General features: G+C 43.2%; 1 protein-coding gene and 1 pseudogene across 1 annotated transcript; one reads left to right on the top strand and one right to left on the bottom strand.

The window, feature by feature from the left end:
- The first annotated feature begins 34,739 nt into the window (after positions 1–34,739).
- On the top strand, positions 34,740–46,204 carry Znf330 (zinc finger protein 330). Its single transcript, XM_038313225.1, has 10 exons — positions 34,740–34,871; positions 35,929–36,056; positions 37,908–37,927; positions 38,405–38,475; positions 39,840–39,919; positions 41,430–41,556; positions 41,945–42,049; positions 43,301–43,347; positions 44,469–44,586; positions 45,609–46,204. The coding sequence occupies exons 2-10, from the start codon at positions 35,937–35,939 to the stop codon at positions 45,875–45,877; spliced, it is 957 nt and encodes a 318-aa protein (XP_038169153.1). The 5' UTR covers positions 34,740–34,871; positions 35,929–35,936; the 3' UTR covers positions 45,878–46,204.
- A 10,352-nt stretch (positions 46,205–56,556) lies between these two features.
- Positions 56,557–57,885, bottom strand: LOC119801705 (annotated as a pseudogene).
- Positions 57,886–72,089: the final 14,204 nt, after the last annotated feature.

The following is a 72,089-nucleotide window of genomic DNA, read 5'->3' as shown; positions in this document are numbered from 1 at the left end:
TCCTGACTGCCAGGAGGTGAGCAGTTTTTTTTTCACCGTGCTCCCACACCATGTTGTCACATGCCACCAGGTCCCTGAAAACATGAACCCGGCTCAACTTTCCTTCCTTACAAATTCACTTATCCCAAGTATATTGTCACAGTGATGGGAGACTGAGCAGGTTGGAACTGCTAGCTGTTGTCATGTTTAGTATATTTTAATGTGCAATCATGTGGTTTTGCCCCAGGAGAAAGATTCCTGCCAAGTGGAATGTGACTAGACTCTTCTAGCTTTTCAGTTGCTCGATGCATAATCATTCTTTGTGTCCAAGCTCCATGTCCAGGGAACTTTACCTGACCCCTTAATCTAAATTAGGACCCTTGAAAGTTTTCTCTGCTCCTTTCATTCATAGACTCTTCTATATTAAGTATGTTATACGGAATACAATAGCACTAGTATATTTTATGTTTTAAGATCCCTTACTTGCTAGCTTTTTGTCATTCAGCCATGCCTGTCAGGGCAAGGACCGTATTGGGATGGTGTAGCACTTGGTGCATTGATTGGTAGACAGCAGATCAATATACCTCAAGTGAACACACCTAAATATTTCCTCCCTTCTTCCTACTGGAATTTTATGAGGTTGCCCTAATATTTTATAACCAATCTTCTGTTGGCCCAATTCATTACCACTACAAGTGGTTTGTGGTTCCCTTTCATTGCCAATGGGCTTTAACATTTAAAGGGACTCAATAATTATTTGTTTTTGTAAAGAAGAGTCATTCAATTACATAAATACTTCAGATTTCTTAAAGTAAAATGTACTTGACCATAAACATTCCCTTTGCACAGGTTCCCTCACAATTGCTTAAATACATTCCAACTCCAGCAAAGAGCCTTTTTCAGCTTCCACAATCCCCATAACAGTTCCAAGGTTCTAGGGCACCTGGGGAAACTTTTTTATTCTGGATGGCCACAAGCAGTAATTCTGTCCCTTAACCCCCAGAGACACAAACGCAATCAGCCCTCGAGCTGTGCAGTCTTTATTTAATACAAAAGCTCCAAGGGAAAGAGTGGCAGCTTAATTAGTGATAATTAGCCTTGATCAGGAGACGTCCTTGTAGGGTGACACGGTACAGTAAAACTCCTTACACAGTTTGCTCAGCCGGTTAGACAGACAGGGTACCATCATCCAGACCCGCGCCTGCTGATATTTTCTTTCCCGGGAAACAAAGTGAAGCCGAGCAAACAAAGCATAGTCTACCTTGGCTCTGCTGTCACCTCAGGTTACTATCCAATTAGTCCTTTGTCCTTCGATGCCACACACCTTGGATAATTGGATATCCAGTTGGAAGATGCCTGACTATTGCTCAAAAAGTAAGCGTAAGATAGAGAGCAAAAGTCAGGAAGCTGCCCTTTGGCGGTGCGTAGCCAACAGCTCACCCAGTCAGGTACGCGTCTGTGACGTCCACGTTCCCTCCCGGCAGTCTTTGCTCACACACCGTGTTCAATGGCAGGGAGCAGGGGAAGCAAGCAGCTGTCTCTCCTTTACCCTTTTGTCTCTCAGCCAGAAATAAGAGAGCTCTCCAGGAGATTTTAGCTTCTGTTGATGTCTCTTATATTTCATTGGCCAGAAGTCGGCTCCATGGTTATCCCTTCTGAAGGGAAGAAAATCTTTCTGAGCCTCTGTAGGTGACAGATGTGGACAGAGTTTTGCAGGAGCTGACTGCTTTGCTTTGTGCTCGCAATCTCCTTATCATATAAACTGACTTCTTGGCGACGGGCTCCTCACGCTTAGGGGTTCCCGTCGTGTCTGGTGCTGTACTTGTCCATCTGACTATTTCTGGGAAAGAGCACAATGCCTGCTTTTGTCATAATTTTCCATCTTTCTTTTTATTTCAAATGCTTTTCTCTTCAACCCCAAAGCATGGTGTTTTTTCCATGGTATGAGCAGCTTCCCCATGCCAAAACAGTACTCTCTGTTGTTTGGAGACAGTCTCATTAAGTAGCTCAGACTACCATGGCTAGCTTTTAAGTTATGGCTGATGTTCGTTTATTCGTGAGTACTAAACAGTTTTTCAGGGTCTGGGCTACCTCACTCAGAACGATCTTTGCTAGTTTCATCCATTTGCCAGCGAATGTCCTATGCCATTGGTTTTTGGTGCTGAGTAGTACTCCATTGTGGAAATGTCCCACATTTTCTTTATCCATCCTTTGGTTGAGGGACATCTAGGTTGTTTCCAGTTTCTGGCTATTATGAATAATGCTGTTATGAACATAGTTGAGCAATATCCTTGTGGTATGGTAGGGGCATCCTTTAGGTATGTGCCCAGGAGTGTATAACTGGGCTTGAGGTAGAATGATTCCCGGTTTTCTGAGAAACCGCCATGTTGATTTCCAAAGTGGCCGCACAAGCTTGTCCTCTCACCAGGAGCACCCATTCCCCCTACTCCACATCCACACCAGCGTGAGCTGTCATTAATGTTTTCGATCTTAGCAATTCTTACAGGTATAAGATGGTATCTCAGGGTTGTTTTGATTTGCATTTCCCCGACAGCTAAGGATGGTGAGCATTTTAAGTGCTTCTCTGGCATTTAGGATTCCTGTTTAGAATTCTCTATTTATATGTGTACCCCATTTTGTTAAGTTGGCTTATTTGTTTTTGTTTTTTGTTTTTTGTTTTTTTTGTCTAGCTTTTTGAGTTCTTTATATATTTTGGAGATTAGTCCTCTGTCAGATCTGGGTTTGATGACAATCTTTTCCCATTCTGTAGGCTGCCGTTTTGTCTAATTGACAACATCCTTTGTCTTACAGAAGTTTTCAGTTTTAGGAGGTCCCATTTTAATTGTCAATCTCAGTATCTGTTCTACTGGTGTTCTATTCAGGAAGTTGTCTCCTGTGTCAATGCATTCAAGGCTACTTCCCACTTTTTCTTCTTACTAGGTTCAGTATAACTAGATTTATGTTGAGGCCCTTGATCCACTTGAGCTTGAATTTTATGCAGTGTGATAGATATGGATCTATCAGCATTATTCTTCTTACAAACATCCAGTTATGCCAGCACCATTTGTTGAAGATGCTGTCTTTCCCTCATAGCATGATTTTGGCTTCTTTGTAAAAAAAAAAAAAATCAAGTGTCCATAGGTGTGTGGATTTACTTTTGGGTCTTTGATGTGATTCATATAATCTGTAAATGATGATGCTTTTAACTTCTTCCTTCCAATTTGTGTCACCTTGATCTCCTTACACTGCCTTATTGCTCTAGCTAGAACTTCAAGCACTATACTGAATAAATATGTGGAAAGTAGATAGCCTTTTCTTGTCCCTGATTTTAGTGGAATTTTTGTAAGTTTTTCTACATTTAATTTGGTGTTGGCTATCAGCTTGCTATCTATTGACTTTATTTTGCTGATATGTCCCTTGTATCCCTGATATTTCTAAGACCTGTATCATGAAGTGGTGTTGGATTTTGTCAGAGGCTTTTTCAGCATCAAATGAAACGATCATGTGGTTTCTTTTCTTTCAGTTTGTTTATATGGTAAATAATATTGACATATTTCCATATGTTGACTCATCCCTGCAACTCTGGGATGAAGATTACTTGATCATGATGGATGATCTTTTTGATGTGATCATGGATTCAGTTTGGGAGTATTTTATTGAGTTGTTTTGCATCTATGTTTATGAGGGAAACTAGCCTGGAATTCTCTTGCTTTGTTGGGTCTTTTGAAGTGGGATGCCCCTCTGTATGCTGTGAATATGTTTTATTGCCATTGGTTGATAAAGAAACTGCTTTATCTTATGGCAGGGCAGAATATAGTAAGTTAGGAAATCCTAGCAGAGATACAGGAGAAAGAAGGTGGAGTCATGCAGACGCCATGTAGCTGCTGAAGGAGAAAGATGCTAGAACCTTACCAGTAAACCACGAGCCTTGTGGTAAAATATAAAATATTAGAAATGGGTTAATTTAAGATGTAAGAGTTAGTTTGGAACACACCTGAGCCGTTTGCCAGCAAGTATTGTAATTAATATAGTTTCTGTGTGATTCTTTGGAACTGAATGGCTGGGGGACCAGGCAGGACAGAAACTTCTGTTTAGAGTCTTGGTGTGGTTTGAGTGTTGGTGTGACTGTGGCCTCATAAAATGAATTTGGTAATGTTTCTTCTATTTCTGCCTTGTGGAATAAGGAGGAGTATTGTATTAACTGTCTTGAGGAATATTAGTACTAGCTCTTCTTTGAAGATTTTGTGGAATTTTGAACTTGTAGTCTTCCCGCCTCACTCTGCTCAGTTGCTGGAATTAAAAGTGTAGGGTACCAGCATCAAATTTCATTGTTAGTTCTGGTGAAAATAAGAAGAAATATAGAAACTTCTCAGCCTGTTTTCATCAAAGTCTGTGTATTCTAGAAGATAGTCTCATCTATTAGGGGTCCACAATCCACCAGAGACATTACCCTGTGTTAGGGGGCCAATAGTCCATCTAGATGCATTATCCAATATGAGGAACTCACCACTCCATCCAGAGATATCACCCTATGTTAGGTAAGTGTCCTTCCACCGAAGCTTTTCACCAACTCATAGCACATAATCTTTCCTTGCCTTCCTGCCTGTGGTACTGAAGTCACCAAGTGCCCCTGCAGAGTGACAAGATTCATATTTTACATTACCAATGAAGAGAAAATAAGTAGACAAGTGTCCTTGGTAATTGTTTGTAATTCGTTATGTAATGCTTCTAAGTTATTCAATACATTAACCTTTCATATGAAAGAAAGAAAATAGACTGTATAATTGTGATTAGGTGAAGAAATTGATTGACCTGAACAATTTCAAGATTTTTCATCTGTGCATAATTAATAATAAATGCATTCTGCAATTGGAATGTTTTTTTGAAATGCATTTATTTGCTAGTCTCCATTTGACCTCTGTGAAAATACCCTGCAGCTCTGGTTTTTATTTTGCTTCTTTGATTGGGCTTGGGCAATCACTCATGCATAGAAACTCTTACTGACTCACCCAATGACACTTTCCCTTTTGCATACAAATGCTCTCTCTAACTTATATTTTTGGCTGCTATCAAATGTCCCTGCTTCATGATCTATAAATATGAAGATGCACATCCAAAGTTCAGTGTTTAACTAAAATATATAACAAAGTTAATGTGACACACACTTAATGATGTGCATAATTGTTATTGGGCTGCATGGTAATTGAGGATAAATGGGAAACGATTCATGTGACAGTAACGGAAAATATATTGGTGGAGATGGAGCCAGGACTGTTCTACTCCGCAGTGGGATGACAGAGGAAGTGGAGGGATTGAGAATCAGGATGAACTGTCGAGACTTTTCCTCATCAAAAGAAGGACTGGTGCTTGCCTGGTTCCTTCTCACTCTTCTCAGTTCTCCCCCAAGAAGAATATCCAGTAACTCAGGATCCTTCGTCAGTTGATTTTAGATGAACTACATGCCCATATGAAGTGGAGATCTCAGACATTAAAATACAGCTAGGGTGTCAAATCGCTGCTAATAGACTAGGAAAGGTTTTACTCATGTAACTGTCTGGTCACTGGTCCACAGGATGGGGTACCCTTTTACAGTCATGTGGGGATGGAGACATTGGAAGATCTGTATCTTCACCTTCATTTTTAAGGGGATATTCATTGGCAACTGAGGGCATAGAGCATATTATAGGCCTGGGTGATCACTGTCTTGGGTCTGCTGTTTCTGATTTAGATGGTAAAGCAGGTGGAATCCAAGACTGGTTCCACATTTTCTATTCCTGTCTCCCATAGAGATTTTTTTGAGGTCTCCTTCACCCAAGTGAGGGGAGAATTTGGAATACTTTGTGATATCACACCGTTGGTTAGAATATACTGCAAAGGGCAAGAACTTCCAAAAGCAATAGTTCCCTAATCAGCTGACTTTGACCCTTTCCTGAGCACACAGCCTTTCTAGTTCTAAACCTTCTTATTGTACAAAGGTTTTCAGTCAGTGTGAAATCTAGCTCTAAAAGGAACACTTCTACATCCTTTGCTGTGCCCATCCCTCATTGCCCATTGTAGTAATGGGTTGTGGACAGGCCTGCTTTTCATCCTGCCCGGATCCCACACAGCTAGCTTTACATCCGAAATAACAACACATAAATTGTATTCATTTAAACACTGCCTGGCCCATTAGCTCTAGCCTCTTACTGGCTAACTCTCACATCTTGCTTAACCCATTTCTAATAATCTGGGTAGCACCACAAGGTGGTGGCTTATCGGGAAAGATTCAGCATGTCTGACCTGGTAGCTGGTTTCATGGCGACTGTCTCAGAGAGAAGAGGCATGGCGTCTGCCTCACTTCCCTTCTTCCCAGGATTCTGTTCTGTCTTTTCTGCCTACCTATGTTCTGACCTATCAGGCCAAGCAGTTTTCTTTATTAACTAACCAATAGATAGAAGACCCTCCCATATCAGCCCATGTTGACTAATCCCACTGAGAATGTATGCTTCTGGTGTAATCTGGCCAAGGGAGCCTTGCCCTTCAGTGGTGCCCTACCGCTGCCAGCTGTGAAGATGGTGGCCTAGGTTTCTCTCTGGGTAATGACCAGTAAGTTGCTACTGATACTCTCTGATCATGGTGCCTCTAATATGCAGATGGTGTAGATCATGGCCATTTTATCTCTTGACCTGGCTTGGGTCTCTAGTACTCCCTGTCTCACATAGCCTTGATCTGCCTGTCTTCATGATTGCATGCTCTGTCTCAATTCTTTTCCCAAGTAGTAAGTCCAGTACCAGATCATCTGGTTCTAACTCAACTTTTAGTCACATTGTCCCCTTCCCTAATCCATCTCCAAAAGGCATGTAAAGGAAGTTAGCATTTTCTAAAGTCTTTAGCAACTCAAGAGCCAAATACTTAAGAATCAGCTCTCTATTGCATCCAAGAAAGGACATCATGATATTCAGCAAATTTTGGCTAAGAAAACAAGCATCTGATTTGCCGTCCATCTGGCATAAGAAGATCTGGGGGTGGGGAACAGAGACCTGTGAGGATTGAATGATTAACGAAACCAAGAAATGTCAGGATACGAAAGAAATGTCAGGCAAAATGACTATGCCAAGTAAACCGAGAAAGAAAATGTGCTAGTGTATTAGCTTTTAGCAATGGGAACATAAGCTTATAGAATATCTGGAGGTGGGAGGGCCAGTCCTCAGTTCACAAAACCAGGCAGAATCCCCAACCAAGAAATTCCTGAACTTCTATATAAGCAAAACTTCTACATAAACTTCTATAATAAGCGTAAGTTGCTGATAGACATATAGGTAGATAGGTAGGGAGATACAGACATACATACATAGTTACATAGATTGATACATAGATAGATACATACATAGATACACATATACATAGATAAACACATATAGATAGATAGATAGATAGATAGATAGATAGAGATAGATAGATAGATAGATAGATAGATAGATAGGCAGACTGATGGATTATAGATAGTAGATACATGAATAGGTTCTTCCCCTAGGGTTTATGACTTTCCTAGCCATGAGTTTTGAGCTTAGTTACAGTATTGGGCATGAATTACTGCCTGTGGAACAGACCTCCACCCACTCAAGACAGTGGTTAGTTACCCCATAGACTATCTTGCCACTATTACATGAGTGGGTATATTTTGCCTGACAGGTCCGTGTTGTAGCACTTAGGGACCAGTGCTGGATAAGATCCTTGCTGTTTCTCTTCCCCGCTAGTCTGCGTAGCACCTTCTAGCGTTACAAAAGCTAGTTTCCTGACCTTTTTAAGACTGATTTATCTGTGTCTTTCGGCCGAAGTCTTGGGGTATCTGCAGCAATAGTTAAGATGGGCATCTAAAAGCAACTGCAATTATCTTTGTTGTTTTGGATGCCCTGATGTCTCTCTAACCAATAATTTGTAGGGAGGTAACTCATGCCTGGAACCAAAAATTTCATTTAATAACCATGTCTTCTGAGAACAACTTTGTTTATTAATATAAGTAATAAGTATTACTTATGCCCAATTTTTCTTTAAAATATTTTTAATTAACTTGCAAACTGATGAAATTTCATATGAGTTCTTCATACATCTTTAGATTTTGTTAAATCTCCCATATTTCTCTTTATCCACACTCCCTGGTCCTAGTTCCACTTAGCAAATTAGCTAGAAGGTTCTTAGCAAGTTAGAATGCCCACTGAGGAATAATGGCTACATCTATGTAACTCACAAAGAACAAAGGGTACTGGAGAAATAGCTTAGTGTTTAGGAACACTGACTGCTCTTTCATAGGATACAGGTTTGATTCCAGTACCCACAAGGTAGCTCACAACCATCTGTGTGTAACTCCAGTTCCCTCTTCCAGCTTCCTGGGGCACTAGACAACCCATGTAGTACATCAGTGTACATGAAGGCAAAAACACCCATATTCATAAAACAAACAAATAAATAAATAGTCTTTAAAAAATAAAAGAACAACAGAGCAGTGTCATTCTGATTCCCCCAAGCACATGATTTTACAAAATGTCATTACTCACATTTGAACTTGAACTTTGAAATACAAATATCACATATTTGACACTGCACATTTCCAGCATGGCAAATGCCTATAAAAAGCTAGCTGGAATCATGGATAGAGATGCCTGGCAGGTGTTCATGACTGGCCCTGGTTTCTTTCTACAGTGGGTTCTCATGCATTTCACCAAGTACTATGAACAGAATTTGAGATGTTTTATGTGCATTTGAAGTGTTAGAAGATAACTGAGAGAATGCCATGGGTGGTTTATTTTACTAGTATATTACAGATGGTTAAAAGGGGTGGGAGGGCCTGGGACAGTGGCGTGGTTAGAAAGTGCCTGCCGTACAAACATGAGGACCGAGTTAGGAACTGTGGACTATGCAGAAGCTGGGTACTCAACATAACCCCAGCACTGAGTGTGGGCAAAAAGAGAGACGGGTAGATTTCCGAAGCTCCTTATCCAGTCACCATAGCCAAATGAGTGGCTACAACGTCACCAAAAGACTCTGTCCCAAGGAATAAGGTAAGAAACAATTAAGAAATACACATGAAGGATGAAGTCTACCTTTGGCTTCCTCACTCACATAAGCATACGTGCAAGCACACCCAAAGCCTATGTGCACACACACACAAACACACACACCACACACATACACAAAAGGATTGGGAGATATATATATGATGCATTTATATGTATATATGCATTATATAAGATATTTTCCTTAGACCTTGTATTTTGAGAAAGCTACAGTAGTTTTACAGATAACTGAACATCATAAGAACAAATACCATTTTGCTATTTTATGTTGGACCACAAAGAGTCCTTTCTTATTAATCCCGGTTGTTCTTCATAAGGATGCTAAAATTCAATATAATTATATATGGAGATTCCCAGACCCTATAAAGTTCTACTTGATTAGATAAACAGCACAGAGCATTGCCACGCTCTGCACTGCAGCATTGCCGTTGCCAGCTTTTTCAGGATGGGGGGCGCTGTTGCTCTCCTGTGCTTTTCTCATACAATGACAACTCACAGGGAACAGGGGCTCCCATGCAGAGCCTTTCAGTGTGAGTAGGAGGAATCGAACAACAGGCATGAACACTGATTGGCCTAGCAAACCTGAGGCAAGAAAGTGGCATCTCCGTACTGTTCATATGGAGCATTACCTTCACATGGACTTTGGAGCCAAGCGCCTGGGTTAGAATCCCATTTGTCCTGCTTCCTTGATCCCTCGTTCTACAGTGTGAGGAGAGTAGTGGTGGCCCCTGGGTGGGAGGGAGGCTGGGTAATTAAAACACGAAAGACATTCAGAACAGGAATCTAATAGATTCTAATTCTATCAGCTACTCTTTCTGCAAAGTAAACATCGACGTTGAAAAAGAAAATAGATATGCATCTTTTCTAGCCTGTAACTAGTAGGCTTTTTAGACACAGATACACACACACACACACACACACACACAGAGGGAGTCAGTGAGAGACAGAGGCAGAGAGACATACAGAGACACATAGAGAGGGAAGGAAGAAGAAAGAGAAAGAAAGACGGGAATCTGGAGATGAGGATGTATACAAACAGAAAGCCAAAACCAGAAGCTCCTTCCCAGCTTGCCAGAAGAACACTCGGTTGTTCTCTGGGGACCTTATGAAGAATCTGCCCTGTAAATGAACCTAGAAGCGATTCTGTAAAAGGCCCGTGAAAGGCCTCCAAGCTCCATCAGGTTGTCCCAACTGCCACTAAGGCTGTTCTTGATCTTCTGGTGACTATCTCGTCTTTTCAGATATCAGTTTATATGACTTTTGCCCTGGGTCTTTTTTACTTTCCCACGTCCCTAGTCAGCTTCCTGTCCACCTTGCTCCCTCTTCTGCCGCCACTCATACTGACCCCTGACCTTAGCTGTCTGGCTCAGTGACTAGTGGAAACAGGGAAAAGTTGGGGGTGTGGTTAGTATGTGGTTAGTATGTGGTTAGTATGGCAATCATCACTGTCTGTCAAATGGACTGAGAGGTTTTTTTTGCTAATAATCTAAATTCATAAGAAAATTAGAAGGGCTATAAAGATTAAACAAGTAGAGGGATAGGAAGATTAAATGAATCTATGGGTGTGGAATATTTTATAAGAATACAAGAGACAGATTTGAGGCCTTGACAAAAAGGAGTCTACTGAATTGTGACAGGGCTCACACTGCTGTTTGCAGCTAGAGGCTCAAATGTCACACACTGATAAAATCAAGGCTGTACAGCTTCTGGGGAGCTGATGTCACAAGAACTTTACTTATGAATCCACACAAAGCTAACGTTGCATATGGTCATGAGCCAGCAGGAAGGGGACACTTGGGCAAAGAGACAGTAAGGGAGCAATGCAGTGTGGTACAGACATTCTCAAACCATCAAGATGGGTTCAGAGTAACAGGGACATCTGGAGCAGGAAACCAACCAATCACCGAGCACCCTGACTCTGAGCCCAGAGTCAGAGAAAGAAACACACCCTGTATCTGAGACCTGAGCCAGGAAAGAAACATCTTTATCCCTGAGCCCAGGAGTAAAGACATGTGCCCTGGCTCTGAAACTAGTGTCAAAGAAACACACTTTGTCCCTAGAATCAGAGCCAGTGAAAGAAATATGCCCTAATCCTAAGATTAGAGTCAAAAAGCTAAAAAGGACCAGTAAGAGACACACAGTTTGGCCATGAAGTCAGAGCCATCTCTGCCCCTGACCAGCTAAACTGACCAATCCCTGAACAGGGAAAAAAACCAATCCCCCTTCTCCCTGAGAAAACTCCGCCCCTAAGAAGCCCTATATAAGCCTCTCCACGCATTCCATTGAGCCTGTTGTTAATCCCTCCCTGGCAGAGGCGGCAGCTCTCCTGGACTTCTCCATCCCAAATGGATTTCTTCCTCAAAAGAGTCTTGGGTGTCCACCTTCATTCGCTAGCACAAAGCAGAAGAACCTGGCTGGGACCGCTCTTAGGGGACTGAGCTGAAAAACCTTGCTGAGACCTCCCTATGGGGCCTCAGCAAGGCCAAGCAGAACAGAAGAACCTTGTTAGGACTCTCCTTAAGGGGGCTGAGCAAGGCCAGCAGATTCGCAGGGGCAGGAGGAGATTGCTACATTTCTGCAGGGGGCTTCCCCTAGTAGAGAGTTAGCAGAAGAAACATCTTCAGCTGGAGAAGAAGCAGACAGCTCTGCTAGGACACTCTGTAAGGGAGCAGAGCAGAACTCAGCTGTAGCTGCTCTCCAGGAGAAGAGCAGGATCCCTATATCCTGCAGGAAGACCATCCCCCACCACACCCCAGCTTCAGGTAGCCTGGCTTCCCAATAGTCAGGACACCTTTCCTCTAGGGCTGGGCTGTCCCATTGCAGCATCAACCTCCAGAGCTGTCCTATTACGCTCTAAGTATATCCTGGCTTCCTGATAATTCAGGATATCCCTGCAACACTACTGTACCACATTCCCCTACAAGTGGGCACAGTTCAAATCCCCGGCAGACAAAACATCAATGCCCAAGGCTGTGGGACTGTAGAATGACTGTGCGAAGAAACCCCAAGAAATAAGATTTCCAACCAGCTCTGTGGGATGGGACTTAAACATTTGGTGCACACACAATATAGAAATACCATGGTGTCGACGGGTGTGCTTACCTTTCAAACTTTGGTCCTCTGTGACAAGGCCTACATCTCCTGTGGGGAGTTTACACATTTTTGAGAAGACATGGAGGAAATGTGGGTCAAATTTGTGTCTTCCTTTAGCAAAAGGGAAAGGACAAAAGATCCATACTAGGCCAGTCTCTTGGGCCTTTGGTTCTTGGACACTGTTCTTACAACCTGGGTCCTCACTGTTGCTGTGGGTTCTACCATTTGCAAGGCAGGTCTTCAGGTTTGCCTTTACTTCTACGTGCTGCTTCGTGTCTTCCCAATACGTTCCTTAGCCACAACGGAAGGCTTTCAGCAGACATATGTCATTGAAATTGTTGCAACTCCTAACCTAGTGACTGTCCTGTCGTGTCTATTGAATTAAGAAGTGCTGAGTGATGGTTATATTTAGCCTGCATTCTAAGACCTGTGTGCTGGCATTTTCTTCAGTGACCCTTCTTACTTTCTTCAGACTCACAAGCTGTGCTGATCGCCCCTGAGTCTGTTTTAAGGCTGAGTGTCAGGAACTGGTCAATACATCCACAGTATCTTGACCCACCTGTCTCAGTATGTGCTAAGATGACCTTGTTCTTCTAATACTGCCTAGCAAAATATCACTGTCATCTTGATCAGCGGCTGATGTCAAGAATTGAGTTTTGTCCCAAAGACAAAGTGGTTTTTTTTTTTTTTTTTTTTTTTTTTTTTGCAATTTTTCACCTTTTTGTAGTGATCTTTTACCTGGGCAATGTTTTTTGTTTGCCATTCCAATGATGTCTTGGGATTTTCTTTTCATTTTAGAAAGATTATTAATCTCAAAATATTAGTTTGTTCATAACTATAATACAAATTTGAACATCACAACTCTTAACAGTCTGTGGGATAATGCTCTTGTACACTGTAAAGATTTGTCATTCGTGTTAGTTTAATAAAATGCTGATTAGCCAGTAGTCAATCAGGAAGAATGGGGGGGGGGCACCAGGTTAGGAGAATTCTGAGAAGAGGAAAGGCAGAGACACACAGGCCCCATTCAGACACAGAGGAAGCAAGGTGAGAATGCCTCACTGAGAAAATGTACCAAGCCACATGGCTAAACATAGACATGGAATTACGGGTTAATTTAAGTTGTAAAAGATAGTAATAAGCCTGATCAATATTCCCAACAGTTTATAATTAATCTAAGCTTCTGTATGTTTATTTGGGACTGAATGACTGTGGGACAGGGTGGGACAGAAACTTCAACACTAAAACAAATTTGAACATCTTCATTTAGTTTGGGTAAGAAATTTAATTTGGGTATGTATCAGTATTTGAATCATGCAATAATAAGTTTGGTTTCATATTTACTCAATGCCTAGAATCTTGTGTTTGAGGGTTTCCATTGGCCTCCCCCATTTCACAACTCGTCATGTATTAACTACTTTTCTCATTGCTGTGATAAAATACCAAACCAAAGAACTTAAGGAAGGAAGGGTTTACTTTGGCTCATGATTTCTGGGAGCAACGTAACATGGGGAGGTTACAATGTAACACGGGGAGGTTACCGCTGCAGGAGCTTGAGGCAGCTGGCCATATTGCATCTACAGTCAGGAAACAGAGGGAGAATGCTAATAATCATCTCTCATTCTCCTTTGTATTTAATTTTGTGTGCAGTCCAGGATGGCAGCCTATGGACTGGTACCATTCACATTCAAGGTGGGTCTTTGTACCTCAATTTATCCAAGCTGGAAGCATCCTCACAGACTTGCCCTGAGATTCACCTCCTACATGAGTCTGAATCTTGTTGGTTTATTGACAATCAATACTAACTATCACAATCAGCTTACTATTTTAGTACATCATCAGAGACAAAGACAGAGAGAGAGAGAGAGAGATTTAATTTTTCACATTTTGTATTTATTCTTTATCATCTTGTCGTATAATCTAATTTTAAATGATGTATTCATTTATATTTTACATGCATTTGTGTTTTCTCTGCATGTAAGTATAAGGGTGTTGAATCCCTGGAGTTAGAGTTACAGACAGTTGTGAGCTGCCATGTGGGTGCTTGAACCTGGGTCCGTTGGAAGAGCAGCCAGTGCTTTTTAACCACTGAGCCACCTCTCCAGCTCCTAGTCGATTTTTTTTTTTTAGAATAAGAAAGATAATCTAAAAAGTTTCTTGTATTTGGTCTCTAAGTTTGCTTGTATTAAATTTTTTTGCATTTGCAAAGACAGTGACCAAATTTTTATAAATGATCTAAACAAGAATGGCACTCAACATATAGGAAGTAGTGAATTCAAAATTTATTGCATTAATAAGCAAGGGGATTCAATTTGTTTGCTTTTGCTCTATATTAATAATGGATAAGCAAGAGAATACACCATATACATCTTAATATTCACAATGCTAAGTCCAGAGATCTACACAGAAGTTACATTGAAGCTGGCGGCTTATACAGAGTAGGCATTCATTCACACACTTCTGGAAACTAGAGGTCAGAGGTCAGAGCCCCTGCATAGCTGCATTCTAGTGGGGACCCTTCTGTGAGCTCCACACTGACCTCTTCTCGCACACAGTGGAAAGGGCTGATAGAGAATGCTGGCACTTTCATCCAGGCACTAATCCTTTTTATGAGTGCCCCACCTTCAAGACCTATCAGCCTTCAAAACAGCCCATCCCTAAACACTGTCCCAGTGGAGTTAGATGTCAGCAGCAGATGGGGTTTTCAGAGGCCACAAACGTTTAGTTCATCAGTCTCCTTTGCTGAAACCTATGAAAAGGAAGTATAAAGACAGCACACACCGAGGTGCCAATGGTAACAACTAGAAAGTTGGTGAAGAGCAAGACAGCAATCTTTTGAAATTATTATTATTTTTTTTACTTTTTGTGTGCATGTATGAAATTATTAGTGTGTGAGGAACTGCGAATACCACAGCACAAGTGTAGAGGTCAGAAGACAGCTTTCAGGAGTCTGAGCATTCATCGCATTTTGTCGGACCCGGGGATCGAACTCTGGTCATCAGGCTTGGCATCAGGTGTTTTTCCCTCATGAGCCATCTCATCCGGCCTGAGAAAACAAATCTCAACAACTGATCCCATCCTGTAGGTCCCCTTGGTTCTTCTTTCTACTGACCAATGTCTCTGAAAGAAGTTGAGAAAAGTAGGCTTCCGAATGTTTCGGAATTCTGTGTGCTGGATTCATACCCCAGGTCCTGTCTATTGACTCCGCTCATCTGCTGCAAAAGACAGAAGCCCAACTTGTCTAGAAAGGGCTGGTCCTCTGACTCCTGCGCACGAGAACAGAAAATGATGGAAACAGACACAGAACAGATTAGCACATCTGATTTACTTGGATTAGACTCCCTACTCTGTCAAACTTTCCAAATAATTTCTAACATACAAACGATTACGAGGCCTAAGTGAAGCAAACTAAGTGTTCCGCGGGATGGCACCTTGGCATATTTCTAGGTATACCGAGACCCAGGCTGATATATGAGTTATAGAAATAATGCATAAAACTACATTATTCATAGCAAATAATGCCCCCTGTCTACAAAAAGTCTCTATTTTGTACTAACTGCAATCTAAATGCCTTGTAAATAGTCATTGTTTTGTACCGTTGAGGGGTGGTAGTGAAAAGAGGTGACGATATGTAGTATCTTAATATTTTGGTCAAAGGTTGACTGGCACCCTTGAATATGGAGGACTGAAAATAGCTGTGCCCGGAACCGTCTCAGAGGGCAGCCTTTCTGTTAAGAAGTTGGGAATAACACCTGAAATAGGTCAGGGGAGCTGATGTGCGAATGGAGAACAGCAACACTAGGTGGTAGCTAGATGGGATCTTGGCCACCCAGCTTGCCTGGTGGGATCGCAATCCCTCAGGTTGCCTGGTGGGACCGCAGCCCCTCAGGTTGCCTGGTGGGACCGCAGCCACTCAGGTTGCCTGGTGGGACCGCAGCCCCTCAGGTTGCCTGGTGGGATCTCAGCCGCTCACTCACAAGCCGGAAGCAGTGATCTGCGGTCAAGGCAGCCTGGTTTGTTAAGATACTAGGACTTCACTGTGTAAACTGTGGATCCTTTCCCAACAGACTGAGACCACAAGTGCCTGTAAACTATTGGAGGAGAGAAGGGTTCTGTGGGAAATTTATTCAACCTGTTTACAATGCCTTCATTGGCTTCTTCTGGTAGCTTTTTGATAAAAAGACAAAAGCCTGTATTTACAATTTCCTCTCTAGTGGTTAATCCCAATCACGTGCTTACACGGTATCAATCGCTCACCATCTGCACCCCTCCCTTTCTGTGTGTGCCTTTTAAATCCCATCAACTTCCTCTGTAAGGGTGAAGTGAGGTCAGCTAACAACCAACCTAATTGGTCCGGCTGGAAGCAGCTCCTGGGACTCAGGCTCCAAACCTTGACCCTTGCATTTCTTCGTGGCTTAAGTCAGAATCTCAGCAATTAGGAAAGCTCACCGCAAAGGCCGCGACTCTTTCTAAGCACTTCGGTACACGGTATGCTTGCTGAGGTGGTCCTGGAATATCAATACATGCTTTTAGGATCAGAGTCATAAAAATTCTCATCTCAGCATGACCGCAAGCTAAGACTATTCGTTATTGTAAAGAACCTTTTCCCACAAGAAAACCCACAGGTGTTTCTGAGTGTAAAATTTTGGAAAGGTCGTCAGAGACATTTCTATCAATGCATGCCTTGAGGTCTTTTTCAGAACATAGTTAACCCATTTGGGATAAACATTCTCGACATAAAATGATTTTATATCAAATAAATATCGACGCACCTTCTCCGGGTCATCTGACAAGGCTGGAGTACCAGCAGGCTGCTGACTGGAGCAGGGGTTTTCACCAGTAAGTGGAACAGAGAACCGCTGCACTTATTCACAACATACGTTTCAAGTATTAAGAAATCGTATGACTTGATTTTGAGTTTCTGTGGGTTTTCTTGTGCCCCAGGTGTCTGGCAAAAGTACACAAGCTATTCACATATGTTGCTTGTAAAATGTTTTCATACCCCACTTTTCCCCTGTGAGGGAACGGAAACCAAAGGACCTGAGGAGAGAAAACGGATTTTTTTCAAACTATTATTCATCTCTCCAAATTTCATTTTCCCTTTTCTATGTTGTGTATCACAGGCAATAAAGGCAGCATAAAGAAAGAGAACTGGGCCATGGAAGACAAAATTAGAGAGGAAAAATAGCCTGCGTTATTGAGAGAAATGATAGCTTTATAGGCATAGGACAAAAGACCCAACCGTTTTTCTAATGCATATTTATTTTTTGTTTTCCACCAAAGCACAAATATTTCTCTGGCTCTGTGTATGTTATGATCAGAAATAGTTCTTCATGTGTGACAGTCCTTGAGCAATACATCTCACTCCGCTATGGAGCTAAACAACAAAGAATTGCTCCTGTAGAGCGGTTGACTGCGTCTTCACAGCCTTCGGGGTGGACTCCCCATTTTCAGATCTAAAAGAAAAATCTCAGCTCTCTTTCCAGCTCAGAAGAGGCTTTGGACTCAAATAGGGTTTTTGAGTACTGTACATTTGCAGCTTTGCTGGTTTGGGGAGCCGCTGTGTTGGAGGGGAGACTGCAGTCGCTGAGCTAACATCCAGGACTGACCTATAGCGAGAGGACGGAGACTTAGCATCTTCCCTTGGTGGCCTTAGCAGGAGTGGCTCTCTCCACTCACCCTAGGGTTTGCTTTGCTGCTCCTTTACTTGCACTGGTAATTTCTCCCATCTTCTCCTCTCCTTTACTTAAGGAAGTGTCCCCAGGGACCAGGTAGATGTCTTAGCAGTTAAAAGTACACGCTCTTGAAGAGGACCTGAGTTCAGTTCCCTGCACCTGTGCAGGTCACTCATAACCACCTGTTGCTGCACTGGGAGATCCGGATCTCTCTGGCCTCCCTGAGAACCCTCACTCACACACGTACATAGAATTCAAAATAAAATCGCCAGGTGGTGGTGGCGCACGCCTTTAATCCCAGTACTCGGGAGGCAGAGGCAGGCGAATCTCTGTGAGTTAGAGGTCAGCCTGGTCTACAAGAGCTAGTTCCAGGACAGGCTCCAAAGCTACAGAGAAACCCTGTCTCGAAAAAAAAAAAAGAAATAAAATAAAATATAAAAATAAAATCTTGTTTTTAAAAGGTTAAAAAAAGAAGTGTCTACAAATCAATATGTTATTATACACAAGAGAAGACAATAGATTTTTAAACTAAGGGTTCCAGGTGAGAAAATGTAATCAGTAAATGAGATCTAAACAGATTCAAATCGCATAGATGATCGGCTAGGCAAACACATTTGTGTGCTGTTCTGTAATCTTCCTCATTTTGAGAATGTGTGAACATATTATATAGTAAACAGAGACTTTTTAAGGCATAACTAAAAATGATTTATAATGAGGAGATGAAGCTGGGTTATCTGGGTGGGATCAATCTGATTGCTCAGCCACTTAAATACAGAGCCCTTTCTGTGGCTCAATGAAGCAGAAGGAAACATCAGAGGTGAGAAGAAGTGGGGAAGACACTTGAGCCCGCTGGTCTGTTACAGCTACAGGGCTGAAGTGGAAGAAGGAATACGGGCGGAACTTGACAGCGAAGAAGAGGTTGAGATGACACAGGAAGAGAAGCGAGTCCTGTAGGTATGAGGAGCAGAAGCGCCCCAACGACCTGAGCGTTCTAGGAGTCTTCCTCATGGTTCCAATGAGGACTCCACTCCTGCTGACACCTTTTGTTTAATTATGGCACCCGAAACAGAAGAAGGAAGCCCACCCAGAAAGCCTACTCACAGAAACCGTTTTTGTGCATGAATCTGTTCCTGAGTGTGGATGCATACATCCATGTTCACGCCTGTACATGTGGGCGCCAGAGGTTGCATTAGGGGCCTTCTCAGTCAGTTTCTACTTTATTCTTTGAGACAGGGTTCCTCGCTGAACCTGAAGATCGTAAATTCAACTGGACTGGCTGGTCAGCAAGTTCTGCGGTTTCTTCTGTCTCTGCCTCCCCAGCAATGGGACTGTGTATGCACTGCTGTGCCTGGCCTCTCTTCCACAGGTTCTGGGGGCTTGAACTCGGGTCCTCTTACCTGCACTGCAAGCACTTTCCCACCTGAACCATCCTCAAGCCCAGGGGGTTTTAAAAGGAGCTGTTTTATGTCACTACCTTGTAGTGATTTTCATGGTAATATTAATGCAACATGGATATAAATTCTAAGAGTCAGGCATATTCTCTTTGACATGCTAAGGAGAAATTTGAACCTATTTAGAGGAGTTTTTTTTCTTTCTTTTCTTTCTGATTTTTGACCTCTCTTTTTTTAACTTTTTAAAATTGATTTTTTTGAACTATATATTTTTCTTCGTTCCCCTCCCTCCCTCTCCCATCTCCTTCAACCCTCTCCCATCGTCCCCATGCTCCCAATTTCCTCAGGAGATCTTGTCTTTTTCTACTTCCCAAGTAGATTAGATCCATGTATGCTTCTCTTAGGGTCCTCATTGTTGTCTAGGTTCTCTGGGATTGTGATTTGGTTTTCTTTGCTTTATATCTAAAAGTCACTTATGAGTGAGTACATACTATATTTGTCTTTCTGGGTCTGGGTTACCTTACTCAGTATGATGTTTTCAAGATCCATCCATTTGTCTTGGCCTCTTTTAACTGGAGAGTTCAGTTAGGTTAACAGAAACCACTGCTGCTATTTTAAGCAAAAAGATACTTGGTGCTTTAACACAGCATGTAGAACTCTAGCATTCAGGAAACAAAGATTACCAAAAAAAAAAAAAAACCATCAAATATGGAAGTTGAAGGAGTTGTGAGAATCTCTGCTGATGGTTTCTGTTGTCTGTCACATGAAAATTCATGATTCTCAGAAGTGTGTTTGAGAGACGAGTCAGACTTCATTTCTGATGTCTGTTAGATCTGTCTCCTGGCTGGAGGAGTATGAATGACTCTCCACTGTTCTGTTTTCCAGCTCACTGGTGTGCCTCTGCCTGGTGGGATCCAGAGCCCACCAATACTGAAGAGAAGCACAAAGGGCAAGAAAAGGCCCCAAGTACCTTATTTCCTTTTTTTTCATATGTATATGTCAAAAGTCGTGAAGGAATAAAAGAAAGCATAGAGAAGAAATGCCATCTTCCCCAGCACTTGGTTATTTGAGATTCATCTGTTTACAAAGTGACTTTGCACGTTTGAGATCTGTGTCTGTACTGTGTCTGTGGTACCTGGATGCACCACCCCGCGTGTGTGCTCAGCAGTTTCCTCGATCTTTAAACATTGAACAGTCAGTGAGTCTTAGAGGCTGTCTGTCCAGTTCTCTCAGAAGAAGAATGCGAAGTTCACCGAGGGCTCAGATAGTCCATGTCAACAGTGCTACTTAGCTACTGAACTAGGCCAAGGGTGTTTGAAGACTCTCTTTTCTCCTGAAGTACTGGCAAGGTCTGCAAAGAATGCAGGCTTTGATCCTATTGGCGTGATGTCAAGTTGGTCTGGGAGAAGACACAGACTTAGAGGTCAGGGACAGAGCATTTTTATGCTTGTGACACGTGGTAGCGGGATTACCCACTGGTCCTACCAGTTCCCTTGCTTCTCAAATCCCATAGAAATGGTGTTGAGGGGCCAGGCAACTGTTCTGCAGTAGTGGGAAAGAACACCGAATGTGAGAGATGATGTGGGAGAGTCTTCTGTTTGTGTTGATTTCATTCATTAATAAAGAAACTGCCTTGGCCCATTTGATGGGCCAGCCCTTAGGTGGGTAGAGTAGACAGAACAGGAAGAAGGAAGTGAGGTAGATGGCTCAGACAATTGCCCTGCCTCTCCTCTCTGAGCCAGATGCCATGAAGCTCTGACCCAAGATGGACATACGCTAGAATCTTCCTGGTAAGGCACCACTTTGTGGTGCTACACAGATTACTAGATATGGGCTAATCAAGATGTGAGTAAGAGGCTGAAACCAATGGGCCAGGCAGTGTTTAAAAGAATACAGTTTGTGTGTTGTTATTTCGGGTGTAAAACTAGCCAGCCGTGTAGGATCCGAGCGGGATGAAAAGCAGGCCTGCCTGCACCTCATCACTACATGAGAGATATTTTATTTTTTTCCAGCAAGTGAAATACAGTGAGGCATGTTACCTCAGTTTTCATAATTGTTTTGTTTTGTTTTAGGAGACAGGGTTTCTCTGCAGCTTTAGAGCCTGTCCTGGAGCTAGCTCTTGTAGACCAGGCTGGTCTCGAACTCACAGAGATCTGCCTGCCTCTGCCTCCCGAGTGCTGGGATTAAAGGTGTGCGCCACCACCGCTGGCTTCATAATTGTTTTGTCACTGATTCATAGTTAGAAATCCAGTCTCTTGGTAATAGAAAGTGACGGAGTGAAACTCTACCTGCCTCTGTTTCTTCATTTTAATAAAAAAAAAACAAAACCTTTGTCCCTGTACTGGATGTCTTGGCTATGAGAGAAATATATAAATATACTTTTTATAAAAATATAAATAGTTGAATCAACTGTTAGTTGGAATTTAATTACATCCAAGTACATTAGTTTCTAAATTATATACTTGATAACTGATTTTAATGTAATGTTTAATCATAGTCTTAACATCTTAAATAGCAAACTTTAAAAAAATTCATTCTGGCAGATCAGATCTGTTTTAAATGTTTGGTAACTTAAAATGGACTTTTACCTCACAACGATGCTTACAGGAGCATCTGGAGTTTTAATGCATCCAGGCTTCTTATTTCAAGAAATCTTTATTGATGTTACAAATTGACCCTATTCAATTAGAAAAAAGAAAGAAAAACCCATAATTTAAATCAATAGTTATTCTCTGATATTATATATTTATCCTGATCTGCAGATTTTTAAATTGTTTTTATTGTGTTATATATTTTTCTTCACATCTCTCCTCTCTTGTCTCCTCCCCTTCTACCCTCTCTTATGATCCCCATGCTCCAAATTTACTCAGGAGATCTTGTCTTTTTCTACTTCCCACGTAGATTAGATCCATGTATGCTTCTCTTAGGGTCCTCTTTGTTGTCTAGGTTTTTTTGGATTGTAAATTGTAGGCTGGTTTTTCTTTGCTTTATGTCTAAAAGTCACTTATGAGTGAGTACATATGATATTTGCCTTTCTAGGTATATGTTACCTCACTCAAAATAATGTTTTCTAGATCCATCCATTTGCCCACAAATTTCAAGATGTCATTTTTTTCTGCTGTATAATACTCCATTGTGTAAATGTATCATCTTTCCCTTATCCATTCTTTGGCCGAGGGGCATTTAGGTTGTTTCCATGTTCTGGCTATGACAAAACAAAGCTGCTATGAACATAGTTGAGCACATGTCCTTGTGGTATGATTGAGCATCCTTTGTGTATATACCCAAAAGTGGTATTGCTGGGTCTTGAGGAAGGTTGTTTCCTAATTTTCTGAGAAATCACCACACTGACATCCAAAGGGGCTGTACCAGCTTGCCTTCCCACCAGCAATGCAGGAGTGTTCCCTTTACCCACAACCTCTCCAGCATAAGTTGTCATCAGTGTTTTGATCTTGGCTATTCTTACAGGTGTAAGATGGAATCTCAGAGTTGTTTTGATTTGCATTTCTCTGATGACTAAAGATGTTGAGCATTTCCTTAAGTGTCTTTCAGCCATTTTAGATTCCTCTGTTGAGAGTTCTCTGTTTAGGTCTGTGCCCCATTTTTTAATTGGATTATTTGTTCATTTGATGACCAATTTCTTGAGTTCTTTGTATATTTTGGAGATCAACCCTCTGTCCAATATGGAGTTGGTAAAGATCTTTTCCCATTCTGTTAAGCTGCCGTTTTGTCTTGTTGACCGTGTCCTTTGCTTTATAGAATTTCTCAGTTTTAGGAGGTCTCATTAATTGTTTCTCTCAATGTTTTTTCATGAATTTTTTCTCTGTGCTACTGGAGTTATATTTAGGAAGTGGTCTCCTATGCCAATGCAAGGAAGGGTTTTGATTGAGTTTATAACAACACCTGCCACCTTTTCATGTGTAACCACTCATGTAGCTCAGGCTGGGCTTGTTTTAAAGGCAATGAGGTTACATATGAATGGCCATTCTACTCCATCTCAAGTAGAAGAATGAGCAGACTATCACTTCACTATTTCATTAATTGAATTTATACTATTTTTTTAAACATCTAGTAGCTAGTAACCAGGATTCAGATGGTTGTATTAGATACAAATCACAAAATTAATGGCAAACAACTTTTCAGGTTTGGAAGACAGGCCAGTTTGACTTCGTAGTGTAATCTTTATTGTTGATATTTTAATTAATTTCAAAAAACTCATTCCACTTTAAATTCCGTTCTCAGGCAGAATCGACCAGTGATCATTCCTGAAGTGGAGGAGCAGGGTTAGCTGAGAGGAAGCAGACAGTGCTTTGCCTTCATGCGCTCCATTTCTCCGTTCTTGGTAACTTACTGCATCCGTTCCTGTTCTTGCTGTGACAAAATACCAGCAAAGCATCGTGAGGGAGGGGCGTTTATCTGTGCTCTGTCCTCGGGACTCTCAGACCTGGTGCTCCTCTCAAGCCTCCTGGACTCCTGTCTGCTGCCACTTTCCACCATAGGATACAGAAAAACTTCCAAAAGCCAAACAGATCCTACTGGGCTTAAAGGTCATCTAGGACCTTCCAATAATAGAACTGAACTAATATAATGTGCTTGACTCATAACTTAAGAACAATATTACAAGGCCTTAGTGATTGCATCATTGGGTTCAGAGAGACAAAGCGTCTAGATTGGAGTGCTCTGAGTTCACAGATGTAAGAAGAAGGTGTCTGTTCTTTTGGGAAATCTGATAAGCTTGATTTTTATTTTATTATTTTTTATGTGTGGGTATTTTGCTTCCATATATATCTGGGTACCACTTGCATGCTTATTAAGTACCCAGAGAAGGCAAAGGAGGGCACTGGATACCCTGGAATTGGATTCTAGACAGTTGTAAGGCCCAGTGAAAGTGCTGGGGGTAAAACCCCAGGTCCTCCGGAAGAGCAGCTGAGATGCTTAACCGCCGAATTATTTTTCCAGCACTGGGGTGGTTGGAATGAAAATGGCCCTGATAGGCTGATATAATTGAATGCTTAGTCATTAGAGATTGACACTACTTAAAAATTAGGTATGGCCTTCTTCTTGGAGGAAGTGTGTCACTTAGGATGGGCTTTGAGATTTTGAAAGCCCAAGCCAGACACAGTGGCTCTCACCCTTCTGGATGCCTGCTGATCTGGGTGTAGCACTCTCAGAGATTCTCCAGCAACATGTCTGCCTGCATGCTGCCATGCTTGTAATGGACTAAACCCCTGAAACTGTAAGCAAGCCACAATTAGACACATTCTTTTATAAAAGTTGATGTGGTCATGGTGTCTCTTCACAGCAGTAGAACACGAACTAAAAGAAGCCCACAAACTTAATTTTGAATACAAATCATGTATGATGACAATTATTAGTACCTTTCAGCTTCCTTTTTATAAACTGTAAATAATATCTACTCAAAAATGGAATAAGTGATAAATATTATAATGTAGTTTTTTTTCTCTTTGGGTGCCACCACCTAGCTCCCAAATAAAAACATGGTGACTTATTCTTACTTATGAATGCCCAGCCTTAGTTTGACTTGTTGCTAGCCAGCTTTTCTAGTTTAAATTATTCCATCTGTATTTAACTACATTTTGCCTCTGAGCTTTTTGCCATTTTTTATTCTCTATATCTTTCTTTCCTTCTTACTCTGTGTCTGGCTCTGTGACTGGGTGGCTGCCCCTAGTGTCCTCCTCTCCTTCTCCTTGTCTTGTTCCTCCCTCTTCTCTTGAGCCTAGATTTCCCCTCCTGTTTATTCTCTCTGGCCCCCAGCCCTGCCTATCCTTTCTCCTGGCTTGCTAATGGCTGTTCATCTCTTTATTAGACCAATCAGGTGTTTTAGACAAGCAAAGTAACACAGCTTTACAGAGTTAAACGAATGCAAAATAAAAGAATGCAACACATCTTTGAATCATCAAACAAATATTCTTCAGTATAAATGAATGTAGGACATCTTAAATTAATATTCCACAACATTATAATTAATGTTGAAGTAAGTCTTGGGAAACTAGAAAGAACCATAAAGATATGATACACAAGACATTTATAAACCTGATTGGTCATCTTGTATCTTCCTTGTGACAGACTGGATCAATGAATAATAAGGTGTGATAGCCACAGAAAATGGAAAAGTTGCTAAATGGTTATGAACAGCTTAAGACTTTTTCTTACATAATATAAACTTGCCAAAGGATCACTTATTGGCTCTATTGAGCACTAAGCCACGAAAAAGCTGAGGAACAGTGGGTGACACAGTCATTCTGTAAACCTTGATTGTTTTCTGTCTGAGCTGGGATGCAAAGAACATGAACGATACAGGCACCTGGATTTGGAATGTAATGTTGTGAGCTAGAAAACAAAATGTTCAATTCCATGGTGGTGTCATAGTTAGGATTCCTATTGCTGTGAAGAGATACCATGACTATGGTAACTCTAATAAAGGAAAACATTTAATTGGCTCTGGCTTACAGTTTAGAGGTTCAGTCTGTTATCATCATGTAGGGAAGCATGGCAGCCCACAGGCAGATGTGGTGCTAGAGAAGGAGCTGAGAGTTCTACATCTGGATCAGCAGGAAGCAGGAAGTGAATGTCACACTAGACCTGGCTTGAGCAGTTGAGACCTCAAAGTCCCACCCCATAGGCTGCACTTCCTTCAACAAAGCCACACTTACTCTAAAGAGATTTCACCTAATAGTACTGCTCCCTGTGAGCCTATAGAGGTCATTTTTATTCAAACCACTGCAGGTAGTGAGAACAAAACAGGACACCCATCATGCTAATGAAGTTTAAGAGCACCACAGGACTGCCTTCTGGAGACAGCTACAGAAAATCTCAGAAACCTCTTTATCTCGAACTCCTGAGAATTTGACCTTTGGATTAATGACCTCACCTTTCCCTCTGGCACATCATTTAGCATGATGTGGTTGTCATTCATCTGCATTGTTGGGTTATGAGTGGAAAAATATTTCACTGTATGCGTATATCACATCAACAAATGAATTTTTATTTTCAGAATTAAACTGATTTCTCAAATCTTCCTGACTCAGTACTTTTGCCTCCAGACAATGTGTTGCTTGTGTGACTTGGCCTCACCTGAGCCCCTAAGTCAGTACATCAAAATAAAAGCCATTTCACCCTTCAAAATAGTAGGCATGAGAAGTGCTGCCAGGGAGGCACATGAAGATTTGAATTACTTTATCATTTTGCATATAAGTATTTCAATTCTAGTTTCCTCTTATCAAAACAAAACTTTTTAGTGTTCTCTACATTGATGGTTATGCATTACGTTCATAAATTTTAATTGATACTTAATGCAAAACAAATTGGGATTTTACTTTCATGATTAAAAAAAAGAGACAGTTGCGTGGCGGGGGGGGGGGGGGGTAGGAAGCTCCTGAACCGTTGCCTCTGGAAACAAGCAGACCTGTGCTGTTATCTCTGTGGCTTGTTTGCTTTTCTTCCTGCTATGTTAGAAATACTCTGTTGAAAGCAACCGTGAGAGTCGGTTACATTTTAAGTTTCAATCACCTATTCCTAAGAGGTCCATGAAATAAAAACGCCTCTGATCTGCAAGTCCCTTGCCCAAGGACAGACAGTTCCTGAAATGATGGAGGCAACAAGAGAAACTTGTTCACTCCCCTAAAAAAGTCTGTTTGGCGTGTCTGTACCAGGTGCTTTTGACCACACGTGGGTGGGAGGCTCAAAAGCAGGAACTATGTCAGATTGAACACGTGCGTGGGAGGTTCAAAAGCAGGAAATATGTCCGACTGAACACTGTACCCTAATGGGACCTGATGAGAAATATGTAAGCTGCTACAAAACTTGATTTGGGGCCATTTTCTCTGGGAAACCAGAGATAGACATGGCTAGAGCTCATCAACCTGGCCAAGTACTTAATTAAAGCTTGCTTCAAATTTGGCTTTAAACTATGATCGTGGTCTTACTCTCAGTTGGTGGAATTAACACAATCTAAGGGAGAAGGGGTTGATTTTGGTTCACTGGTCCCAAACATACAGCCGAGCATGGTGGGGGAGACATGGCAGCAGGCGGGGGAAGCAAGGTGGCAGGAGTGAGAAGTGACTGTATCTGCCCTTCAGAAAACCGGTAAAACAGGAAACAGGGCCAGGCTATGAAGACTCAAAACCCACGTCCAGTGACTCTCTTCTAGGAAGCCGCCACTGCTTCAAGGTTCCAAGATGTTCACACAGAGCCGCATGCTAGGGACCAAGTGTTTCAACAGGTGAGCCGATGGGGGACTTCCTATATTCAAACCACAGCACACTGGGTGACCTACAGGCATTCTTTTCTGATTTTGCCCTGTAAATAAAACACCACATCTTATCTCCAACGTTTCCTGACATTCAACTCAATTAGTTTTGACAAGATTTGAATTTTTTGGCAGTGTTTTCTCTTCTCTTTTCTTATTCTAAGCCTCTTTGGCTTTAACAGTGGTTTCTAAGACTTAATCCATATTCTGTAAGATGTCATCTTCATATTCTTGTTTGTGACACAATGTTGTGATAGATGAATAAATACCTCATGAATCATCTACTCATTGTCCTGACAAGGGATAATTGGGTTATTTAATTTGGAGATTACTGCAATAGTGTTGTTATTCTTTTACATACACTTTACATATATGTAACATGTGCATATATGTTAAATAATTTGACTAACATCTGTCCCAAATTCTGTTCCCCACAACTAAATAAGTCCCCAAATAAGGTGTTCTCTGTCTTTGCCAACACCAAGTAGTTGTGGACTATTATTTTAAGATATATTACACTTGTTTATACTGTGGAATATTTGTTTAATGATGCAAAGACGTGTTGCATTATTTTATGTTGCATTTGTGTAACTCTGTGAAATTGTATTACTTTGCCTGTCTAAAACATTTGATTGGTCTAATAAAGAACTGAATGGCCAATAGCTAGGCAGGAGAAAGGAAAGGTGGGGCTGGCAAGCAGAGAGAATAAATAGAAGAATAAATCTGGAAAGAGAAGATCAGGAATGAGAGGAGAAGGAGGACTCCAGAGACCAGCCACCCAGCTATACAGCAAACCGTGGAGTAGGCACTAAAGAAAGGTATACAGAAATAGGGAAAGGTAAAAGCCCAGAGGCAAAAGGTAGATGGGACGATTTAAATTAGGAAAAGATGGCAAGAAAAAAAGCCAAGCTAAGGCCACACATTTATAAGTAAAAATAAGCCCCTGTGTGAATTTATTTGGGAGCTGGGTGGTAAACCCCCTGCAAAGAACAAAGAGTAAAGAGTAAAAATAAACCCAACTACACTAAGTGTTGCTGGTCTTTCTAGTCTTCAGAATTCTGGTGGATTTTGATTGGCATTGTTGTGAAACCTAGAACTAGCTGGATTCCCACATCATGATCCTCCTTCCTTCTCCAGAGGGCCAAAGCTAAGCAGTACCATGTCTAGGTACATTTCATACCTTTATTTAATCTATTGTATATGCATAAATAATGTACACAATTATTAGGTTTTACATATATAATCTTTAAGTGTGACTTTTCTTTTAGCTATACATAATATGTTATAATTTCCTACTTTAATCATTAAATATTAAATTCATAAATTTTTATTATTGGATTGCATAGATAGCATATACTTTAAGACATCACTGTTAGACAGTGTTACAATTACTTGTGTATATCTTCTGGTAGACACGTAGAAAACCACAGAGCCTTTGGTTCTGCATGCATTTTATTTCCTTCAATGTAGCTGACTGCTCCCCAGCACAGGTGTAAAAGTAGATACTTCCACCAGATTTAATGCTTCCGGCAGCCAGGCTTTCTAAGTTCTGGTCAATGGGATGGGTGTTAAACAGAGGATTACTTGCTTCTCTCTTGCTGTGATCAAACACCTCAGCCAAGTCATCTTGTGGAAGACAGTGTTTATTTGGGCTTATGAGTCCAATGGGGTCGAATGGGGTCGAGCCCATGATGGTGGGGCAGGCATAGTCATGGAAATGGAAAGCTGAGGGCTCACATCTGGAAGTGTAAGAAGGGAGCAGGAAGAGCATCTGGAAATTTAGTTCTCGGAGCCTTCTTCCGAGACACAGCTCCTTCTGTGCGGCTACACTTCCTGCCCTTCCCAAACAGCACCACCAACTCGGGATCAGACGTTCACAGGCACAGGCCGATGGGGGACATTTTCCTTCCAGCCACTACAGATATCATCCCATTCTGGCAATGGTCTGGACAGTTAAATGCGATTACAAGGCTCTGTTCTATCCAAAGTTCTTGTTCTATCCTTTATATTTCCTTAGAGGTCTCTCTAGTTTTCTCACCAAGTAGAATTATTTCACCTGTAGATAAATTTTTGTCAGTTAGATTGTCAAAACTCTCTCTTTTCATTTTTATGTATTCTTTTCTTCTACCTATGGTTTCTTTGATTATGGAAAATTTTCATTTTCTGAATCTACTCCTTGTTTCTATTGTTTTTCATCTCTATGTTTTATTTAAGCATTATTCCCATTTCATTTTAGGTATCCCCTGGTGTTCCTGTGCTGCCTTTCTATTTTTGCTTTGTATATTTAGCAATTTCATGAACCTGGAATTCTAAGATTTTAGTATATTGTTTATTTTTATGTAGATGAGCGTTTGTCTGCATGTGTGTCTGTACACCATGTGTTATGTACCGTGCCACGGATAACAGAAGAGGGGGGCAGATGCTCTGAGACTGGACTTACTGATGGTTGTGAGGGCCATGTGGGTGCTGAGAACTGAACTTGGGACCTCTGGAAGAGCAGCCAGTGCTCTTAGCTTCTCAGCATCTTTCCAGCCCTCACCTGGAATTTTTATGTGTTGTAAAGCAGGTTCCCGATTTCACTTTCCTTTACATGTGTAGCTGACTGGGTCACTTGACTTAGTCAACACTGCTGTGATTCATGCACTTCCCACGTTCCCTGTTGTGTGTATTTCTTCTTTAAGCTCTCTGTGCAGGTACATTTGTTTATTTATTTGTGATCAACCCTATACAATATTGTCTTAATTACAATACTGAAACTTTCAAATATATAGTGATATTCTCCTTCTGCTTGGGTTTAAATAGCCTAGGCTTCTCGTGACTATTTATCCCTATATCAGTTCATCAAATTCCATTAAAAATCTATCATGATTTGATTTTAATTATATCTTGGTGATATTTTCTTTTATACTTAAATTTAAATTTTATTGCTTTATACTTAAGCTTTACGTTTCTCATTATACATCAGATGAACTTATTACACATTTGACATTCTAGGTCTCTCCTTCCTTCTAATTCCATTTCCTTGTTCCTAACACACATCTTTTGTAATTCTTTCTTTGAGTGTCTGACCAGTAAGATTCTTTGAAAAAATTATTTTGCAGTTCATGAATGTCCTTCTTCACGGTGATGGTCTGTGTAGGTGAGCTGCCTGGAGTGTAGCGGGCTGATGCTAGGTAGATAGCTGGCCAACCTCTTCAGTACAGCTGCCTCAGGACACACCCTTTCCTTTGGCCGCCCTTCAGCAACAAGTGAATGTCAGAAGCTTACAAAGATCCAGTTCATCTGTCCTAAGTCAGGACAACAGTGAAAAGCATCTCAGATTCAGAGTCAAGACCTTCACTGACAATATGGGTCCTATTAGCTCTTCACTCTCTCTGATTCAACACCACCAGCTCCACATCTGTTGTTCCTGAATGTTTTCCCAGACTGCCACTACTTCACTTTGACTCAGAGAATGTTTCCAAGGCTTTAGTGCCAGGCCTGGTCCATAAAAGTAGAAACTAAGATAGAATTTATGACCTGAATCATGGCTGCTTACTGCTCTAAGGACCTCTTACTGGCGACAGGCATAAGACAGATAGTCCTTGGCACAAGGTAACAGTGAGTGGTTAAAACTTTCATCAGTAATGAACTGGAATGGTGTTCTAATAGAAGGTAATATTCTAATGGGTGCAATGTAGCAAGCATTTGAAAAATATGAGGGAAACAGTAATATTAAAAGCAATGGCAGTGCCGGTGGCTAAGTAAAATTAATTGTTTGAGAAAAGCAAAAAAAGAAAGAAAAATCCAAAAGTGCTTAATTAGATTTTAAAAATCTAACAGTAAAATGGAGAGAATCTCTGCTAGGAAAGAAAGAGACTTTTATTCTGCAGTAGGAAAGCAGAAGAACCGAGGAACTGGCCCAACTCTTAATCATAAGTGTGGCTGAGCTCCAAAGGGAATTAACCACAAAACCCAGGGAGCGAGGCTGTTCCAAGGTCAGGATGCTGTTCAGACAGAGACACAATGGGCCGGGTTGTGGTACCTCAAAGTCTAGTGTTTCCAGTTCTCCTAAATCCTCTGAGCCTTACTGTGGACCACTTTCCCCGGTTAAGTGCAGGGGATCTGCAACCTTCATGGCCAGAAGAGAGATGAGCAGAGAAGATGAGAAGGCAGTTTGGCTCACAGCACTCAGCAGCCGCTGTTGGTTCACATGTCAGGAGTCTGCCCCTCAATTGCTCACTGTAGGCATATTTTCAGCATGGCACAATTCACTGAACACTATTCTGATGATAATTAACTCAGTACTGCATCCACAACAAAGTCTTGTATTCAAAACAAAAATAAAATAAAATAAATGTCCTTAAGGAACAAAGTGAACTAAATTTGTGACTACGCTGAAACTCCTTGTAAAGTCCATAAAGATGGGTCCTGTAGATTCAGAAAGACAGGCTTATGATTGACTAAGAAAAATATATTTATGAGAAGGGTCTGGAGAGGACCCGGTGCTGGAAAAGTGTCTTGCCACATAGCACAAAGGCCACCAGGCTAGAACACAGTCCACTGCAGCCTTCTGGGTAGATAACAGGCTTATATTCCTTCCCTTAAAGGACCAAACCTGTGAGCTTAGCAGTGTAGGTTCCCCAGATGCTTATCTGTGAGCACAAAAATCTTCATGCTACCTACAGCTATTGGCTAATCTCTGTTATTTGAAACCCACACCTATGCCTCCTTAGAGTTGGGCGCAGCTCCATCTGAACATTAGGCATATGGCCAAGGTTAGGTTACAACAAGTTGGCACACATATTGTAATGAATATTGTAATGCCAGGACTGTGTGGCAGCAGGGAGGCCGAGCTGACCTGCAGAAAGCTAAGGAGATGCAGCTAGAGTGTGGTTCCTGGAGACAAAAGGGATGGGCAATAAATAAGGGTAGCAGTCAGTTTGTATGAGAAACCAAGATTACATCTGTAACCCCAGCACGTGGGCAACTGAAGTCCTGTGGGCTCAAGCTGCAGTCCACACATTATGACTAGAATGAAGGAGAGGAGGAGTCACCACCATGGTGGTGAAGGGTGGAAGGGGGTCCACGGAACTGGGAAGCACATGGCCAGGGGATGTTGGTAATACTGCAGTTAGGAGCCAGGGCGCCTTCACTTAGCTGCATGTGTTCTATAGGAAAGTACAGTCACTTGCCCTTGTGAATACCATTTAAGTTAATAGGGAATAGATTTATTGGAATTATTTTTAGTGAAGCACTTAGAAGTTTCATATTTTTAACTTACGTGGTTTCAGTGGTCCTTCTGCATTCTCGACAGGCATCCAACCACGGAACTTTGCTTCAAGCCCAAGCTCATATAAAGATTGTTGCTACACTAGATGACCGCTGAAGCCAAAACCACTATAGAATTTAGGGTCACGTTGCATATTACCTCCCCATGAGTTTCCTCATGCGTTACATTGTTAGGGCACAAACAAAATGCCTAGAATGCAAGAAGCAGAAAAGAAGAAAAAAAAAGACTCATATTAGCTGTTGCTGACATTTTTGTTTGTTAAGGGGTATGAGGTCCCAAAGACACTCGGGGCAAATGATTAGCTGTTTAGCATCCCGAAGCACATGCTGGCCAGCTCACTCAGTACCTGCGGCTCCACTCAGCTCTTTTCACCTCAGTCCCACCTGAAAGTTCTCCAGCTCATGGACTTCTTCCCCAGCTTCTCATTCCCACATAACCCTGCCATTTTGTTCGTGTGCCTGCTAGGCTCTCTACATTTTCATTGTTCTCTTGTCCCCTCTCCTCTTTGTGCTCTCTCTCTCTCTCTCTCCTCCCTCCCTCCCTCTCCATTTCTCTCTTCTCATGGCCTTGTTCAGTCTACTGCCCATGTTGTGTCTACTACTTTGTCTCGCTGCTCTGGACTCTTCCAGATGCCTCTGGCTGTACTCCCTCCTAGCTACAATAAAAACCCTTCTCCTCGGTCATACAAAGAGGAGGTGGTGATGTCTGCTGAAATTGATGAAAGCAGTGAAAGACTGAGAAAAGGGAGGCTGTTCTCATAGATATGTGACAAATTGAAATGACAGAGTTGATTAGAAAAATATAGAGGGACAGAAGGGCAATCCTGAAAGGCTTGAGTTTAGTGACATAGACCCCTATGTATGTGCTAGTATTCCCCCCCCACAAAAAAAAAATCTCAGACAATCAATGTGGGAAGGAAAAGGTATATTGTTTGATTACTGGGAATAGGGAAAATGATAAATTTTGACTGAAGTGATGGGACTGTGTGTTTTAAAGTGGGACTTGAAAGGGAAGAAAACATGATGGCTGAGCAAGAGAACACAGAACAGAGAGATTTGCAGTGCCCAGCAGCAAGCGAAACTGACGCATTGGTAGGAGAGTAGTAAGCTAAGGCACTGGAATTTGGATTTCCCTGATGGTGCAGCTCTCTTTGGAGACAAGGCTCATGGTGTGATCATCAAAGTAAGTTCCTGGAATGTATCAAAGGCGATGGCAGATGGGGATGAAGAAATCAAGAGATCAAAATGATTCAAAATGTCCTCCACTGAGATGCGAAAGCGCAGAAAGGTAAGGGCAGAAACATGAGTATAAAACAGCCACACTTAAGTACAGAAGGTGACAGTAATAATCATTTGTAATGGGAGCAACGTCAAGGACCTCTTCCCTAGAGGTAAGGGAGGAAAGAAAAACAGTCTTGTCGGATCTCAGCCACAGAGAACGTGGGAGAATTTGCTCACAAAGGAACAGAATCTGCACAGCAGAGAGCAACCAAGAGATAATTCCGAACGTAGGACGTCAGGATTGCGAGATAACCAAGAAAACACAAACACAGTCTCTGATGTGCAGGCCGATAATCCCAGCGCCACAGAGGTGCAGAGGCAGGAGGGTCATGGGTTCAAGGCCAGGCTTCCGTTCGTCCTGAGACTCAGAAAACAATAAAGAAAAACAAACAAAAATGTGAGCTTGGAGGCTTGTCAGGGTCACAGAGTGGAAAGGATTTCAAAAGAATCTGACAAAAATTGCTAGCCAACTTACTTTTTTATTTCTTTCAAACTTTTTTGTAAGTTCACCTTTCTTTTTCTTTTGGATTTTTCAATTCCACTGAATATAATAATAAAATGAGAATAAGATAGCGCATCTCGTGCGCGCTCTGATCCCCACTTTCCTGCTCGCAAACCCACTTCCGGGACGGCGACCTGTCCCCTAATCCCTGCTTCCCGCGGGAGGGGGCGAGATCAGGGCGGAGCACACAGAAGTAGGCGGGGCAGTCTGGACTCTTCCGGTGACGTGTACAGTCTGGGCGCTCTGACGTGAGGGACTTCCGCTCTGGCTCCCAGTGTCGGAAACGCTCCGCGTCCACCTCTCGGAGTCTCTCCTCGGTGTCCCCGAGTTCTGGCCTCTGCGTCCTCGACCGCTGCGGTGAGCGCGGGCCGCGTCCCGGCGAGGCTGTGCGCCGTGGGTGGGCCGGGAGAGCGCGAGGGCCCGCGGGCGGATGGCGGGGCGCGAGCCGCGTGGGTCTCCCCGCCACCAGTGCCGCTCTCCTGTCCCTGGAGTCCAGGCTTGAGCCGAAAGAATTTCCACGTCATTGGCAGAAACAAGTTCGAGATAAAAAAAAAAATAGATCTGAGATGTCTCAGTGGGTCGAGACCAGGCCACTGTGGGTCGCTCATCTCATTCAGCCGCACGCCCCGGACTTTACTGACCGAAGGCTCGGGGCTTAGCCACGGCGATTAGCCACTAATTAGCTCTTAGGACTGCCGTGTCCTTAGGATCGGGCTTTGAAGAAGGAAGAGAAGCCTGGTTTTCTATAGTGTAGCTTTTCCGAGTGCTGCACAGCAGTTTGGTAAGGCTCCATGTGTGTACGGGCAACACCGAAGCGGCTGGCTTCTTAAAATTGCTGCCCACAGGCAGGAGCCACAGGCAGCGAAATAATCGTGGTTCTTAATGTAGTCCGAAAATGGGTTGCTTTGGCATTCAGTGCTGGCCGACTGGGTTTATTTAGATGCTGTCTAACCGAGAAGGTACTGTCCAGTGCTGCCTAGCTGGCAGCAGGAGGGATGTGGCTATGTATCTCATAAGGGTTATTTTAACTTGGCACAAAATGAATGTTTTCGTCGTTTTTATTAATGCTGCAAGTCAGATTTTCTTTTCCTTTAATGAAGAGCCGAATAGTTTAAACTTCAGAGTGGAAAGCACTTACTCTGGCTTTTAGGGTGAGTTTTTCTGTGCCTGCGTGGTTTTAGTTGTTTGGTAGTGTAAATGGGGCCTTAGCTTAGAAGCCTTTGCCGGGAATAGTGTGCGTGCGTGCGTGCGTGCGTGCGTGTGTGTGTGTGTGTGGAGTTGCCTAAAGTCTTCGGACACGTCTGTGGAAGTGGTAGAGGTGAAGGTTAAAATTGAAGGGTCGAGCCCACCATCTAAGGAGTGTATAAACGCTGTGTGGCTCTGAGAGTCATAGCTTTGCCTTTCTCTCGTTTAGAGGGGAAAATGCCAAAGAAGAAGACCGGTGCCAGGAAGAAGGCAGAGAACCGGCGAGAGCGGGAAAAGCAGCTCAGAGCATCGAGAAGCACCGTAGACTTAGCCAAGCACCCATGCAACGCTTCCATGGTAAGCGCCCTTTGAAAGAACAGCAGGTGGCTGGAAGGCAGCACTAGATATACCATATAGTAAGTCTGTCTGAGAAATTACCGACTGCAGTGCACAGTGCGTGTTCCTGTGGGAACCTGCCAGAGGTGTGGTCACTGGTTTTGCTGAGTAATAGTGAATTTTTTTTTTTGTATTTGTAAAGCCTGGCCTATCACCTCATACACTGTGGATGATATAGATATTGAAGGAGAATGGATCAATAATAGGAACTGAGTGAGAGGTTCCAGCTTTTCTATAGTCTTTAACGGTTTGTCTTATTCATTGGGTTTCCTCATTTTTTCCTAGTGATCTTCACTCATTGGTTTCTCTGGCTTGAGCGCCCTGGTTTCTAGACATAGCCCATTTTCTTAATTCGTTTTGCCTATGCTGAGTGGTCTTGAGACTGTGTGGCTCTTTTGAAATGTGTTATTTACAAGATTTAATTTAGCAAATACTTGTTATTCGTGGGAGCACATACTATGGACGGGCGCAGCACTGGCGGCTGATAGCACGCCTCTTTCATAAGGTTGTAGCGTTCCCTAGTGTCTGTTGGACACAGTTCAACCTTCGGGGAACAGTAGTTCACTAGAGTAATAACTCCATGTAACGGGAAGAAGAGAGGACGTGAGAGACTGAGGGACAGCAGAAAGGAGAGGGGACGTGATAGACTGAGGGACAGCAGAAAGGAGAGAGGACGGGATAGACTGAGGGACAGCGGGAAGGAGAGGGGACGGGATAGACTGAGGGACAGCGGGAAGGAGAGGGGACGGGATAGACTGAGGGACAGCGGGAAGGAGGGGGGATGGGATAGACTGAGGGACAAGGGGGACGAACAGAGGAGCAGCTGGATCCTGGACTCTTTGCTTTGCCTCTTTTTCTCCTGCTTCTGAGGATTGTTGTCCTTTCTTTGTTCTTTCTTCTTGGTTTCTGGTAGAGTGCATCTATCACTTGTGGAGGTCACAGGAAGAAAGAATTCTCATAGGTTGAGTTGGAGCCCTTTTTGTGTGTATGTGTGTGTGTCTGTGTGCCAGGACTGATATTTATGGTGTACAGGGTCAGGCTGCATGCTACCAGTATGACAAGTGGGAACTGTATTTTCAGAAAAGAGGATGCTAAGCAGACAAGAGCACGTGAATGGCATTCCTGAGTGCATGTGATGCGAGTAGATCTTGCTAACAGTTCAGTAAAGTTGCAGTTCTGCACTGTTCCTGTATTCACTACTCCCCAGGACTAAGTAGTAGTAGCTGAGCGTGTGGAAGGGAGCACAGCTGGCAGAGATGTTTTTACCAGATGTTCAACAGCGAGAGATAGAAGGGAAACGTGTTAGTGTCAGTGAAGGAGTGGAGGAAAGAGTGGGATGTGTTTGGATAAAGACTGACTAATAGTGACTTGACTCTAAAGAGCAGATCAGGCTGGAGAACTTTGAAAGCCCTATTTCAGTGTTGATAGTTCATGGTCTTTATTAATTGATGTCCTTCTGTATTTCTAGCATCTACTCAATGCAGGCAAATAAGATGTTTTTAGTTTTAATAGAAATTTGAGTGGGGATTTATATGTGTTTTCTGTACAGTATTTGGTTTTTTTAAAGTAGCCAAAAACAAACCCAGTATGCTTAACTTTTTTGTAATATGGCTTCTCCCATTGTGGATCCCAGTGTAATGTTTTTGTGTATCTTTGCTAGTGGAGTGGGTATAAGAGCTTGCACACATGACTGAGCTGGAACTGGGTGTCGAACCATTACACTGTAATAAGGGAAAGAAAATAGTCTTTATAATGTCAGTAAAGTTCCTTCTCAGTCGGCAGAAATGTAATGATGTGCTCTGAATTTTACAGGAATGCGACAAGTGCCAGAGGTAAATTTCTTTATCTCTTTTTCTTTCTGTTTGAAAGTGTCCTTGTATGCTTTTTGTTGTTTGGTATAACACTTGGGGAGGAAAGGGTTTGTTGCATCTTGCATCACTGAGGGAAGCCAGGGCAGGAGCTCAAGGCAGGAGCCTTGGAGCTGGAACTGTGGCAGAGCCCATGGAGAAATGCTGCTTTCTGGCTCGCCTCCACACTCATGCTCAGCTACCTTTCTTATTTAACCCAGGACTACCTGCCAGGGATGGCACTGCCTGGGGTAGGTCCTCCTCCATCAGTTCGCAGTTGAGAAAGTGCTCCACAGACATTGCCCACAGACCAGTCTGATGGAGGCAGTCCCTCAGCCGGTGCCCCTCCTCTCAGACACTCTAGTTGTGTGGAGTTGACAGAAACTAACCAGCAGAGCTATAAAGTGGTCTCTCCTTTATCTGAAATTGACCCTATTTAAAATTTTTGTTTTACATGACAAGGCGGCAGAAGAATAGAGCATTTTGCTATTTTTGTAATTCTGTTCAGAAGTTACCAATTTGTGCACAGTGTGGTAAGTATACACCTATGAAGGCATGTCTTTATCAAATGTTTGTCTGGCAGTTGTCAAGTATAGGTGGAGCTATTTCCCTAAAATAATTCAAAATAAAGCTAAGTGGTCTTTCCTAGAGAAGGAAGATTGGTGTTTCCTCGGTGGTCTTCACAGACTCTTGCCATGCTAACATGTCTGATCAGAAAACATTTCTATTGAGAGTCTTGCAGTCTTTGCCAAGTTCCTCTCATCTGGGGACATACACTGTGTTCATGAAGACTTGCCCTAGGGAGCCTACTCACCTTTACTCGGGTTTACTCTCTGTTCTTTTTGAGTGAATACCCTCTTAGGAGATGGTGGTTTAAGTAGAGCAGTTTGGGGTGCCCATTGATATGTGCTGTGCAGAGTGCCAGGTTAGTGATCAGGGCTACACACAGAATATTTCTAGTATAGTTCTTGTTTTCCAAGAGGTCACTGGTTGAATTCTGCAGTTAGTGGAAAAGAGAAACTAGTTAAAACACACCTACTTGCCCTTGTTGTGCCAAATGCAGGTGAAGGCAGGGTAAGGAAAGAAGTTTGTGGAAGGGGAGCCCTGTGTGATCAGTGTCTCACAGAGCTGTAAGCCCATGCATTTCTAGTGCAGACTCTCATACTTGCGTTAGCCACGGAACAGTTGGTAGCTGCTGCCCTATGTCCAATTTCTCTCTTCCAGTTCCTGTTATCTAACTTTGCTTCTCAGGAGGCGAGATCCCGGCACACTGAGCATCTTCTGTTTGTCTGTGTTCCGTCTGTAGTCTGGTGGACAGTTAGTATGTTGTCACTAATCTTGACATGCTGTCTGGAGAACAGATTTCCTGGCAGGGTTGGGGTTGGTGTTTTGTAGATGAGCTTTCAGGCTGTTGTGATTTCTATATATGGATAAACTTAGGTAGAACAATTAGGGTCCTTGGTCACTTGATCTGTCTTTTGATAGTATGTGGCAAGAAATTACTGGTAAGTCCAAGCCAGGTTGATTTTATTGTGATTTATGAATATAAAATTAATTTAAAGCATGCTTTTTACAATGTTTTGATTCACTTGAAATTAATAAGATTTGAAACTGTCAAAACTATCATTAGATTATAATGTATAACTTGAAACTTCTGATTTCATTATAAGAATGAATTAGCATATTGCATATAAATTATTATATAACTATGACAGCTTTTGTGGATTAATAAATTTCTAATCTCAGACTATTGGGAAAATACACTGGTTTCATTTCTAATTTTTTAGAATACTATTTCCAGAGGCACTTGGTCTAGATCAAAGCAGAATTAGTGAACACATTCCTGTATGGACTAATTTGTAGGACTAATCGTGCATGTGTATCTTTTTTTAACCAGGAAAAACAAAGTGCATGATGAAGTCTTCAGACTGTGTCATCAAGCATGCTGGTGTCTACAGCACCGGCCTCGCCATGGTGGTAAGCTGCTTGTCGTGTCTTAGTGTAGGTTTCCAAGATAAAGCCATTTTAACCAGTATTTTAAGGCGTTTTAAAAACAGTTTTTATTCCTTGAGAATTTCATACAGTATATCTCCATCATATTGGCCCCCACCTCTCCCCAGGTCTATCCCCATCTCTACCCAACCAACTTTGTGATCTCATCTTTATTTTGACCCATTGAGTCCAGTTTATGTTGCCCAAATACTTTTCGTTGTTAGACCTGCCGTGGAGCAGGTTCAGCCTACCAGGGATCACACCCTTAAAGAAAATTGGCTTCCTTTCCCAGAAGCTATCAAATACCGGTAGCTTCTCACTAGGGTAGGGCTTTCTGCTCACCTCGCACCTCCATGCAGAGGGGTCTCACTGACTTTGAGCTTCTCGCACAGGGTCTGTGCATGCTCGCAGAAGTTGCTGTGGTTTCCTGTGTGCAGCTGCCCTGTTGTGTCTGGATACACTTTGGTTTCCTCATTGGCCCTGATAATAAACCCAGGTACCAGGCGCTGGAATAGGCCTTAAGTTCCAGCAGACATAGTTGGCTCTTCCCATAACACTCATGCCACTATAGTGCCAATGGGCATATCCTGCCAGGGCAGTCACTGTTGTGCTAGAAAAGTTTGCATCTGGGTACTGTTGCTTTCCTCCTCTAGTGGAAGGCGTAGCACCTTCCAGCCTATGGAAGCCAGCCAGTCAGGAGGAAACTCATCTTTTCCTCCAACTGGGGGTACCATTGTACCTTTCTACAATGTTAAACAGATGTCACAAATTCCCCTAGTTGTAAGACTTACCAGCATTCTTGAATTATTTAATTATTTAACCTTAATAAATTATTTAATTTATTTAATTATTTAACCTTTTGGTTAAATAAGTTTCAAAGAACTTAAGGTTATTTTTTTAAAAAAAAAAACATTAAATTTGACCAAAAGTACCTATTAGTTATATGTTATCTTTACTAGATAGGATTTTAGAAGGAATTTTAGTGCCATAAATAAAAATAGGTAGATTATGTATTTTGTTGTTGTTCACTAAAAGATATTTTAAATAGAGCTATGAGTTTTGCTATATTCTACAGTGTGATTTATGCTTCATATCCAAATTACTCTGTGAGGAAAGTAATATTAGTTTTCTGTATATAGTTTATGGTAACTTTCCTAATCTGAATTTTCTCTGTGATAGCTTTGTTCTCTTACGCATGAGTCCTTTGCCTGTTCTTTCTTTCTGTGCTACCCTTCTATGCCCCTCAGGTATGTGTGGGGCTGGGGGTAAGTTCTCTGCTTGAGAGTCTTCTGTATTACCTAGTTGAGAATTTCTGTTTTCTTGCTAGAATACTGTCTGATGAAGGAGAAATACATGTTCGGTTTTCTAAATCTGATTTTCACAAGTCAGAATTGGTCCTCCTCCTCGCTGACCTTGTCCCTTTGCTTTTTAACAGTTTTAGTGTTTGCACTGGTCACGTGGTAGCTGTTCTAGAACTCTTGTTTCTTTGTTGCAGGGTGCAATATGTGACTTCTGTGAAGCTTGGGTTTGCCACGGAAGGAAGTGTCTTAGCACGCATGCCTGTGCCTGCCCACTCACGGATGCAGAATGTGTGGAATGTGAGCGAGGAGTCTGGGACCATGGTGAGTGATTCGGTGCAAACATTAAACCTAGTTAGGTTGTGTGTGATATTTCTCCATATATATTCTTTCAAATCTTAGCTGCTGGTATAGTTTTAGTAACTGAGGTAGAAAGAAATTGTACTTTCCACCCAAGCAGGTGGAGAGGGGAGTTTGGGTGAGGACCGGAAGCCTCACTCGTGCCCATGACTGTTCTGTAAGAGGGCAGGTTATTGTGGAGACCCACAGTTCAATGGTTCAGTTTGAAGGACATCATCAGTTTTATTTTAGCTGTTGCCACAATTTCGATACTTTTCTGAAATTAGCTGCCACATTTGACAAATTATATGTATAAGAATTTTTAAAGTCATTAAGTTTGCCATATTTACATTTGTGAGTTTTAATTTCACAGGAGGCAGAATATTCAGCTGTTCGTTTTGTCATAATTTTCTTTGTGAAGATGATCAGTTTGAGCATCAAGCCAGCTGCCAAGTTTTAGAAGCAGAAACATTTAAATGTAAGTTGTTTTGTTAGCTATTCTGAACCTAGGATTCTCAATAGTGTAAATGTGAAACTTAATTAAAAGGTAGTAAGTTCTTTTATGTTACTGCTTAATTGTGTGTGTATGTTTTGTTTATAGGGAAAAAAATCCCCAAATATAGCTCTGAATTTTTCTCTGAAGAATTTATTGGTATATTGGCTGAGAAGTTCATTTCATTGCCTTGATCAGACCTCATGTGCTAGCTGGCATTTTCACTTTTAGGTTCCCGTGCCATCTTAGTTAGGGTTTATTGCTGTGAAGAGAAACAGTGACCATGTCAACTTTTATAGGAAAATATTTAATTGGAGCTGGCTTACAGTTCAAAGGTTCAGTCCGTTATCTTCGTGATGGGAAAGGGCAGTGTGCAGGCAGACATGGTGCTGGAAAGGTAGCTGAGAGTCCTACATCTTGTACAGGCAGCAATATGTGGTCTGTCTCACCTAGCATGACTTGAGCACATATGAGACCTTAAAACCTACCCTCACAGTGACACACCCCTTCCAACAAGACCATACGTAATAGTGCTGTTCCCTTTGGGAACCATTTTCTTTGACCGGGTATCCCAGCCCCCTCCTCCCCTTTGTCAGTGCCTTCAGTATGTGCCCCTCCTCATGGATTTCCTGCGGGGGCTCAGGCCTCCTCCTGGGAGAGTTAACCTTAGGAGTTTAATCTATTCCTCCAGTTCTGCATTTTCCAGTTGAAAACCAATGTGACTGATTGGGGTAATAGTAATAGAATTAACTTTACAGATAATTTCAAACGGCTAATTGAAATGAGAGTGTATGTAAAGTATTATTCTATGCTGCCTGATATTGACTGTCCAGGGAAAAGACAATCCCAGTCACTCACTTCACTGTGTGGTTCTTGTTCCGGGGGAGATGCTAATTCTATCTCTCGTCTACAGATTTTAGTTGCTAAGTTGCTGATCTTAGATGCTTATTGTACTCTGTATATAAATTCAGTATTTACATAGAAATTTTCACAGGGCTATTTCAAAGTATGCTGCTTGTATGCCCCTAGACTTCTGCATAGCGCACAGGGTAGAAATAGGATTGTTTGTGGAGGAAGCATGGGTGCTGTGAGTGTTTATAGGGCTTGAGTCCTGCAGGTCAGTGGCTGACTGGTTCAGCTAAGACCTCATTGAGAAAGCACCGTGATTTGGTGACAGAAGTAATGTGCAAGGCCTGAGTCACTGACTGGACTATAAGATGCTCTTGTCTCTCACAGGTGTTTCCTGCAACCGGCTTGGCCAGCATTCATGTCTCCGATGTAAGGTGTGCCTCCTTGCTGTCTCATTTAGACTTTGATTTGGGTCCCAGTGTTCTTGCCCCAGGTCTTGAATGCTTATTAGTGCTAATATATGTGGATCTTAAAACTTGTGTGGCTTTTTTTCTTTAATTTTCTTTAATTAATTAATTGACACTAGGTTTTGCTGTGTGGTCCAGGCTGGCCTTGAATTCACAATAATTCTTCTGCCTCCACCTCCTGAGTATTGAGGTTCCTGGCCTAAACTGCCGTGTCAGGCTAATTCATTTTGGTTTTGAGATAGTGTTATAGAAGTCAATGACTGAAGTGGCTTTCGGTTGGTCACCCACTTCTTGTAGTAGTTGCCTCTACCACATGTCCCCAGCGTCCCATTCCAGTGGTTTGTTTTTTTTTTTTTTTTTTTTTTTTTTTTTTTTTTTTTTTTGCTTTATGTTTGTAGAGAGCATTGTGACCAGAATATTGGGGCTGTGGGTTAAATTGTTCCTGTTTAGAAGAGTGGGAGGTGAAGATTTCTATGTCTCTTTTGACTTTCTCTGGCATTTCTGTTAAAGATCACCAGATAATTATTTCAGAAACATTTCTTGTTTTTAACCATTCTTGTCTGCATCCTGTCGTACTTCTTTCTGTTCTGCTGGGTGCTACAGGATGGCTTTCTGTAGAGTTTTTAGTCTCTGTCTGTGCTGTTTCTGCTGCTTAGAACATGTCTGTCCCTGCTCACTTTACCCCGTTCACCTCGCGGTGTCGGCTAAGATCCACATTGCCAGGCACCCTCTGCATTTCTCTCAGTACTTAGGCCTTGCCATTGTTTTCCCACTCCTTAGTTGTGTGGTAGTGTCCTCTGAGATGAACAGACTACCTACCATTTTGTTGTCAAGGACCTCAGATATGAATAAGTAGATAACCACTTCCCCTGTCCTCCTCTCTGTGTCTGCCTTGTTTAGGTCCTGTTTCTGAAGAGTCCTGACAAAATCAGCTTCGTTTAAGAAGTCCAAAGAGCATGTGACTAGTCCCAGTACAACTCTTAATTCAGTCTCAGACAAAACTATGTTCAGATTTTCTTGCAGTATTGAATGGTGTCTTTTTATATCTTTTAAATTAAACCTGGCTTATTTCTGCTTCTCCTGTATAGGCTTGTTTCTGTGATGAACATACAAGAAGCAAGGTGTTTAAGCAGGAAAAAGGGAAACAACCTCCTTGCCCGAAGTGTGGACATGAAACTCAGGAGACAAAGGATCTCAGCATGTCAAGTAAGGCTTCTCAGGATGCCAGGGAGTGGTTGGCTTTCACACATAGCCTGAATTTATCATTGTCTTTTTTTTTTTTCTGAGTGCGTATGTGTGTGGTGTTGGTTGTGTGTGTGTAGACCAGAGATGAACTTTAGGTGCCATTCCTCCTGGAGGCCATTGAGACAGCTTCTCATTTAGACCCACCAGCTTGACGGTCATTGACAGTTCCATGAGGCTGGCTGGCAGAAATCCCTTGGCGTTTGTCTCCACGGTGCTAGGGTTATTAGCATGTGCTACCACAGCTCACTTCTTACGTGGATCCTGGGGATCTGAACTGTGTCCTCTGGCGTACGTGGCAAGCACGTTACCTGTTGTCTGTTCCGTTCCTGCTGCTGTAGTGAAATACCATACTGAAAGCAATTGAGGAAAAAGGGTTTGGTTTAGTTCGAAAGTTCAAGTCAAAACAATGGCACTGGGAGCAGCTGCTCTCATGTGCACAGTCAGGGGAGAGGTGAATGCGTGGTGGTGCTGAGCTTGCTTTCCCATTTTCAGTAGTCTACGGTCCCTGCCCAGGGAATGGTCCTACCACAAGTAAGGTGGACCTTCCCACATAATTAACATAGTAAGATTCACCAGGCATGCTCAGAGGCCTCTCTCCCAGGTGATTCTAAATTCTGTCAAGTTGATAGGTAACTAGCAATCACATTGACTGAGCCGTCTCTCTGACTGGGGTGTGTGTGTAATATAGCTTTTTGTTCGAAAGGATAAACATACTGTCATAGCAAGTGGGATTTTATAGCCTTGGAAAATATGTGGTACAGTTTTTCAGTTTGATACAAGCATACTAATCACTGAGGTTTGGTGTTTTCTTTACTTATTTGTGATTGTGTTATATTTGTGTATTTGTGACTTCTGTGAGAAAATTAGGAAAATCCTTCCCTTCTCACATAAGAGTAAACCCTAGTGTGACAGTACATCCCACGGCAGTGGGACGTGCTAGCATTGGCACTGATGGGTGACATGCATGTGGCTGTCTCTTGTAGCTCGCTCCTTGAAGTTTGGCCGGCAGACTGGAGGTGAGGAGGGAGATGGAGCTTCTGGGTATGACGCCTATTGGAAGAACCTGTCATCTGACAAGTATGGAGATACTGGGTACCATGATGAGGAGGAGGAAGAGGATGAAGTGGAGGAGGAAGAGGAGGAAGAAGATGGGAAGAACTCAGATACCGAGTCATCAGAACTGTTCACTAGTTTGAATTTAGGAAGGACCTATGCCAGTGGCTATGCTCACTATGAGGAGCAGGAGAACTAGGAGCAGCTCCCGCTGGCACTCATGAGACGAGCAGGCAGAATCATGTGGATGCTCAGTCGTCCCCTCCCTTGGCCTTGTCCAAAAGGCTAGTCACGCTAGGCTCAGGGTAGGTTCTGGATGGTTATAGGAACTGATACTGGACTTCTAGTATAGAAAAGTGAGTTAATTGTAAGGCAAACAGAGGATCATGGATCATTACTGCTTTCAGTCACCTGATAGGCTTTGCCAATTAGATACTTGTAAAATACACGATAAAGGAATAGAAAGGAAATATATTTATTGGAAATTAAATTGCTGTTTTTATTAAAAGCATTGCTTATAAACTCATGTATCTGATTTTACAAAGTGTAATGGGTAAAATTGGTGTATCCTTCCTTTACTTCAGCCCATACAATGATAGTCATATTGTATTCTGAATTTTCACTGACTGTTTATGCTGTCTTACGTAGTCATGTCTGTGTTAGTGGTGGACACGGTCACTGTTTTCTTACAATGAATGCCCTCACCAGTGCTTGTTAGTGCCTCACTGACAGACATCCAGCTGTTTTCATACGTGTAATGCCAGGACTGGTGTTGCTGATTCTCCAGGGAATCCCATTTCAAAATAAATCTAGGATTATACTTGGAAACTTCGATACTGAGTTCTTGGTATGTTTTAGCAACTTATTTTGGGAAGTATTTAAGTATTTTTCTATAAATCGGTAAAGTTTTGACCTAATATTGACACAAAAATCTGGGAATAATTATATTTTTCTATAAATCGGTAAAGTTTTGACCTAATATTGACACAAAAATCTGGGAATAATTACAAGGCACAGTTGGTGATAACTGGGGAGCTGGCGGTCCCTGGCACAGATGTCTGGTTCCTGCTTGCGTTAACAGTGACCTAGGCTCTCTTAGCTTCTCTTCTGTTACTGTGATGAAATGCTCTTAAAAAGCAACTCCAGAAGAAAGGGTTTATCCCAGAAGGATTCAGTCCTGTTATGGCAGGAAAGGGATGGTGGCAGGAACATAGATCAGCTTGTCATGCCTCTTCAGCAGTAAGGAAGCAGAGAGAACAGAAGTGGGACGGGACTGGAAAACCAGGTCCACAGTGATGTACGGGGCTCCACTTCCTTCTGATATAGCACTACCAGCTCGAACCCAATTCAAAAACACGAGTCTAAGGGGATTTCACGTGGAAACCACAGTCATGGTAGAAGGAAGATTCTACTGGCCTGCTGAATTTTGGTTGTCTGGAGAAAATTTGGAGACAATTCCTGTCACTGTTTGTAGAAAAGTGTAAGAACAGCAGAGGCTACAAAAGTGCAATAGGAGCTGTGTGTGGAAGCCAGGGGACCTCTGGTTTCATAGGAGAAAAGCTTTTCATGGCCTGTCAATTCAAAGGAATGTGTCACACACATTGGGACACCCCAGGAAACCTGAGCAATCCTCACAGGTGAGACTGAGGCATGTAGGTGCGTTTGAAGGCCGGTCCTAACATGGAGGCTTTCCCACACAGAGTGCCCTCTAGTATGTAGCCTAGGAGCTCAAGTAAAACAGGCTCAAGACCTGAGAAAACACGGGCGCTGTAAGAGTTTAGCATGCATTGCGAAGAGCCAGAGGAATGTGCTAGAGATAACTGCTGAAGAGGGTCGGGAAGGAAAACTAATGTCATGGCACCCCCTGCTGCAGGGCTCTTAGATTACCCAACAGTGTTATTTTGCTAGAGGATTTAACTCTATGAGTAAGATCTTGGAAGATGGTCCGGATTCATCACCAGGATGGTGTCTACAAGCAAGGTAAAACCAATAACCCATTTGTGCAGGCTTTCTAGGTTGGTGGCAAAGGGAAGGAAATGTTGATAGGGCTGGCAAGATGGTGTGCTAGGTAAAGATGCTTGCCACCAAGACTGATGCCCTGAATTCAGCCCCTGGGACCCACAAACAGTGAAAGGAGAGAAATGACTTCTGCAAGTTGTCTTCTGACCACCAAGTGCATGTGTGGCATGTGCTCCCTTCCCCCTGCCCTGCATACAAACAAAAATGTAATTAAAATATTCAGAAGGCTTAGTGTAGTATGTATGATGGAGCTGATGAGTTATTCAGCTAAAATATCCACCAGATAATCATGTTCCACAAGAAGGTCCATTGGACGTCATTCAACAAAACCAGAGACATGTACAATGACAACATTTAGGAAGCTTTTTGTAGGCCTATTTGTCAACTAGGGAAGTGTAGGGCTCAGTGTCCCGATGATGAGTTAGGCAGAACGGTGACTAAGTGGTGTGCCCGGTTGTCAAAAGTCAGGTTATAGTATAATGACCGTCAAGGTGAGAATAGCCAAAAAGACATAACCTGCAGGGCTATGAAGGTTAGCACACAGTAGTTGAGTGGCCAGACATATGGGCAAGTCAAGAAGACATTATGTGTCCATTGACAAAAGTAAGGCTAAAATGATAGGAAGGCTGAGAGTTGGCCCTCAGTTATGTAGTGTGTGGGTCAGCTCATCAACCAGAGCAAATCTGCAGTTGCTTCTTGTCAAGTGTGTGGTCATGGTAACGATAAATAACCTACCACCCCAATAAAGTCCCCGAGGGTCTATATTTACATCAGTTTTCTAGTAACGTTACCAATGAAGACGAGGATATGAAACCCTTTCAAGGCGTGGTATCAGACATAATAGTCTGTGTTGACATCCAAAACTGCCTGTTTCCATGAGTGTGAAGGAGATCACAAATAGTTTTGACAAAATTTAAACTTAGAAATTTTTTGTTTTGTTTTGTTTGAGACAGGGTTTCCCTATGTCTTTGGAACCTGTCCTGGAACTAGCTCTTGTAGACCAGGCTGGCCTCAAACTCACAGAGGTCTGCCTGCCTCTGCCTCCCAAGTGGTGGGATTAAAGGCGTGTGCCACCACTGCCTGGCTTAAATTTAGAATGCTTTTACTGGATTTGTAGAAGGCTGAATAGAACCCCTAAAACTTACTACCTATGTTAGTTTGAATTGTAACAAAATACCCGAGGTACTCGGTTTATAAGAGAAAAATGCTTATTTTAGCTCATGGTTTTTGAGACTCCGGACCCATCAAGGCTAATTTCCCAATGACTTAGACACATTTTGTTTGGCTGTGCCACTAGAGGCTAAGAGGACTGACTGCTCTCACAGAGGTCCTGAGTTCAATTCCCAGCAACCATGTGGTGGCTCACAATCATCTGTAGTGAGATCTGGTGCCCTCTTCTGTTGTTCAATAGTATATGCATTTATTAAACAAAAGAAGGGGAACTGTGGTGAGCCTATAAGTATACAGTAAATGTACAGCTGACAAATCTATTGGCCTATCCACGAAAGTATATACGTACACTGCCCTTGGAGTAACCCGTTTTTGCAGAGCTACGGGGACATCTGTCCTTTGGATAAGTCACTGTTGATCCTTGCGGGCTCACCACAGGCTCATGGTTTTTGGAGGCTGTGCCTCTTAAAGACTCGACCGTCCCAATTAATGCCACTCAGAGAGACAAGCACATTGGCCTCTGGGAGATACTCAGTATCCACATTATAGAACTATTCTCATGTTCTCTTCATGTCCTAGAGTGATAAACAGTAGTGCCCCCAGGAGTGATGGCAGAGCATGGGCTTTCTTTTAGGGATGTAAAGGGTCCATCATATGTGCATATCTTGTCTCTGGGTTCTGGACATCTAGAATCTTGTGTCCTCAGGAAACCTTAAGCAGAGGACCCAGTAAGTGCCCTTTTGTTACAGACCATTCCTGCCAGCTCAGTATTTGTAGTTCTGTATGTCCAGGGACTGAAGGAACCCCGTGAACTCTATCTTGGCGGAGGTGAGAGAACAGAGAGTGCCAAAGGATTCCTGGGCTTTCTAAGTGTGCCTATGGCAGCTGTTGATTACCATGGCTAATGGATGCAGCCCGTGGAAGGCAGAATGCAGATGAGGGTTTGAGTCATGGCCCCAGGTGAGCCACGGGCTTGGCCTCAGCTGCACAGTGCTGCCTCGAATGTATGTGGTGGTGGGTGACTTGTTTGGCTGTTTTGGCACAACCTGGTCCAACTCTATCAAGTAATTATTAAGTTAATATCTTTATACAGGGTCACTGTCACTGTCACTGAAGTAAGTTTCCTGTTTGGCTTGGCAAACGTTTTTCCTGGCATATTGTATTGATATATTTGAGAGTAAGCTTCATAACCCGCCCACAAGCCTCTGCTGCTGCAGAATGTATTAGTTCATTCAGAAAGTGAGTAGACCAAGTAGCTGGCCCTACTGTGGCTTCACACGATGACCCTGGTTATGTAATGAGAACCATTCAAAGGACGACACTTACGATATTAAATTGTAATCATATTTTGTGGCTCAGAAGTTGTGTAGTGATAAATCAGACATATTGGAAAGTCTTCATAAGGGTTCCGAGCAAAAACACAATGTGCGTTTATACAAGGGGGCTTGATAATACGCTAAGCGCCACTGAGCTCATTCTCGGGCAGAGTCGCTGGTCTAGATTTAGCTCCCAAGGTCAGCCTGCCCTGTGCTTTCCCTGGAATAGAGCAGCTGTAGAAACAAACTGCTCATGCCACTGCTTTGAGTCATTGCTGCACGGGTCCCTGCAGCCCTCATTCCTGCCATAGTCCTAGAGCATCTCTGGCTGCATGTCTTGGGGCTTTCCAGCTGCCACTGGGGTAGGAGATGTCACTGGATTTCATGAGGGTCCACTGTGGAGTAACAGAGGGCAGGGTATTAAGCCCTGTAGGAGTGACCCGTGATAGAGACCACAGCAAGTGAGAAAATCTCTTTCCTTTTTCACAGCAGCTTCCAATGTTCTCTCTGAAGAGATTGTGTGAAATAAAAAATTAGCTTGTCATAGGACTCTGGCACCTGGGGCACCAAACCAGTGAAGTTTCTGTTCTGTACTCTTACTCTTCCCTTAGCTGGCTCCTTGAGGATTGCACATTTAATATGGCATCTCCTAAAGAAAGTGGGCATCCATGGGTGGAAATTGCTAACACCAGGCTAACTGTGTGCCTAAGAAAAGTGAAACCAAAACAAAAACAACCAAACAAAAATCCAGGAGGTATAAATGGGATCTAGGATAAGGAGAGAAAGCTCTAGTAACAATCCAGAGATAGAAGGGGGGGAGCTCTATGAGACTAAGCTGGACAAGGACCAAAGGAAACACTTAAAAATTAGTCCTCACATTCATGTGTCTGGGTAAATGTCACATATGTGTGTGTATTGGTGGGGACCAGAAGAAGGTGTCAAATCCTCTAAAGCCAGAGCTAACAAGTAGTTGTGAACCATCTGGCATGGAACTGGGACCTGAGCTCGGGTCCTCTGGATGAGCAGCAAGAGCTCTTTCTCCTGGGCCATCCGTCCAGCCCATAAAAACGTTAGTTTCTTTCCTGGTTTCTATGACCACATACATGACAAACAGTGATTTGAAAAGAAAGGGGTTTATTTTGGTTTATGATTTGAAGGCACAGCCAATCAGGGTGTGTAACATGAAGCTGTGGGTGGCAGGAGCACAGGCTGCTTACTCCAGGGCAGTGGGGGTGGGCAGGGAGAGGCCAGTGTGGAGCAAGGGATGTAGCATATCAAGACCCTCCTGACACACTTCCTCCCGCTAAACCCCACCTCCTCGTGACTCCTTCCTTCAGGCGAAGCCCTGTCTCCAGAAGGTGTGGCCATCTCTGGGAGCTGTATCAACAGCAGGAGACCAAGTGCTCAACCACAGCAACCTACCTGTGAGGTTATTTTGCATCCAAACCAGAATAATAAGGAATTCTAAAATGTGTTTCCAGAGCTCATAAATACTTTTTAAAGGTTCCTGTGGGGACAAATCCTTAGTCGTCCTAGTTTCACTTCGGATTTTTCAGAGGACATTTGTCTTTTGTAGATATTACCATAATTTTTATGCTAAATTGATAATATCATTTTGATTTAGCTTTATTTATGCAAAATGATTCTTGACTTTTCCAGAAATGAAGTATAATAATATTTGAAGAATTGAGATTTGTAATCTTTTAAAGATGTGTAGAATAATGAAAGAGAATTTTAAAAAGAAATCTCAGCACCTTTAGAATTAATCATGTTCAAAACTGACTTCCGAGGAGCGACCGTTCTACGTGAAATCTCAGCACCTTTAGAATGAATCATGTTCAAACTGACTTCCGAGGAGCGACCGTTCTACGCGAAATAACTGATGTTTGTACGTGTTTTGCTGAATTATTTCCTAAAAATTTGTAGATCAAATATTGTGTCAGATGCTGGGATCTCTTTATCTTTGGGTGACTTTGAACTTGGAAATCTGCCTCCGTATTTCAGGTGGTGGGATTGTGGGTGTGTCACTTAGTGGTTTGTCAATTTTAAAATACTGGCTTTTTTCCCTAAATTCTCTCATCCATAGAAATGGAATATCACAAAATTTTAAATGATTAAATACATTTCTCTCCCTCCCTCCCTCTCTCCCTCCCTCTCCCTCCCTCTCTCCCTCCCTCTCCCTCCCTCTCTCTCTCCCTCTCCCTACTTCTCCCTCCCTCTCTCTCTCCCTCTCTCTCCCTACTTCTCCCTCTCCCTCTCCCTCTCCCTCTCCCTCTCTCTCTCTCTCTCTCTCTCTCTCTCTCTCTCTCTCTCCCTCCCTCCCTCTCTCCCTCTCTCTCTCACCACTCCATCCCTCTCTACCTCCCTCTCCTCCCTCTCTCGTCTCTCCTCTCTCTTCCTCCTCTTCCTCCCCTCCCTCCTCTCTCCCTCTCTCTCCCACTCCTCCCTCATCCTCTCCTCTCCCTCTCCCTCTCTCTCTCCCTCTCTCTCTCTCTCCTACATCTCTCTCTCTCTCGTCTCCTCATCTCTCTCTCTCTCTCTGTGTGTGTGTGGTGTGTGTGTGGTATAAAATCTCACAGTTAAACTCTGACCCGGCAGAAAATATGACCCTGATTGAAGAGTCAAGAGCTAAGCAATCCTTTGCTATGGTGTGTGTGTGTGTGTGTGTGTGTGTGTGTGTTACAAGGTACTGATTTCAGCCTGCTATGGCACAACTGACATCAATGACTTTCACCAAGCACCTGCTGTGTTACTGCATGCAGATGTGCTTGTATTTGTACTAGATTTCATCTTTGATGTGTATATGTGTGGTATAATGTGCGCACACACACATGTATGTTCTTTGTACTTGTTTTCTTCATGCATGTGTGGAGCCCAGAAGTTTGACTCTGAAAAATTGTTCCTTTTTGCTTCCCACCTTTCTTTGTGAGACAACGGCCTCTTAATGAAGCTAGAGCTGGCCACTTTGACTTGACTGGCCCACCAGCGAGTTCTGGGGATCTGCAGGTTTGCAGCCTTCAGCACTGGGGTAGGGTGTGTAGAAACAGACTCAAAATCAGGGCCTGGTGTTTGTGCAGTAAGTAGGTTGCCTTTTGAGCCATCTTTCCAGCTTTGTGGCCATCATTGAGAGCACTTTGCTCTCTCTGCCCCCCCCCCTCTGTGTGTGTGTGTGTGTGTGTGTGTGTGTGTGTGTGTGTTTACACAGTGTTATACAGCTCAGTTGCTTCTATGAGCCTTCACTGTCTTCTGGAATTATTGCTGTTTTTTTTTTTTGAATTGCAAAGGGTAAAATGTATATTAGTGTTCAAAGCTGATAAACTTTGACAAACTCACAAAGCCACCTTGACAGTCACTTTCAAAACTTTCCTCCTTTCCTCTCATTTTATGCTTACTACAAATAAAGCTGCTGTGGACATCTGTCCATCCTGCTCTCCGGAGGGTGGGAGGACCGGGTGGTTGTAAAGCAACCGTCAAGCCACAGTTCAAAGGTCAGGTCAGTCATTTTTACATTTCAAGGCCTTCTTAGTTGCTCCTCAACATCTGTGTAATGTCACACACACACACACACACACACACACACCACAATGTCCACTAATATTGTTGTATTATAGCTAATTGAGCCTTTGATGATTATAAAGTCTTCATCTTAGTAATATTCTTCGCTTTGAAGTTTATTTTCTCTGCTATTATGGCCAATCCCGTTTTCTATTAGTTTTAACCTATAGAAACTAGATTAGTTTTAATGCTGTTTATTGTCTTTTGAAAATCTCTTACTGTTTCTTTTCGGTGCTCAGTGCTCAGGGTTGAACCAGGATCTCATGCGCCCCCTCCTAACCCCATTCCTAGCCCTCATCTTTTACGTTAACCTGTTGTTGTGTACATATTTAAAGAGTGCTTCTTGAATGCAGTATGATAATTGGACGTTCAATTTTTAACTTTTATTGTTATGGGGCATTTGTTTGTGTGTGCCTGTGTGGTCTTGTGATGTGTGTTTGCTTGTAAGTAGGCACACGTTTATGAGGCTGCCTTCAGAGGCCAGGAGAAGCGTTAGATCCCCTAGAGTCACCCACAGGTAAGTTGGTGAGTTGCGCCATATGAATGCCGGGAGCCAAAGTCTGGTCCTCTGTTAAACGCAGCGAGTATTTTACCCACTAAACTGTACCTCCTACTCTGGTAGTTTAAGGTCACTTTTAATATAATCATCACGTAGTTGGATTTTATAATGGCTCTAGTTTTCAGTTTACCTCATCTCTCCTGTGTTTCCTCCCTGTGCTCTTTTCTAATGAATTAGCCATTACAATTTTTGTACTGTCGGTCTTCTCTCCTCACTTTACTGGCCTAGCTGTGGTGGGTCGTCTCTGCCTTACTGTTGCTTGTGGCTACTTGAAGGCTTTATCACCTGCTGCACAGGGTGAGACTTATGCTGAATTCTCTTTCCAGCCTATCTCTCCGATCATGTATCGACCTCATACCTCTCATTTTACATGTGGAGGTGCTAAACTGGGTGTGTCTCCCCATGATCCTCCCACCGCAAGGTGTCATCTGTGTTCCAATATGATTCACCCTGCTATACTCCGGCCTCGTGGTTATTAAGGTTGGGGCAAACTGCATGATTCAGCTTATTGATTGCTCAACTCTTCGGGACTGGTGTCTCCTTTATTATTTACCATCTTAGAAACTGTTGCTTTCATCTGCTTTGTCCGTGTTGTCGTCCTTGCCACTGGGGAGTAATCTTGTCACTACGGCTCTGTTCCGTCATGGATATCACAACCCAGATACATTTAATACAGACTAATTTTATTTTTGAAGAGATACGGTCTTTAATGAGGACTATTTTCCCTTTGGTATAAGACATTCAAACGAAAAAATAGGCAATGTCAAGATAGAAAGCCAGCCCTCACCCCCCTTGTCTACAAGGCCTACAAGTTGAGCTTGCAAGGTTTCTGGACTTGGCTGCATCGCCTGCAGGTGAAAGGTGGAAGGTAGGATCTGAGGTAAACTTTAGCATCATGACCCCACAACCTGTATAACCAAACTTCTGCTCAGGTCTCTTAAGGAAGAAGAAGGGAAACAAGAATCCCTGGCCTAGTTCATTTCATGCCAGAGAGCATAAACTCCCAACATTGTAAAATAGGTTTGAAAAGGTCAACAAGGTGATGTCTAAATATAATTGATTATCAAAATTTTGTGCTCAAAAGTAAGCAATGGAAAACAGAATCAGGAAAATAAATTTGCAAGCCCTAAACTGTATGGCACGTAAAAAGAAGCAAAAGAGTGCGTTTCGAGACCTAGAGTGGTGTTGGGGATGGCCTACCTGCTACAGACTCCGTGTCTCCCAAAACCCACCTCAGGTCAACTGACACAGAGTGTGGCCCATACCATCACACACACCCATCCAAAGGAGGGAGAGTTGATGGGGTTACACGAAGGAGGACTATGTTCTGGCTGTGAGCTATAACACACATGCAGGCATGGGAGGAGCAGGCTTGAGAAATATGTGGCCCTCTTAAAGGAAGAGATCAAGGCCAGGAGGCCCTGAGCAAGGCAGGGGATTCAATCCTGTGCCTCCCCTGTCCACCACCAGGAGGGAGCTCGGAGGGGGGGCAGTTTGTCTGTCTGTCTCCTTGGTTTCTGGAGTCAGAGCCTCTCTGCATAGCCCTGGCTGTCCTGGAGCTCACTAAGTTGAAGAGTAGACCAGACTGACCTCACAATCCTCTTGTCTCTGCCTCCTGAGTGCTCTGATTAAAGGCCCATGTCACCAAAGTCGCAAGAGATTAGGGCAATCTTTTGAGGGCTGAAGGACCACAATGCAGAGGAGAATGGGGCTGCCACCTCTCCCCCATTCTTCCCAGGGGTGCTGAGCCTGGCAGTGTTCCAGAAGCCAAGGCGTCAATAACCCCTGTCCACAGTGACGTGCTGGAGAACTCTAGGAGATGTCAAAGGTGCAAAGTTGTAAGAGAATGCATAGGGAATAGGATGTGTTAAGAGGGATCTGGAGTACTCTGAAGACCAGGGTAAACCAGAGATATAATTATTTCCTTTCCCCCAAAGGGGGATTGCTCCACAGGGACTACCGCTATAGGGTGTTTTCCAGAGATGGAAAGGACATGAGGTGGACTTTGAGGGAAAGGACATGAGGTGGACTCGGGCAAGGAATCACACTGTACATTAATACTTTGGTGATGTTTAGGCAGAAGCAGGATGCTATCACAGGCTCCTAACTAAAATCGTCTCTCTCAGGTGGGCACAAAACCCAGCGTCCACACTGCTCCCAGCTCCCACCCAAGGCCAGAGCCACCAAACAGAAGTCCTATGAGTTAGAGAAACCGGTGGAAGAGGATAAGGGGTGCCCTCCAGGGAAGGCTGGGAAAGATCACCCTTTCCGATCCATGCGTTGTTGGAGTCACAGTTCACTGCCTGCAGAGCGGATGGGCAAGTGATGGTCCATGTGGTAGCTGATGAGGTGACTGACACTCTCAAAGCAGCAATTCTTTGTCCACACCACACCTTCAGGGTCCACTAGAGCTGCCCACTCTGCAGGCCCGTGATCCTGTACCGGCCAGGGCAGCTGCGTGCTCACACCAGGAAGTCACTGCCGAGCTATGGCCTCTCACCAGCTCTGCTTCCGGTGGAACCAGGACTGCCCCTTGGAGTGCTCAGCCGGGGAATAGGAAGAGCTGGAGGCACCCGAAGGGCATCTTTAAAGAGCTTCATGTCAGAAGACTCAGGATGCACTGCCATTAACAGAAGGATGGGGCGGGGCTTGTCTAGATTCGGGATGTTGACATAGGAGGGATCATTTGCCAGGGTGGGGTGGTGGAGGTGATGTTTGTGGACTTCAGGGTCTCCTGCAGCAGCACGCTGCCCTATAGGCAGTGTAGTCCCCAAGTGGGTAGTCACTGACCCATCTGGGGTAGTCAGCAGAGTGGGCTGAGCAGCCCCTGCTGGAAGCCTCATGTCTACCACCTACCATGAGAGGCTCCATCCCCTAAGATGTCATCGGCATCATAACACTGATGGTCAGGTAGCTCTCCCTCCTCCTCATCCCACGCTGAACCAGCAAAGTCAGCCATGCCGTTATGGGGCCTGACCAGCTTGGCTGGATTCCTGAGATACTGTTTGAAGCCCAACTCTGATGTGCGGATGCCACCCTGAGTGAACCCTTAGGACACTTCAGGACACGACAGGCTGATTTACAGTCTTTGACAGCATAGGTGACATGCTAAGCTGTGCCAGGCGCGAGGGAGATAGATTGCATGTGATGGCTGGAAATGATCTGTTTGCTGTCTGCTGCCATGAGGTTCAGGCTGCCTGCAGACACAGTGGGAGCCATTGGCATTCCGCAAGCTTCAGGTTACTCCACCCCCAGGATAGAGCTGCCCGGATGACTACCTGGCTTTCTCCTCTTTCTTGCCCCTTTGGTACCTGGCACAGCTTCACCCATTAAACTGATGGCCTCTGTGATCACCTGTGACTGGGTATTGAGGTCAAGGGCTCGCAATGGTAGCAGTACCTCTTCACGGCCCATGTACTGAACCTAGTAGGAAACCCCAGGTCCCATGTCTTGTCTTTGATATGCAGCCAGCTTCATGTAGGCTTATTAGCAAAACTCTCGTGTCTGGTCCACTTCTTGCCCCCCACTTCCCAGCTGGCCGTCTTCCACCTGAGTCGTCTGCCTGTCACGTGTACTCAGCTTGTTCATGTCCATGGTTGCATGGAGTCCACACCTCACCATGGGATGATCTGTTTCTAGATCATGCCAACTATCTGCTTAGGTCCCTGCCCCAACTTTCTTTCTCCCTGGCCTGGGCCTCCCCAGACAAACTTTGTTACAGTTCCACCTGTAGTGGATATCACAGCCAGATACATACTTTCAATGCAAACCATGTTTTCTCTTTAACTTGGCAAGTCGTTTTCTTCCACCTTTATAAGGACTATATTGAGTCTACCAAATAAAAGATGTGTGGCAAAATTCAGTTTGTAAAACAGTGTGGCCCTATTTCTAAATCAATAAACTTAGTTGCAATGATTTTTTTTTCCTTTAAAAGTGCCGTTAGTGCCACTGTGGTGGCTGTGCAGTTTAGCTTTAGCTCACTTGACACAGACTAGAGACGGGTGAGAGGGACCTTCATTGAGGAATCGCCTCCATTAAGATTGACCTGTGGGCTTTGTCTTGATTGATGTGGGAGGGCCTAGCACACTGTGAGGGATGCCACCCTGTCAGGTGGCCCTGGACTGTAGAACAGTGGAGCAAGCCAGTAAGCAGCATTCCTCTGTGTTCTCTACTTCATTCCTGCCTCTGGGTTTCCACTCGAGCCCCTGCTCTTATGGCCCGTGATAATGGACGATAACAAGGTGTAATCATGAGCCAGAGAAAACCCTTTTCTAAGTTTCTTTTGGCCAGTGTTTCATCATAACATCAGAGAAGCAAGCTTCGACAGTGGTATATATCTGTATTCCCAACACTGTGGGAGTGTGCATGTGTGTGTGTATGCATGCGCATGTGTGTATGTGTGTGTGTATGAATGTGTGCACGTGTGTGTGTAGATCAGGATTGCAAAGCCAGTTTTGTCTACATACACAGCTAGTTTGAGCTAGCCAGGATGTCATGAGACTCTGCCACAAAAGACCCACTTCCCTTCAAAATTCTGCTAATGATTTTCCATCAGCAAACTAAGAAAAATTGTTACCATGGCATTGCTGGTGATTATTTACATTAAAATATATTGATTTTTCAATTTGCCATTTTCCCTGGCACACCACTTGCAGTCTTCCTGTCTCTGCTTTGTGTTCCGCTTGGAAATATGGATTGCTGTTCTGTACCCAAATCCCCAGCTTTTATAAAAATTTTAATGTGAAGTGCATCTTGGACTTCATGGAAGAGACTGTGGTGATCTTTGACACACATACGCACACTACATGTATATATATTTAAAGTTTTAGAAATTCCTTTTCCATACACAAAGATTAATTTATGAGAATCTTGTTTTATTTTAAGACATTTATTATTATTATTATTATTATTATTATTATTATTATTAAAGTTAAGTATTGGGAGTAGCATGCACATGGGAGTGAGGATGCTTGCGGAGCCAGAAGCGTTAGGACCCCTCCTCCTCCGAGCTGGAGCTACTACAGGAGTTGTGAGCCATCTGCCATGAGTGCTGGGGACAGAATTCACCCTCAATCCCACGGCTGTGTTCAGCGCAGAAATGTGTGGCTTTGAGAGGTCTCTCAGAGAGCATTTTGTTCTACTATCTGTGCCCTAAAATAGGTGTGCCTCTTGTTTCCCCTTGGCTATGTGAGAGGAGAGGACCTGAGGAAACTCCAGCTGGGAGGAAACGTCAAATGAGGAGCTGTCTCCTTCAGATTGTTTTATAGTCGCGTCTGTGTGGACGTTTTCTTGACTGGCGATTGATGGGGAGGGCGGGGGAAGAGGGGGGTGGGGGCAGTGGGGGGGGCGGGGGGGTGGGGGGGGGGGGGGGGGGGGGGGGGGGGGGCGGGGCAGCCCACTGTGTGAGGTACCACGGCCAAACAGGTGGTCCTGGGAGGAATAAATAAGCAAGCCGGTGATGAGAGCCCTGCTGGTTTCGCTTCAGGTTTCTGCCTAGGATTCTTGCCATATAGTTCCTTAGTTGATGGGCCATAAAGTGTAAGCTAAGCCAAGTGCCTTCATCCCGACTGCTTTGGGTCAGTGTTCTGTTATAGGACCAAAGAAGCCACCTAGGAGAGAACCTTCAACCTCTGTGGTATGTTATGTGATTGCAGACTCCAGTGTAGTTATGTCAAATGGTCATCATTGCCAAACAGACCTGGTATGCCTTCAGAAACAGTTACACCCGTGGGAAAGGCAGGCATTTAAAACTAAACTTGGCCCCTACCAATGTTAACACTTTTCTTTGACAGGTAGCTATAGTAATGAAATGATTTAAAAAGGATTATTAACATGGGAAACTAAGCTCTCTAGGGAATAATTGTCAGGCTGCAAAGAAAATAAATGGCACCAAATCATCCCCGGTGGTGGAAGGGATGGCTGTGAAATTTGGTTGCGCGGGAGATCTTCATTCAGCGTCACTTGTAAGTCTTTGGCTCATGGGTGAATCCTTGGGGCAAACTCACTCCAAGCACTGAGGATGTAAGATTTCACTACAGTTCAGCTTCCTCGGCCACAGATGCAGAGACCTCCACTCAGGAGTAAATTAAAGGAAATGTGAAGAGAATTGTCTCGGGATACATGTCATTGCAGATGGGCCTGGGTGTACGTGGAGATTCACACGGGCACCAGCAAGTGAATGGAGGGTATCTTCTGAGCAAAGCCCCTGAGTTTCTCACAGATCTGAAATTCCAAGTGAAAACAGAAGCAGACTTTTAGATAAATAGCTTGCGTAACATAAAAACATGTTTTACACCGTTAGTGCAGGAAATATGTATGGCGTAGTAGACTAGAATCATAAAAGCATGCAGCAGATATGAAAATACCTTGCTATTTTAGAGGATAAGTTTGCGGTTCCTTGTGTAAAATTCAGTAGGATGCGGTTTGTTATACATGTGAGGGAGCAGGGAATGAATGAGAGAAGTCTGGAAGTTCTCAGATAATGCAGTACAGCGAGTTCCCTTCTTAGGTGATACAAGTTTATCTGAAGCTCCAGGAGCAAAAGGAACAACAGAGGCAGGACTCATGCGCTCGGCGCAGCTCTGCATTCTGACCTCTGTGTGTGATGCCAAGCTAAACCCGAGGAACTCATCAAGTCACGCAGCTTTGTTGGTTGTATTAAAAAAGAATTGTTGCACTTAATATTATCAGACAGTTATAATAATAAAAGAGGACTGGTGTTATTGAAGTTTTATTTGCCTAGAAACCTTTTGTTGCATGAAAGGAAAATTTAAAGAATATTTTACCTCTGAGTTTCAGTTGGGAATGCTATCCAGACCTCTCAACCAAGCTTTGAACTAGCATCTAAAGGAAATGTTTGATCGTCTTTGTCTTTCAACTTGACAACATGTTCTTCTCCTTTGAAGTACACGTTTTGCTTTATGTGTGATTGTCAACCAGATTTAGAAATGTAAAGCTGTTGGGGGTAAGATATGTCTTTTTGTTTAACCTTTGAACACCCTCCCAAGTGTCTACCCTACTGAGGTAGATCTCCCAAAGCATTTCTCATTCGACCTTTATTCTCCCTGTACTGGTTTGGAAGCAGTAAAAAAAATAAGATTGTTGAGCTTTCATTTCTATCAATGAAATGGCTTATATTCTATCAATAGTCTATATTCTATCAATGGTTTATATTCTATCAATGTGAAGGTTTATATTCATGGAGAGACTGGCACTCCATCTAGGTGACTTGGCGAGTAAAGCGCTTGCTGTATGAGCATGAAGACCCAACTTCAAATCTGAAGAACTTGTGTAAAAGCCCGGCTTGGTCTCCAGAGTCTGTGATCTCAGTGCTGTGAAGGACAGGGGCAGGAAGATCTCAGGGGCTTGCTGGCTGCCAGACTAGCTCTTGCTTAAGCCAGAAACCTGTCTCAAGGGAATAAGGTAGAATGTGATTGTTATATACTTGACAACCTTCCTCTGGTCTCTGCGTGTAATTGCATACACACATGTGCACACACACTCACTACTCGGAAAGAGAGAGAGTGACAGAGACACAGAAAAAAACAGAGAGACAAAGAGAGAGACAGAAACACAGAAAAAGACAAAAAAACAAAGACAGAGAGACAGAGAGTGACAGAGACACAGAAAAAGAGATACAGAGAGGAGAGAGCAAAGGGAGCAGGGAGAAAGTTACGAGGTTGATACTTAAGAAACTTATAAGTGGTCTGTGGACTTAAAACCGTAATTGTGGTCTTATGGGAGAAAACTACACTTGTGCTCAACTGAACAAGAAACACCAGATTCTAGCCCTGTAGTAACTGTTCTTCTGCCAGTGAGAGAAACGCCAGGGAAAGAAGACAAAGACATACTTTACTATGAAGAAGGTAAACTATAAAGTAGTTTGCAGGTTAAAGAAGGTTTCTTTGCTGAAACCCAAGACAAATTTTCTCAAATGCTTCGAGCTTGCCATCTTTGCCCAGGGTCACTTTTCCTCTACAGTGGGCGAATAAAAGGACAAAGAGGAGCCACAATAGAGATAAAAAAGATGATGATAAGGAACAAGAAAGAATGATGATTTATTAAAACGCATCATATGGCCAGGCGGTGGTGGCTCACGCCTTTAATCGCAGCACTCAGGAGGCAGAGGCAGGCGGATCTCTGTGAGTTCGAGGCCAGCCTGGTCTACAAGAGCTAGTTCCAGGACAGGCTCTAAAAAAGCTGCAGAGAAACCCTGTCTCGAAAAACCAAAAAAAGAAAAAAAGAAAAAAAAAAACGCATCATATGAGTGACACACAGAATTAAAAAAGATAGCCAAATCTTCGTTTAAAATGATCTTTTTGGACCCAGAAGTTAGTTAATTTTCAGTACGAGGCCTCTGACGTTGCCTTAGCTTTTGTTACTAGAAGTCTATTCTGACAATAGACAACCAACTCCACCCATGGGCTTTTGTTTTGGCAGAGAGCCATGCCAGCCGCAGCCTCACCATTAGGAAGCATGTATTAAGTGCTCACATAGCCATTAATAAGTAATAGCATCATTATGTGCAGTTCAATAAGTGCATTTGTATATCACACTACATCGTGGGGAACACGGCAATAATGAAAACATCGGATCATCTTCTCTGGGCTCTTGTTATCCACTCAGTTTTTATTTAAAAAGGCGCTTCATTTAGCTGGCTCTCAGAGAGTTCTCCACTCTTCAGCACGTCAATCCTTTTAGTACCCGAGTGTGAGCCACTGACCTCCATCTGTGTGTCTGTACTGAGGGAAGTCTAGAAATAGACAGGATAGCATCCCCTAAGCTCGCTGCTTTGTTAGAAGGCACAGGACAGCGGAGGGGCTCTTTAAGGGAGAGCAAGCATTGTCCTCCGCAGATGCAGGAGAATGAAGCCAGCCAAAGGGCTGTGGCAGAGACAGAGAGGGCAGGCTGCTCTTCAGAGGAGGAACCGTGATTCCCTACAGGCTTCCCATGACTGGAAGGGCGCCAGAACCTTAGCTGTTAGTGGCAGAAAAGCCGGGAGGAGCTGGAGACAGACATACGCACCTCTCAGAAACAAGAGCAACGAGAAGAGATTTCAGGGTTAGCGTCACTTCTCAGCTCCATTCTCCTAGTCTGGCTCCCAGGACAGCCTTCCTGCCACCGAGCTCCAGGATGATCACCCGTGCTGTTCCTTTCTACACTGTCTTATGCTCGTGGCTGGTACCCTCAGCCCTTTGCCTTTTCCTTCCACAGTCTCCACTTACCTCTGCCATTCTTTCTCGCCTTCTTTATTCTCTCTTTTCTCCACTTTAAATCCCATATCTTAACCTTGTCACTAATGTGTAAATGTGCGCGTTCTGCTACTCCTCACCCACTTTCCAGGCTTTCATTCCATCTTGGGGTTTCCTTAGATGATCCAAAGGAAAGGCATCCAATACTTTAACAACGGAACTCTGTATACCTTTAGGAATGTGGGTAAACTAGTTATAAACACGGGTTTACTTGCTGACGGTTGCACACACGAAAAAATTCTGCGCAGAGGCAGAACAGGGGCTGCAGAAAAGCCACATCAAAATTAACATGAGAAAAGCCAGCTGGCAAAGGATTAGGAACCCTTGCTACTGGGGCTAAGAGAAATAAACATCTTTGTGGACAAAGCCCCAGGAGCCAGAGAGCGGATGTGTGCTGTGTTAATTTCCTGGAGAGGGTTCAGAGGCCGGTATGGCTTGTGGTTTTGTGCTGTCTCCCAGTTCACCAGCTCGTTCCCCTTCTTGGGAGCGCTCAAATTTCCTCACACGTGATTGTTTTCTGTTTCTAACCGTGTATCCAGGGTGCACTCTGTTGTCCTGGGACAGGCGGATCTGGAAATTGTAGTGGGTCTTCCCGAGACTCAGAGCCTAGAACATTCTACCATTTTGCTATGAAGATACTTCTTTCTTCTCATTGTTCATGAACTGATTATTTAGAGATTCCTTGCTTTTGGCATTGTATATCCTCCCTCTGTGTCACTGATCAGAGTTCTATGAAAATCGTCACTCCATTTAAGGTGTGTGTGTGTGTGTGTGTGTGTGTGTGTGTGTGTTGGCACCCCATAGCGCATCTGTGGAGGTCAGGAGATGGCTTTTGAGAGTCAGTTCTCTCTGTATCACGTGGGGTCCAGCAATGGGGCTCAGGTTTTCAGCCTTGGCAGCAAGTAAGTGCCTTTTCCCACTGAATTATCTCATGTGTCAAAAATTTTCTGGCTTTTTTTTTTTTTTAACTTAAGCCATTTGGATTTCTGCTGGAATTATATCCTAAATTCCAGATCCTTAGATATTCAATATTAGAAGAGCTTTTCTTAATTTCACATTGACACAAATTCATGACCCCCTACAATGTGATCATCACTTTTTAAAATAATTTAATAGATTTACTTATAAGCACAATTAAAAGTAATTATGTCATACTTTGTACAACAATATTTATGTTCCATTTCTTTAATTCTTGTTTACAAAAAGTGATTACTATAAGCACTTGAGACTGGAATTAATTGATGGATTTCTGGGTTTTGTTTAAATATTTGATTTGATGTTATCTACTAATTGGGTTTTTTGATAACCTTGGATACTGTTTGTTTGTTTTCTCACAGAGTAATTATTAGAGGATTATTTTGGGTTTTAAAGGGTAACTCTAATATAGAGTTACATTTTACAAAGCATTTTATCGCTGATATTTTAAATTACAAATCTTTGTTAGTGTAGTCACTTTTAACACTCTCTTTTAAGAGTCTTTGGGAATAAGGTCTGTTTATGAGCTTCGTTTATTGAACATCATTTCCTCTGACTAAGGGAAGTGTGGTTTGGAGTTACTGAATCATTAGGGTCATTTTTCCCTCTTTGGCTCAGCATCTCCTAACCACTGTGTTTCAGTGGCCCCTGCTGCTGTTTACCATTTTACACTATTTTCATTCTGCTTCTTGCCTTGTTAACCAGTGTTTACAATTCTCTTCTTTACTACCTGTTTTCTCTGTTATATATGTATATATATTCACAATACATATGTATATATACATGTATGAAAACATTAAATATACTATTTAATATATAGTATATTATGCATTAACCTATTTTCTCTTTACTGTTGTCAGAGCTCTTAAGACGTGTTAAGCACTCCATGTAGATTTTAAAATGATAGCTATTCACAATATAATCCAGCCCTCAACCTGTGTATGATAATCTCGTTCTCCATTCCCACGGACGTCTCATTTACATAACTACTTGTTCTTTTTCCTGTATTCCCTCTGACAGAGACCAACGATGCTGTCAATGTTAAAAGACACATCATACTTTATTTTTTTTTATTTATTTATTTTTATTTATTTATTTTGGTTTTTCGAGACAGGGTTTCCCTGTAGTTTCTAGAGCCTGTCCTGGAACTAGCTCTTGTAGGCCAGGCTGGCCTCGAACTCACAGAGATCCGCCTGCCTCTGCCTCCCGAGTGCTGGGATTAAAGGCGTGTGCCACCACCGCCTGGCTCACATCATACTTTAAAAAAAATGGACAAAGCAATTACAGATTGTTCTAGTTTCCTGTTACTGTAATATATACAACGACAGAAAGCCAACTGGGGCAGACAGGGTCTATCTGGCTCACCTGTTACAGCCCTTCATCATGGCACATCAGAGCAGGAACTCAAGGCAGGCACCTGGAGGCAGGAACTAAAACAGATGCCACAAGGAAATGTTGACTCTTAGCTTGCTTCTGCGACTTTGCTCAGCTGTTTTCTTCTCCAGCCCAGGCCTACCTGCCTAGGGCTGGCGCTGCCCACAGTGGCCTGGACCATCCCACATCAATCAGCAAACAAGAAAATGACCTCACAGAGCTGGCCACAGGCCAGTCTGATCCCGGCTGCTCTTCAGTTGAGGTGGTTCCCTGTGCAGGTGACTCTGGCTACACCAAGGTGACAGCCAAGCCTAATGACCTCAGGGGCTTTAAAGTGTCCTTTGAAGTGACAATGGTAGATGATATGACATGATTATAGCCATTAGTTTGGGCGATGGCATCAGCATGGTCTCTAAACTGTAAAAGCAGAGGAAAATAAGGGAGCAAGATTCTCTCCTTGTCTGAATTTGACGGTGACGGTCACCTGAGTTTCCAGGTTCCTTATGTTCCCTTGTAGAGTACAATCCAATGAGAAAACCAATGAGTGCTTTTCATCTGAAGCCTTCTCCTGGCTGTCTTGCTGCCTCCACTCAGGAAAGGCTCTTCAGCGCCACCCTCTGCCCGTTGGTGGTATAGCCCGAGTCAGGCCTCCTTGGCTTCCTCTGGGTGATTTCAGCACTGACTCCCACTGGCTTGAGTCAGAACAATGACAGCTTCCCTCCCTTGAACAAGCATCTTCCACTGCCTTTAGAATGCACCGTGAATGCTCTTTCCCTAAATCAGCAGTGACTATTGTACTCCAGGGAAGGTTGGTATTGCTTTCAGATTTTTCCGATTTCTGCCTTGGAGTGATGTTGTTAACACGGACTTCAAATTACAGAAAGAGAAAAATGTGTACAATGTACGTGAGGTCCAATCAGATGAGAATTAAACATGTAGAAGGTGAGAAGGAAGAAATCCTTGCAGAAAAGGGGATTTATGGTAAGTCTTGGGGTGGGTAGCAGACTCATCAAGCGAGACACTCACTCCACTCCGCATCTGAAGGGCACTAGCAGCACAGTTTTAGTCTGGCAGGTGCTGGGATAAGTGGGAAACCTTCACTGTGGGACTTTAGTGTAAAACCTCGCATTCAGTCCGAGCCACTTCTCGAAAGGCAGCTTCTGCCGGGTGACAGTTAGGCCCAGAAATGGCTTGAGGTAATAGCCCTAAAAGTGAATGAATGATATGGTCATGTTTCTCATCTCCGGAAGAATTAAAACTCAAAATGTAAAAAATCTTTTTTTGTGAAGATGAAACATGCATATGAAGTATATTTATATTTTCCTCTTTCATTTTGGATTTCAAGTAGGAAATCTAAATAATAACTGATTTTGAATCAGTTTTTTTTTTTTTTTTTTTTTTTTTTTTTTTTTTTTTTTTTTTTGTTTTTCGAGACAGGGTTTCTCTGCAGCTTTAGAGCCTGTCCTGGAGCTAGCTCTTGTAGACCAGGCTGGTCTCGAACTCACAGAGATCCGCCTGCCTATGCCTCCCGAGTGCTGGGATTAAAGGCGTGCGCCACCACCGCCCGGCGAATCAGTTTTATTTTTATATTTTAATATTTTAAGCTGAATTTGCGGCCTTTTGGTTATCTGTCTGTCTGTGGTAGTTCCCCACATACCACAGGCGGTCTTCAGACTCACTCTGAGTCCCGGGATGGCTAACCTTGACCTCTGTTTCTTCTGCTCTTGCCTCCTGAGAGCTGTTATGACAGTCATGTGATTTCACTATGGCAGTCACGTGGGTTCACAGTGATTTATGCCGTATGAGATGCTGGGGTCGAGAGAGTGTGTACCTAGAAACTGTCTCAAAGCTTTCAAAGCTGTGTCGCTAAGCAAATGCCTCTCTTTCCCACCCTGTCTCTTGTTCTCTACCCCTGAGGGTAATAGTTTCTCAAAAGAAATCTGCTGTAAATTTGAATTAAACACCTATCATATTAAAAAGAGGAAATGTTTACTTTATCACTGGGTGAACACAAATAAAATGACAGAATTAGCAAATCTCTCCACAATTATTTCGCCATTTACATGTTTTTGCTAATTACGTTATACTAAAAGCAATTCCTTGCCCGACTTTTCATTGCTGACAGAATTGTTATGCCCTTAAGAAAAAAACCGAGATGAAAATGTTTTCCTCGGTAACAGACTGAACATTGGCTTGAGACATCTTGTCAGGTAGACGTCTGGAGCGAATGACAAAGCTGTGCCGGAGTAAAGCTCCTGGGCGTTTTAGTCATTTCTCCGAGTAGCCTCACAGTAGCCCTGAGGTGTACGTCATATTTACTCCAGTATACGGAGCGGCAAAATAGCAGCTAGACCATTGACACAGATGGTAACTTTGGATCTCAGATTCTGATCCACAGCCCCCTGGATTCAGCTTCTGTTTCCTTGATTCATTATTCAGCTCTCTTGGGCCCCTGCATCTTCTACACAACTGGTGCCAAGCACAGGAACAAAACCTAATCATTTCCACTTTGATGAATTATGGAAGGAATGGGATTTTAGTCTTTTAAGTAACGACTAACTTAGAGGCTCTAGCAAAACTTTCCAAGCACACAGTTATGAATCCTTTAAATATTGGGTGACAAGCGACAACCAGCATGCTGCTTGTTCAAAGCCTTCATAACCTGATAGAAGTGTTTATTGTGTATAAATCATGCAAGGATGCCACCATGATGTCAGGGTACTTTGGGGCGATATTGCTGGTCGAGGGACCTAGCAAAGCTACCTTCAGGGAATTAAAAGATGTGCACACAGTGTGTGTTTCAGAGAATTTGAGATTGAGTTTGAGATTGTGAACGGTAAAGAATGCTTTCTTCCCTAGGTAGGGATGAATAACGTGGAGTGTTGTCTGGTGAATCCTTGTGCCCTAGTTTTGAAATGATTCTGGAGGGGAAAGGGTCATAATTTCATACGTACCATAGGCCCAATAAGAAGGCCTTCTTTGTTGGTCAAATTCTTCCCATTGTCTACCTAGCATGCTATCCAGTATATGCCATAGCTGACCAAATGAGTGGATTCTTCAGCCTAGGAATTCAGTCAGCAGTTTTCAAGTAGCGTCAATACCATCCCTCCAATAGGACAATGGGGAATGTGTTCGCATGTCCAGAAGCACAGCCTGTGCTGTGTGGGGCCCATTATGCATATCGTCTTGTGGTAAAAGATCACCTCACACAACAAAGAATTATTCCACACAGTATATTAATACCTGCAGTGTTCCTTTCTGACTTGGTGAAATAAATCATAAACTAATGGTTCCACAATCTGTCTTTGTTGATTTTCTGGATCAGAAAAAGTACATATTAAGTACATATTAATGTGTGGCAGAAATGAGGGAAGTCCTGAATCCCTGGATCCTCCCACTTCTCTTTTCCCGCTGGGTGCCCTTCTCAAAGAGTGTGGATAAGGTGGGGAGCTGGGTTGGCTCAGTGTGCAGACTGTAAGGTTTGTGCACCTCTGGTGAGCAAATGCTCCAGTGTCATTATGTCCTGTCAAAGAGACAAGGTCAGCCGGGCAATGGTGGCGCATGCCTTTAATCCCAGCACTCGGGAGGCAGAGGCAGGTGAATCTTTGTGAGTTCGAGACCAGCCTGGTCTACAAGAGCTAGTTCCAGGACAGGCTCCAAAGTTACAGAGAAACCCTATCTCGAAACAAAACAAAACAAAACAAAGCAAGCAAGCAAGCAAGCAAACAAACAAACAAACAAAACCCCAAAGAGACAAGGTCACCATGAACCAGTTATATGCCTTTGGAGCACAGCAAAGGGTAAACAACAGATATGCACAGGAGTAACTTTGATGGTTATGATAGGGATGGCAGAGTACATAAAAGGATATGTGCTGGTTAAGTTCCTTCCGTGCTGGGCCTCCTCACAGACTCTTGGGGTGTCCTCAGGGCTCCCTCCCTAGAGCTAGCATTCCAATGGCCAGAGGAATAGTGGCAGTTCTTTACTGTGTTGGTCACACAGGACTTGTGTGGAAGGCCATAACAAAGACCTGGTGAGGCAAGGATCACTTGGCGTCACCTTGGACAGCGCCCACTCCAGTCTTCTGGTCTGCTGGCGATGGCTGATTTGGAAAGAGCTGATTGTTGGTGCATAAATCCCACTTGCCTGGGACTCTGAGGTAGGGTGCAAACTGCTCTATTGATCTTTGCTTTAATAAAGAGAATGAGAGTGAGAAGCAGAATGTGAGGCTTCCAAATGTCCGTGTCCATTTACAAAGCTTGTGAACATGTCGCCTCGCGAGGCAAGAGTCAGAGTGGAGGTGTGGCTGTGCATTTGGAGGGGAAAGAGATGATCATATGGTGTGCGCCTGAATAATCCAGCACAGTCTTTCCACGAAGGGAGGCACAGATATGGCAAGGACCTCTTACATCTAATTGAATCAGGGTCACTGGTCAAGGATACAACCGTTTTCTAGGAACTGGAAGACTCCATGGTGCTTCTGTGTAGCACACAACTGCACCAGTGCCCCTGGCCTTAGCCCCACCTGCACTCCAGACGTTTGACCTCTGAAACTGAGGTGGTACTGATGTTTGCTGAGTCAACATGTTTGTGGTGCTGTATTAGAGCAGTCCCTGAGAACTAATCTAAGGAGAGAGAAGGAGGCACTGCTTTGTGGAGTACGAATAGGAGTTCTCCTTAGGTGGCTCCTCCTTGGCGAGCCAGAGGCTCTCACCAGTTGGCTCTGTGTAGAAGGAGTTTTACCACCACCATTGCGTGTTTGCTGAGCTTGTAGGTGCGTTTGTGCTTGGTCCCCATGAGAGACAGAGAAGAAGCCTGGGATGGAATGCTTAGTAGTACAGCTTGATTGACAAAAAGAGAGGGAGGGGGAGGGGAGGAGAGCGAAAGGGTGAAGAAGGGAGAGAGGGTGAGAAGAGGGGAAGGGAAGGGGGAGAGGGAAAAGGAGAGAATCCAGTTCAGTTCTGCCTTTCAACAGTGGCAACTGCAGAACCTGCTTGAGTCTGGTGCCTTTGAATTGGGGAGCTCTCAGAGCAGGTAGGTGGGGGCTGTCTGATTCTTAAACAGTGTTGAGACCTACAACCTGCGGCTACAGAGCTAGACGTAGAGCTAGGTCTCACAGGGCCCTTAAGTGCCCAGAGAAGGAACCAGAACAGAACAGGCCCCTTGTCAGCTGTGTTTACAAAATAAGCCAAGTCGTGAGGACATAAAAGCGGTTTGTTACCCAAATAAAACTATATTACTTATCAAAATGACTGGGAAACTAGTGTCACACCGAGACGCCTGCAAATTAGCTTGTTGAGAGTGAATTGCCCAGAGCTGACTGGGAAGTTACTGACATTGAATAAAACCAAGTATGTGCTTCACTATGGTGGCATTTCCCTTTTCAGCCTAGAAATTGAACCCAGAGGCTCAGGCATTCTAAGTACAAGCTCCACCTATGAGCTCCACCCCTAGTCACGCACTCTGATTTCTTCCCACACGGAGTAATGCCGTGGCAATGAAAGTGATAACCACTCAATGATGTTGGGGTGAGCATCTTCCCATCAAGGAAAACTCTTAAGTTTCAGTTGCGCTGTTTCCCCTGACCAGATCTCTGAATTGATAAATTACAGGGCTGTACGTGTAGCCTCTGGGCATGGGGGTGAGTGCCACAGGGGCCTTTAATGACTCCCATCATTCTGTTTAAATCAAAGTGAAGGAAAACGAACACCCACGTGTGGCCTACAGAAAGGAATCGACGTGTTGTGGCCAAAGATGTACAAAGACAAATGACGAATCTGAGAGAAGAGGACAGGGACCATTGATTCACATCCTCCTCTGAGAGCCATTTGCTTCCAAACATTCAGATGTCCATACTGACAGAATGGAGAGAAAGGCAAAGTGAAAGAAAACTGTCTCTGGAGAGGAAATGATCTCATGGAGAGAACACTAAAGCTTCCACCCAGGAACTGTTAGACTAAGAAACAAACTCAACGATGCTCCAGGACGGCAAATCAACAGACGAGAGATGAACGGATAAAGGAAACATGGCACATCCACACCGTGGGACCTGACGCAGCTGTAAAGAAGAATGGAATTCTCGCACGAAGGGGGTGGTGCCGTCTGCTCATTGGGTTGCATGCATCAGTAGGCCTGTGTGAGGTAGAATCCCACTGAAGGAATTACAGTGCTGTGGGCTTGGCGTTCAACGCT

The sequence above is a fragment of the Arvicola amphibius genome, chromosome 15 (assembly GCF_903992535.2).
Source record: "Arvicola amphibius chromosome 15, mArvAmp1.2, whole genome shotgun sequence".
Taxonomy (NCBI): Eukaryota; Metazoa; Chordata; class Mammalia; order Rodentia; family Cricetidae; genus Arvicola; species Arvicola amphibius.
The sequence above is the reverse complement of the archived record's forward strand: the minus strand, read 5'-3'. Positions and strand labels throughout refer to the sequence as shown.

Bases quoted from the DNA above. Each gene is read 5' to 3' on its own strand.
- Znf330 (XM_038313225.1), top strand. From the start codon at position 35,937: ATGCCAAAGAAGAAGACCGGTGCCAGGAAGAAGGCAGAGAACCGGCGA. The intron at 41,557-41,944 runs GTGAGTGATTCG...TTAATTTCACAG, and splicing joins GCGAGGAGTCTGGGACCATG to GAGGCAGAATATTCAGCTGT. The intron at 44,587-45,608 runs GTAAGGCTTCTC...TGTCTCTTGTAG, and splicing joins AAAGGATCTCAGCATGTCAA to CTCGCTCCTTGAAGTTTGGC.